A 72,089-nucleotide genomic window follows, 5' to 3' on the forward strand; every position below is an offset into this window, starting at 1 on the left:
TATGGTTTCTCGAGTTTCAACACTACAACGGCATCAGAGGGATTTATAAACTTAATAATGAGATTTGAATTATTTATGATTCAAACTATTCGCAAAATCTTAACGAGAAATAATATTTACATCTATACGATGTATTCGAGACAAAAGCGGGTCATTACGCGCTGCATCTAAATGCGCAACTAAGAAATGATACAATGCATACAAAGTCTAGCAAAATATTGACTGGGTCCAGTAGTAAGCATTCAAAAGCCTAGGGAGAGACGCCTAGACAGTAACTTACGGTGGCTTCTTCGACATCTTTTTGTTCCTTTTCACGGCGTCTTCGGTCTTTTTCCTCTCGGAGTGCTTGAAGTTTTGCCTTTTTCCTCTCTAACTCTGCTTTGCGGTCCGACATTGCTATTCAATCTAAAAAAAACAACGTATTCATCTGTTAATCAATCACGTTTAACGGTGTTTTAAACAACCAGTAGTTGTAAATAGAATGTTAAGTGAACCGTGACAAAACACACCTTTATAAGACCGCTTAGTTGACGAGATTCGTAGAATATATTTGTGTGAATAAATACCTGACGCAACATTAATGTTGCGAAAATAACAAGTGAAAATTACATAAAGCCAAAAAAGAATTTGAAATAAAATTGGAAATGCACAATACGGCTTTCACAAATGAATTTGACCGAGAATACAAACTACCAATTTATATGCCGAAATGCCATAAAGCGTTGAAGTAGACGTCAAAAATCAATCTAGATGACGTCAGGCAGAAAAAAAACTATTTTGTCTACGACTTTTAGTGAGTAAGCAAGCACCTTTACCATAGACAAGTAAAAACCATAAAACAAACCGTTTTTACTCAACACTTTTTTATTTACTATAAAATGGGATTGAAAAAGTATATTTTCTGGCAAGAGAAGCTGTCCTTGTCAGGATTTTTTTTAAATCTGCGAATGAGTCTGCCTGTAACTGTCGATGATCTCCTCATCATTATGAAGAAGAAGAAATACTATTTTACACATGTCTGCAATTCAAGAGGAAAAGTCTATTTTTATTAAATCCATCGGTATCATATCAATCCTAACTCTCCCAAATATTGTTAAACAAATTTGAAATTCATACAAATGTGAAATGTAAACAAGTCACTCGCTAATTCAAGTTACATACCTGGACACTAATATATTATGTCAGTGTCTAGGATATGTAACGTATGGTAATGTTGTCTTGAAGAGAAATTATTGGACCACATATTTTTGGGTGCAGATAAACGACGATTACCCAGGCTTCCTCTTCAATCGTTGCAGTATTAATATTTCATTATGTACTTAAATCTATTAACCTCTTGTAACAAATTTGTACATATAATAAACTGGTATTTTACTAAAATTAATTGTAAAAATTGAAAAAGTGTGTTATTTTTTTGCCCCTACTCACTAACAACGATGTGCACCGCATCATTTCAACGCAGTTTTTTTACATCATGGTTAGTTGCATAAAGGCGTCAAATGGTTTCCAGTTTAAAATATTATTAAATCAATATAAGAGTAAAAAAATGAATTCTTCCTTAGTTAGGACTGTGTCCTGTTATTTTCCAGTCTGTTCCTGGGAGGTGGAAGACCAGCTGTCTCTCTATCGTTTAAGTGGTTTTCCTGGGGGTCTGTTACCTCTCTTTTGCTGCTGTCTGCTGCTATTCTCACCACGCGACCCGAACTTACTCTTCCCACATGATTTCTCCATTGGAGTGAAAAATCATTGATATATTTTTTATAGACCTGAGAGTCAATACCAAGACTTTTTGTAAGGTGGTCTAACCTCTATACTAAGGAGACGTGTGACTATGATGTAAAATATAAAATTAATTTTACTGGCTGGGAAATTCAAACAGCGTGGAAAACCATAAAGATGAAAAATATGCCGCAAAAGTTGTTATAAGTCGTCTATGCATTTTATATTTGTATCAACGCTTGTCACCTCCCTGTCATTCGACGATCTGTTATTTGTTATTTTATAAATCCCTTACATTTACCTGAATATAACTCGTGATATGCCGCCCGTGAAAGATGATACTGTCACTGAAAAGTGTTTTATTGATATTTTAAACGGCTGCGATCGAAACATCAACTCCAACTCCGTGGACATCCGCGCTTGCAACAAGCCCGTGTCAAAAGTGAGTGACATCATGTTTTCTGTTTTTGTTAATTAGATAATTAGTATGTAAGTACGCACAGGAACATTAATCGCTTGCGATACTCGGCTAATTAAGCATTTTCGTTTCTATATTTGCGCATTTTCAACGCCTTGATATCACACGTTTTACTAGTTTTCGAGTGTTTTTCTTTGTTTTATTTTTTCACGCATCAATATTTCACTTAGAAATTGAAATAATTAATTCTGTGCAATATAACTAATTTTAATAAATAATTAAAGAAATAAAAAAAATTAACAATTTTAACCCTTTTTTTTTTCTTCGATAAATAGGTGAAAAACTTTTGTTTTTATTTTCAATTGGTTTGTATTCTTTATCATGATTTGTTTAACTATTTAATAATAATGAATATAGTACTCGACGCTTCAGTTTCACCGACATTCCTAATTATATATTCTGCTTTATTTATAACTATTTCGGGTAATAAAAAGAGTTATTTTAATGTTCCATTTCTACATAATTGTGGAGGGTTTCCCTTTCTTCGTAATAAGTAGAAAATTTCGACACAATTTTGGAAACTGCTTTTCAATTGGAGTTCCATTGCATTAATTTCATTCATTTTAGCATTTGGTGAGTTATATTTTCGGATCACATTAGTTTGTTATTATTTTTTTACAAAACAAAACTCTTCGTACACTGAAATTTCGCACGCAATCGTATTTGAATAATTTTTCTTGACAAAAAGTTCACTGTTTTTAGCAGTTGAATTTGAAAACCATCATATCTCATTTTTTAGACATTTCTTTATTTGTTTGAATCTTTTATTTGTCTTTATTATTGTTTTATGATTGCATTATTTATATATTTTTTTTATTAATTTTTCATACTAAATTGTATAAATATATCTTTTATGACATTATTGAACCGAGATAATATCTTGCTCAGCCGATGTAAACTCTTATCTGCTTTACGTCAGAAGTGTCATTCTTTAATTTTTATCAAGGGGTAATGAAACTTTTAATAATAACCATAAAGAAAATAAAACTATTTAATAACTCAAAATCACCTTATATCTTAGATGAAGATGTTTGCTTCAAAACCGGTCAACATTATAAATTGAATTGAATTGAAACATTATCCTTAAGTACAAGACAAATAGTGGTTTTAAACAAAGTCACATTAGAAAAATCGCAAAGTTAGTGTTTTAAATATTAATTATACTCGTACATTCAATTATTGTATGTAACTACATAATTGATATTATCCGTCTTTTTAAATATTGGTATTATTTATATGAACATAAAACTGCATCAGTCCAGTTCATTAGGTGCATTTGCTAAGAAGAAGATTTTACTCTTCAAATTTTCTAGCTTTTATACATAAATATCTATACCCAAGAAGTATCTTAATCCAAATTCGATATAAAAAAAAAAAAAAAATTGAAAAAATTATTTTGTGATAAAAATTATTAAAATTTATTATATTATTTACTAGCTGTACGTATCCACACGTTGCTTAGGATTAGTCTCGTAAAATGGAATATGAAAAAGCATTTCGAATATGTTGAATTTAACAATGCTTGTGGGTATATAATACTGCAGCAAATGTCAAGAAACACACTGTCTGCTATGCGCAGTGTTTTATATTGCGTGTGTTGGTATTACGTGCAATAGATGGCGCTGCAATTGTGACAAAAAACTTTTTAAAGAAAAGTTTGTATCTATCCGAGTAAAAAAAAAACACCTGTCGCAAGAAGGCAAATGCAACATTGTGTTAAAATTTCAAAGCAATCGGTGAATAACTTCAGAAAATTTAACATTTTCAACGTACAAATATTTACATTTTTACATAAATAGATTACTTTTTTGAAAAAAAATATGACTAAATATTGCAGTAACCGCTATCCTAGTTATGTTAATGTATCTAGTACTCCCCAGTATAGTATATAGTACTCCCCAGCAATTTACTCTACCTGTTTATAGATATATCCGTATCTTCATCAGGACAATCACTACACTAGCATGCAAGCTATATACCACTACCATAGCACTATTCATACATACTTACACTTAAATAAAATCACATGCATTATTAGTCAGAGAGAAGACTGACATGCACCATATTATTATTACTCATAATTACAGAGAGATGGTAGCCTTAACTATAATAGAACCAGAATAATATACGTGTATTTAAATTTGGCACTCCCAAATATTTCACATTTCAGACATGCATCCCTATGCCTCTGAGGTGTATATTATATTACATAGCTATGTAATGGATTATATGTTTGACTTTGGTGAATGACGTTCTTTATTTAATTTCCAGATAGGTTAACATAAATTTTGACCTCTTCATGAAATATTACTTACAAATCGGCTGTCCAAACTCAAAACACAGTAAGGGACATTTTTGTTGTAGTATGTTTTTTTTGCATTACATGCTACAAAAAAATGTCCCGTACTGTGTTTTAAGTTTGAACGGCCGAATTGTTTCATCGTGGAATTAGAATTTCTTTATTTTGTAAAATATTAGTGCCATATCAGATTTGTTCATTTATCTTGATCAGAATCTAGCCGGATGATAATATTTAATTAGTGTTATCTAGGTCCAAACTAATATCGGCACGAAAAAACCTGGCCGTTTATAAAAATGGTAATTTAGCATTCACAGCTATCAGATGAGCGCTTCGCTCGGCCGCTCCCATTGTGTAATAAGTGTATAATTCCACTAATGATAATACTTCAGCGTGAACATTAAACATTCCAGTGAAAGTCAACAACGGTTACCTAAATATTCCATATTTTTCAGGATTTTAAGTGACACGCTTTAAATTATAAATGTTAATCCGCCCATTACATCAACTTGACATTAAAATCCGCATTTTTTAACTCTGTCGCTGCTTTATTTCATAGTATATCGCAATAATTGCCTTTTTGCACGGTAATTAGTAAGTTTGTATATTTATATTTCATTACAATTACTAGAAAATCTCTATTACAATTTTCTCCTTGATAAAAATTGTGTTATCTAATCAATCTATATAATATAATAATATTTTGAATTCTAATTAATAGAAACACCTGCGCAAACATCACCAACATCCATGTTTAGTGAGAAACACTAATCGAAGTGTTATGTTACGAGCACTTAACTACAGCCTGTTTATAAACTATTTTCAACATTATTTCATTCGCTGTATTTAAATAAAACAATATTATGCAATAAAGTAAACCTCACCTCTAATTTTTAGTCTTTAAATAATTTTTTAGTATTTATAAAAATTATTTATGTAAAATAGATTTTTATCTATTAATTTTTTTTCCATTTGTAGAATTTATTTTATTCCAGTATACATTTTTTCAATATTTTGCTTGACATACGCTAACATTAAAACTGCAAAAGCTAAAAACTTGCTGTAGGTTTTAAATTTTTTTTTGTTGAAAATCATCATATTAATATCCACATAGTATCCACACAAATTAAAAATATTTTCTCTTAAAATATAGTTGTTTTTGTTATATAGTTATTTTATTAATATTATTTATTAAATGAAGACACATTGGGAATGCAATGTGGAAGGGAGAATATTACAGCACTAACTGGTGTTAGCGGTTTAATAGAACAAGTGATCACTGTAATGAATGTGTTCACAGTGAGTAGACCTATGTGCAGACTTTCCTTTTCACCTCATTAATTATTTAAATTTATGGCTGTGGAATAGCAACGGTCATTTTCCATTTCCTACGTGCAAGTTGTTATCTAATCTCCGCGGGATGCCTCAATATTGTGTTTGAATTATATTGTCGAGCGCTTTTTATTTTATTATTTTGTGTTATGTGTTTTCCAGTGTTAGATTAGTGTGTAGAGTTGACTTGGTATGTGTGGTGTGTTATGCTACTGTCGGGCACTCCAGTTAGCTCTGCATGAAACTCTTCACCGCCGTCTGCTGACCAGAGGATTTCCGGCTCCATCGTCATGACCAACTCTCAGGTGACCGCTTGCAAACTTATCTTTCGCACGCTTTCAAACTGCACTGTAGTTATTCTAGATTATAGTACATTTCCTACAAAGTATATATTACCGGCCAATATTAAATAGGTTTCTGTACACTATAGGAAATGAATATTTAGTATTCATCAATAATTTATTTGAATAGTGATTACCAAATACAGCTCAGGATTATGGATTGTTTGACTAAGAATCTAAACTCGACTTCTACATATAATAAGAAGTTTGTTCCGTTTAAAGCCAATATTTTTATTTTTACTGCCAGGGTTTAAATTTGTACATGTTGAGATATTGACACTTTGGAATTACAACTTTTTATGGAGAAGGTGTGTCAAATTATTATTTCAAATAACTGGAACAATTTGATTAAGTTGTATGAAAGTAGACATCAGTTAATTTTCGTATGTTCGCAATTAAAAGTGTAATAATTCAAAAATATGTATGTTAATTTAAAAAAAAACTATTATTAATGTTTGATTATAGTTTTTTTCATTTTCAGTCAGTTACTGGTCTGCTTATATCTCTTACATTTTATTTTGTCTTTGATTTTCCAAATTTTTTATAGTATCGGAGTGGACAGCTCATCTTATGTTTGAATCAGTTTTTAGGTGTATTTTATGGGGAAATACTCGAGTAAAAATAACCAGATGAAATTTTGCAGAGAATTGTGGTTAACAGTTAATTTCTATTGTGCAAAAAATACATTTTCTCAGTAGAGAGGTACAATACAAGCGCTGCAGGTATTGTAGTATGGGAACACGGCTTTTTTTCTTGTGTGAAATCGTATTTTTAGTTTTCAATTCAATGTTAGCGTTTACTCCACAACTCCATTCATTATTGTGCTACTAATGAAATTCACTTTAATCTACATCGAGCAGTATTTAAATTTTAACTTAATTTGCATAAACCGTATGTTTTTTTCTCAAATTTAAAGCTTTACACTAATTGATTCGCCAGTAACTTTATGGAAAGTTTATCCATTTTTGCATTTAAATCTAAATTCTTAAATTACCGTTAAAACTTCAAAATGATGTGCCTCAGATTTTAACGCTTATAATGGTTATGGACCCGTGTTACAGCGAATTAATTTGCAATTTAATTTATTTACGTACATATTATATAAATGAAAATATTATTTACACTACAGTCTTTCTTATCTGATCTTACCAGAACTGTTATTCGGATAATTACCTTTTCTTGCCTATTTTTACTTCTCCATTTCTTTCCCACATAGGAGTGTCCATCATCCGGAGCTCTTTGACTTACATTATCAGTATCCCATTAAATATTTTCCACTACAGATTCTTGGATAAATCCAAGAATCTGTAGTGGATGACTTGCTTTCATATAATTAAGATAGAGTTGGTCTGATGGGGTACCTTATGCACCATCGGTGCGGTAGAACTTCAAATCAAATAAAGTTACAGCTGAATCAATCGATGAACATTAGTTTTCTTATATATGTTTGTATATTTGTTAATGATTAATGATTTTATGTTTTAAGCACTCCATGGAGGGAGAATGGGTATATTAAATACAAAAGTTGTGACCTCAGAAAAAAAACTTTGCAGGAATAGCCATGTACTTAAACCCTTGTTTTTCTGAGATCTCAAAGCATCTATAGTACATCTCTCGTGGAGAAAAGTATATATAAGCGAGAACTAGGATATTAATTTGTGAATATGCAATCTCATGTTCTACTCGGATGCCCTTGACTTGTTTCAATTTACAGTCTCCGAATACTAGTTAAAATGTACTACTCATCCGACAATTGTATTACACGGTCAAATGTTTATTTTACATCGTGTAAAAATTATTTAATTACAAATAATTTATTTAAACTTTCACTGTTTAAAATAATATGATTGTAAGAATTACGAATTAATTTCACAGCGTGAAATAAGCGTCGTGTGGAAAGTGGCAGCTAATTAGCATATTGTGAATATGCAACAATCCCATTGTATTCTTAACCCGATGCAGTTGGTTGTGTTTTATTTGGAGAAGACATCTTGTGCAGGAAATAGGTCCCGCTTGTTAGTGCCGTTAGTGATTGTATTTGGCTCTATTCATTGTTCATTCCGCCAACTGCTATTTCGGAATTTATCACCGCCGCTATTGCACCTGGTCGCTATTTCATTTATGGAGTGCCGTCATGCGTATTTGTTTTAGATAAATAATTATCGTTATCAGTTATCACCAATTTCAAGGGCTTCGGTTATGGTGGTGGGTTAAATAGTCTCAATTATTTTATGTATTATATTGGAAAGTATAAGAGTGAACTATTTACCAACTACTCAATATGTATTGTATTATATCCTTCATATGGTACTATTCTCAAACGACTTCCATTGATATAAAAGTTATAATAAAATATATTCTTCTTTTTCTAACTCTTATGCGCATTTGATGATGTTTAAGACACTGCATCATATTGATGTAGTGTTTTCTTCATAATTAATTACATTTTTTTTTAATAACCCGTAAAGGCCCTATTTTAAGAGGCTTGTCTGCAGGTAGGATAGTAAGAATAGGGAAGGTAAATGTGAAAAAATACATCACAAACACCCTGACCAATTTAAAATAAATCTTTTTTAAATTCATTTTGCAATTGGCGGAAATCGAACCCGTGACGCCAGTTTCACAGTCGAGCGTCTACCCAATTGCACCACGGCGCCTGTTGTGAAGGCAAGGAAATCAGTGGTGCGCTTCAGATAACCAGTCCAGGATGATGTTTGATAAATATTAGAATGACAAATCACTAAGGTACACACACCAGTTTGGATCTGCCTAGCACTGAGTAGTGTAGCAGTTAGCGTGTTTAGTTGCCATGCCATCGATTTCCAGCTGGATCAAATCAATATTTGTGACTCTTCACTGTAATATTATCTAATAATTTTGTATAATATCACCCTAAACCAGTACCTTAAGCGAATCACCGATCACCTTGCCTTTGTGTAATTAACGATCAAGATACAAACAAGAATACTTCGTTGATCTGATGTAGTGCCCTATGCATAATTGGGTGCACATAAGAGTTAAAGGAAGAAAAGAAGATGGCGTATTAGTTTCAGGAAGCGAATATTCTCAGTTTCAGCTAAAGTAGGATACAATAGGAACCGATTCCCAGCCGGTGAATTGTCATCATTCGGTGATACATGGTCTTGCGCAGATGACAATAATAAAGGTTTTGGCCATACATGATCTTGGGCAGATGGCAATAATGAAGGTTTTGGTGATACATGGTCATGTGCAGATGGCAATAACAAAGGTTGTGTTGCAGTTATGGTTCCGCGGGGTGCGCAGTTCCAAGTTCCGGCACGTGTACGGCGTGTCCTTCAAGCGGGAGCGCTGCTACGACAACATCAAGATTACGCGCAACGCTCACGACTCCAACTTCTGCGCCGTCAACCCCAAGTTTGTGGCTATCGTCACCGAGGTAGCGGGGGGAGGGGCGTTCTTGGTTCTGCCCTTGGACAATGTAAGCTAACCTCTTACCTCATCTTATTACACACACCATCACACCTCTTAGCTCCTGTTCGTCACAACCCGGCTGATTTACCGATAGGATGGAGCATTATTTCACAAAGGTAATGGACTGGACAATGTAGCATCAATGAATGTGTAAAAGTGATGTTTTTCGCATTTAATATATCTTTTTGATTCATGTTTAGATCAGAAAGATATCTTTGATGTAAAGATATCGCTCACTCCTTTCAACCATGTCATATATCAAAAATCGTCAATTTTCAGTTGTGCATGTTTTCGAAATGCCCAGAAAATGTACTATATCCCAGCAAAAGCGGCATATTTTTAACTTAATAATTACCCGCTACAGGGCAGAAAGTGTTTTTTTTTGCATTTTGAAGAAAATGTATTGTTTTATTATTTTTTTAAATAACATAATATTTTTCGGATGGAGAAAAAATATTCAGGTTTTAACTAAAAATATCTGTTGCACAGTAAAAAGTTCAATAAGAGACTTGATATTCATTTTTAATACATTTCATTATTTGTTTCAACTTTAAAAATGATCTAAAAAATCAAGTTTTTTGATATATGACGTTGTTGAAAGGAGTGAGCGATATATCAATTGTCTCAACGGAGATAAAGTATCTTTTTATATAAGGGAATATGCAATTCTGGCATTGGCTGGATCGAGTTATCACTTTATACATTGTGTAACATTCATCATGCTGCCCATTATTGAGAATCCATATTGGCTTGATTCTCAGACATTGTATATGTAAAGAGTAACTTAACACTCACTTACATATCCCAGTTAGAACTGAGAAAAAGAACCAGGCCTTTTTTTTAAACAAAAAAGGTCCCGGAACTCACTCATGTCAAGCTTTTAACCAAAAAAAATATACTCAAAAATCATTTAAATATTCATTACATTACCATATTTTATCATTTTGATGAATTATATAAATATAGATTGTAATTATGCAAAACATTGTTTCGTCTTTTCGAAAATTTAAAAAATTTAAATTATTCATGAATAAAGGTGCCGGAACGCTGTTCCACCGCATTACTTTGAAAAAAAGCCCCGGATAGAACTATCATCTGTTGAGAACTTTGTTAATCGACATTTTAAATTAGAAGAGAAATACATATTAAAAGAATTCTCACCTGCGTTCAGAAGGCTATTTACTTTTATATAAAGAATGATAAAAAATGTGGGCATATACAGGGTGTATGACTTGTCATCGGCTGGCTTAAGTGATCACTTTATGACTCACCTTTCAGACTGGCCGCCTGGACTTTAATGCCAGTCGGGTGACGGGACACCGCGGGCCGGTGCTCGACATCAAGTGGAATCCCTTCAATGATAATATCATCGCATCGTGCTCCGATGACACCACTGTAAGTATACCATTACCTCTCTATAGCGCCAGATACTAATCATTGGATTGTGAGTTAAATTTAACAGGTTGCAGTTTTTCATTTTTTTAATTTATATTTTTTCATTTTGAGAGAATCGGACTGCTCTAAGATTCACTACATTCCCGAGAAGCAATTATGTGCCAGATGATTTTTTTTCATCACCTTCGTCATGTTATAATTAACACGTTTGGATCCACGAGGATTGAATTTCCAGTGAGGTTAGCCGGCAAAGTTGCCTGATTGCTATTAATTAATGAAAATACATATACGTAATAATTTTTTCAATACTAATCTGAAATTCAACATATATTATTAGATTAAAACCAATATTTTTAGCTTTTCCACTTTTTTTATTTGACCAGCGACCGGGTTTCGTCGTTACCGACATCATCAGACCGACATCATCAGACAAAAAAGTGGAAAAGCTAAAAATATTGGTTTTAATCTAATAATATATTAAAAATGCAATTCCATCACGAAGTGTCAGTGGATAATATAAATCTATTGAAATTCAACACTTAAAGGTGGGGACTGACCGGTGCATTTTGTCCTCACGGCGAGAACTCTGACTATGGATGGAGCGCTCGGCTCGCTTATACTGACTACACGAATGCTGGCATCGTAACATGTTACGTTACGACGAAATGTCTCCGGTTAGTCCCCACCATACGGTGGGATGTATACTTGATCGTTAATTTACATAAGGCCAAGTGATCAGTACTACGTTTCACATACTAATGTTAAATAAATATAAAAGTAATTTGTTTTCACCACTCTGGGAATCGAGCTCGGGACCTTCAATACGGTAGTAAACTGCTAAACTATGGTGGAATATTTCTAGTAAACAAGCTGGAATATAAGACTTTGGCCCAAAACTCACTCCTTCTGTCCATTTCACTATCTTCTCTTTTGAGACAAGGATCAATTTATATTTTGTCGGTCAGGTCAAACTGTGGCACATTCCGGATGGGGGGCTATCCATGCACCTGACGGAGTGGCTGGTGGAGCTCAAGGGACATAAGCGCAGGGCCGCCTACCTGGAGTGGCATCCTTGCGCCGAGAATGTGCTGCTCAGTGCCGGCTTCGACTATTTGGTGAGTACCCAACCTCGCAATTCTGCTTCTTAGTCCTTATTCTACTGCAGATAGCCATCTTTCAGGGTTACCCGATCCATATTTGATGCTGCTGTGGAGTTTTCACGGTTCAATCCTCACACGTACAAACTTCTTCCTATTAAACTGTCATCTTGGTCTATCAGTAATCGTAAATTTATAAATTTTTCATCTTTATAACTGCCATATAATTTTTATATCCACTTTGACTCCATATTGTTGCATTTATGCAAAAATATGAAGCTATTGGGTTGTGACCCATCATCTACCATGCCACAATCTTAATTTCTTATCCGAGTAATGTTTGCTTGCCCAGATAATAGTGTGGGATGTCGGCAAGGGAGAGGCCATGAACGTGATCGACTGTCACAGCGATGTCATCTACAGCATGTCCTTCAACAGGGACGGCTCTCTTCTGGCCACCACCTGCAAGGACAAGAAACTCCGCATCATCGAACCCAGATCCGGGATCCTTGTCTCGGTAAGTCCTGGAGCTGCATACACCACCACTTCTGTAGATACATTTAGGTTTTGTCAGATTTGGTTAGAGTTCTATGAGAACTTTATTTTTTTAACTGTACTAACCTATGGTGTACGTGCAAATGCTGGTATTCTTAATTTAATGTTTAGAAATGTTTCTAGATAATGACTTCTAGTTTTGAGAACTATAGATGTTCTCATCAACAGGTGAACAGTTTTTTCTTGTTTGACCTCAAACACTGGATAACCTTTGACGGCCATATATCATAATACATATATTAAATGTCTTAGTAAAGCATCATTTTACAATATGGACAATTACCTTCTTAAAAAAAGTTTCTTTATCTCTGTCAATAGATATAATATATTTTGATTTTTTATGAACTATCCAAATGCAAATTCTCAGAAATTTTCAGAGACTTTTCAAGGATTCTTTTAAAATGAAAATTATTTTGTAATAATTATTTTGTGATGGGAAAAATATAAACAATACCTACCACACTTCATAGGGAAAATTCCTGCACATTTTCGTAAGTGACAATTGCCTTTAGAGCATGAAGTGATTTAATCCAGCGTTTGTCCATGTCCAGAGCAAGGAGCATTATGGCATTCAGTAGTGATTTCTCTCTCCAGGTAGGGCACTGCCACCAGGGCACCAAGGCGGCCAAGGCGTGCTTCCTGGGCGCCAGCGGGCGCGTGCTAACCGTGGGCTTCAGCCGGCACAGTGACCGCCAGTACAGCGTGTGGGACCAGCACTGCCTGGAGCGCCCTCTCACCACCGAGACCATCGACAGCTCTTCGGGGGTCGTCTTCCCTTACTACGACTACGATACCAACATGGTGAGTCGGCTCTACTGACCCTGCCAACCCTGCTTTGGTCATCTTCACTTTACACACCCAACCGTCTATCTAATTATATTCGTTTCAATTTATGTATTAAATGTTAGAATAAAAAATCAGTGTTTAATTTAACATTCAATGCATAAATTACAATGGAGTTCTACAAATCGCTACTAAACGCCAAATCTATAAATACATTCAGTTCAGTTTCAGCCTTCTTCCTGGGTCAAGTATTGAACAAAGGCCCCCCTTTTGGACTTCCACAGTTCTCTGTTCAAATACATTATAGCCACTTAAAAATTGTCTCTATTTGATTAAGTTTGACAGTCTTCAGATAGATTCTGGAATGCGTGATTTGTTTTTTATTTGTTCATTGTTACGAATTGTTGGTTCCAAAGTTCCAACACCGGGAGCTATGAAATTAATGAAGGCAATCTAATGGGGGGAATCGCTCAGATTTTTAGATAATAATCCCTGGAATTTGTAGCCCAGAAGATTATAACCCTAACTGATGCTTTAGCCACCTCATCACACACAGTACTGTCAGTCGCTAATTGTTTTTTGTACTTTGTACACTATACTATGATGTGTGATAATAAGTTAGTCTCGCTTAGTTTAATATTACAAGCGCCTACTTTTTGGATTTATTTTGCATTTTGTTGTCCAGGTTTACCTCGCGGGGAAAGGAGATGGGAACATCCGCTACTATGAAGTAGTAGACGAAGCTCCCTACATACATTTCCTCAATCAGTTTCTTTCCGGAAACCCTCAGGTTAGTAGTCCCCTAATATTGTTTAGTTATAGGACACAAAATGCTGAACCCTCTTCTAGTGGAACGAAAGGTCTGTTGATGACAGTCAACAGTTCGCCTTCTCCTGAGGAGTGCAACGTGGTTCCCTCCCAGCAATGAGCAAATACTGAGAAGTTCCTGATTGGCCCACACTAGGTTATGCCTCCTGTTTCCAACACAGATTTAAATAAAACATGTTTATTTAGTTAGAAGAAACAAAAATCCACTCAATGATCTATAAACCTTGTACATTATAAGCAAGGTAAATAATAAATCCGCCTCCGTAGTGAAATGGTCAGCACGCTGGGCTACCGTTCTGGAGGACCCGGGTTCGATTCCCAGAGGGGGGTCTGATAAATATAAATGACTTTTTCACTCTAATATTTATTTCATATTACCCTGGACTGGTACCTGAAGCGGAGGGCTGATCACCTTCCCTTCGTGTGTTAACGATCAAGATAACACTGCGGTTATATGATGCAGTGCCCTATGCACCATTGGGGTGCGGATAAGGGTTCAAATGAATGAAAATGAAAATAATAAATGCAATTCCCATCTAAATAATAATAAATATATTGTTTAGTTGAAATATCAGAGGTAAGGTCTGCTCTATGGGTGTGTGCATGATGTGGAGCTCTGTTCTAGCGAGGTCTGGGCTTCATGCCGAAACGAGGAGTGAGCGTGTCGCAGTGCGAGGTGTTCCGCTTCTACAAGCTGCACACGGCGCGCGGACTCTGCGAGCCCATCTCCATGGTGGTCCCCAGGAAGTCGGACCACTTCCAGGTACTTTCTGCTATTCTAATTCTAGTACTAATGTCAATTTATCCTTTTTTATATGGCTTCCTAAGTTTGACTGTCAATTGTAAGCTCGTAGAATTTTTAAAAGATATAAATATACTTAAACATTTAGATGTCTCCATCACACTAATTATTTCTATTAGTTTTTTTTTGTCTAAAAATCCAGATGTCTCTCTTACACTAAATAAGGTTCACATGTTATTTTTACATTTTGGGAATACATGTATTAACATTTATGTTAAAAGGGAAACATGCGGTGACAGAAATTCTCATTTTTCATAAAAATTATGAACTCCAATTGTCATTCTCATTAACAGACTTTTACCTTATGTATGTTTTTTAATGAATATAATTGTTTAAATAATTCTTCTATTAAGAAATTCGATCTGCGATATGTGGTTTGTGAATCGTATGAAGGCGGAGCCTGAAGGATCACAACGCTTCTATAAAAATGGACAATGTGCACTGCTAAATTCAAACCCTTGCGGGGGAAAGAGGTGGGTTGAATCAAGGCCTGTTGTTAGTTATCTTCTTCCGTTAGTCCGGTGACTTTTCACCCTTGAAGAGTCTTCCAACCAATTTTACTCCCTGTTGTAGGAGGACTTGTACCCCGACACGGCGGCGCCGCTGCCCTCCCTGTCGGCCCGGGAGTGGATGAGCGGTCGCAATGCGCCTCCTCTACTCTTCAGCATGAAGACAGGTCGGTATTTGCTGCTTTTCCCCCATTTAAATTGCCAGAATCGCTTGCGAGCGATTGGATATTTTTGCGATTGAATTAATTTTCAATTGTGTATTTGTTTGATGTTCTTTGTGACTATCATTACAATAAAGAGAATTTGATTATTTGCCCACAAATGTCAAGTATGTTTACTCCTTATTTATTGTGACAGCTGTTTTGTCCTGCGAGGGCATTATAAAAATGGTACAGAATTAAACCAGCTTACCGATTGAGGTAATGAAATGTTCTATTTCATTAGCTCAGTTTTTTTTACCCCTTATTGATAATATCACCAAGTTTGAAGTTCCTGTTTCTGCCCTGAAGTATATATGTATTCGCATATTTTAATTCCCAAAATAATATTTGTATTGGCTAGAAATATTAACACACATGTACAATGTATTATTTCCAGCATGGGAACACACCTGTAACGGTGACTACAGGTTTACTTCTGAAATCCGTTCAGGAGGTAGGAATTCTCCCTGTTCCCCTTTTATCTGTGTGTCACCCCTCATCCCTCACTGAACATCGCTTACTCTTCTAATTCCATCATCCCGTCCGTTCTAAAGCCAAACTCAGTTCGCCCCCATTTTTCAAAAGCATCTGACCCAAATTTTCTCAGCGGAAATAAATGAACCCAGCAGGTATCCGTTGCAAGTAGAGGTTACCTTATTGCGCATGTATGTATTTTTACCGCCTGCGGAATGCGGCAGTAGCTGGCAATCAGCCTGAAAGTGAAGGAGTATAACCACCATTCATTTTGTTTGTTTCCGCTTTAAAAAATCAGGTCAGATTTCTTTTGAATGGAATTATAACGCGCATTTATTTTTACTGGCTAACACAACATCGAAAACCACAAACATAATTTTTCATAAATGTGATGTGGAGTTAATGGAATTGCAAAATCATTTTTGTTCCTAACTTCATGTATTACTAACCTTTGTGCCCGGCCTTGCATTGTATTGCATTTCTGTCCCCAGGCTTTTATATCTTCATAGCATCCACGTGACACACGACAATAAACATTCGCATATAATACAGATATCCAATGCTCTCATACCTAACACATTTATTACTGTGGCTAGAATGTTGTTTTGTGTGTTAGACTAATTTAAGAAAGGCATTTATGTTTCCTGTTACATAGTTGTTAGAATCTTTTGACATATTTGGCACTGGGAATGCCCATGTAAGAATTGTACATTTTGTAAAGTGTATATATATATATATTTATCCTCGGGGTACAAAAGCTAGTATAAGTACGAGTACAACAGAAAGTCCTAGCCATTGCTGCTATGTCCTCTTCTTTCCTATAATACCTACTATTCCTCCTCTACTTCTGTTCCCATATAGCAGTATAGTCCTTCACTTACGTCATCTATAATACATCCTACCAAACATGAATTTGTTTGTATCCGTGGATTCGAAGCGTGGGACTGATCGCCCCGCCTTCATATAATTACTATCTATTTAACACCGCGTATTAAATTCAACACTCAATGGGAATACTCTCTCTCTCTCTGGTCTCTCAATCCTGCGGATTGGTCTGTAGCAACAGATGACATCTCTTTCGCCATTCTCGCCTATTTTCGGAAGTCCTCTTCAGCTCCTCATACGTCGAGCAGCCCATGTCTTCGTATAATTCGCTTAGGTATTCGCGGTTGTCTTAGCACGTGGCCGATCCATTCGGCGCGTCTTTTGGAGATAGTCGCGAGTTGGTGCTTCCTTTCTTTGATCAATGGGAATACTACTGCCCTGGAATAGTACCTGTGGCGTAACACTGACCACCTTGCCTTCGTGTTATTAACATTCAAGATAATGCTATGTCGATGCGATACAGTGCGCTATGCACCTTGGCGGACAAGGGAAAGGGTTAGAAGACAAAGCTCGCGTTATTCGACAGTGTACTGTAATGGACAGTGGATCTTTTTCTCTATTATTAATGCTAATTCTGTGTGTATTCTACACCTAATCGCGGTAAATAAGCGCACCAGAGCTAATCATAAGCGTGTCTAAGCTTAGTTTCTTTCTAAGCTCCCAACTTGTATACCAGTGTAAATAATTAAATACCTTTCAATAAACCAATTTAACTCGATCGTTAATACTAATATTTTGATGTATAAATGCTTCAATTACACGCCTCAATCTTCCTGGCAAAAGTGGTATAATTGAGTTCGTTATTCAGGAGTCAGTATTGCGACGCACAAACCGCGCGTGTACAACAAAGAGGCTCCGGCCCTGCAGCCGCAGGACAACAATAACAAGAAGAAATTTGCCTTCCTGAGCTGCGAAACCGTCCCCGACTACCGGCCGCTGCACTCCTGGCAGATGAGGAATGAAGAGGATAACAATTCTGTTCAGGTAATCCACTATACTTATACTTTTATACTAAGACTGCGGTACAGAGTATGCAATCATTTGTCTCGGACGTTTATTATCCGGAAAGTTATCTGGTTACCAATATGATAAGACAGTGTATCTGATAAGCCCTTCTTTCTTTGTTCTTTGTCCAGCTATAATAATGTACAATCGATATACTACATCTCTATCTCTTTCATCTCTTCTTAATATTCTTCACAACCCGATGCACTAAAAATCTTATTAAGAACTATATGTACCTTCTGATCATGGTCTTTCTACTTCTCAGGAGAGAACACTTTCCATTTCTCCACAAATTACATCATTGTCAGAAGCTTCATATCATCAATTACTTGGATCTCCTTCCTGTCCCCCCTCAACTCCTTCTCACCTGATCTTATCTATGTATATGTCTTCCATGTTTGATTTATCATGTATGTTTGATAAATTACTCATATATTCTACATACCAAGCAATACTGACAGATCAAACATATAAGTATAAGTTTCTGCTCAATAAAAAGGTCTTCGTCTTTTAAGATTTTAAAATTTATATATCGTAGTCATGCAGGAGAAAGTGACCATGTGCATTTTTTTACAAAACCGTGATTATTGACTATTTGATATCTTACTAGCTTAATATTGCCCTGAAAACATCCCAAAGGATTTTAAACTTATAAGTAAAATATATTGACTTGTTAAAAATGACTAACTGCATTGATGTTTATTTTCTTGCCAAGCAAATGTGACTTAAATGGCCCTCCTGAAAATTTTACGTTTCGTTAGTTGGTCACTTTCTTCTGTATGACTACGATATATGTACAAGCACCATCTGCCCACTTTTTTCAAACAGCTGTATAAAGTAGAAACCTTGACCAATATCAATATATTAAGAATATATTGCATCATGGGAAGAAGCCAACCAATGTTCATTTGTTCTATACAAGAAGTTTAATAAATAAATAAATAATAGGTGTGCTTGTATCGAATCAGGTGATTGAAAAGAGCCAGAAGACGAGCGCCAACCAAGCGACCAAGTTCCACCGCCTGCAGCAGATGTTCGGAGCTCAGCCGACTGGTGGCGATGAGCAGATCCCCCTGTACCGACAGATCAACCAGGGAGACGTCTTCTCTACCGAAAACGAGGTTTTTATACCAGCGCATTCATTCCTTACAAACTGATTTCAAAATTGTACCCACAGTTAAAACTGTCACACCCCCAGTCAGAAGTTTGATCTTGTAACAAATATTGATCCTCGTTTTGTCATCGGATGGCCACCTGAAGCTACCGGCTGTTAACTGTCATTTGCCTGTCCAAGTTGGATATATTGAGAGAATAAAATGATGTCAAAAAAGGGCAAATAATAAAAACACAAATATTTCTTTAAAAAAAAAATAAAAATTATCATACTGTTTTCAAAATGATAATTTGGGTTTAAACATATTTTTTACAATGTCGTAAACTCAAAATAATGATCTTGCCATTTTTAAAGTAAAGCAATGTTCAATCTACACTAGAAACAATTAACGAAAATATTCCACAGATAGCTGGGCATAAATCAGTGAAAATCATACTCATGAAGGCATCAGTAATATAACGGAAATAAGTTTTTTGGCACATGGGCATTGAGGGGTGGTAATTGACCAGATATGGCGGTTATGCCTGAATGAGGGTAGGATACAGGGTACAGGGGGTGGGAAACGGCCAAATATGTTTATTTTGTATGGACTGTTCATTACAAGGTCAAATCTGAACAGGATTGTTGAAGACCGACATTGGTCCACTTTATACACAGTTGATGCATTGGAAATCATAGTAATTATGGTGTCTTAAATATTTTGTTCCGGTGACATCTTAATGAGAGCTCTAAATTAACACCATGTTGAGGTTTATACTTACATTAATTAACCTGCATACTTATATGACACAATTTTATGGAATTATCCCATATTTTATAAACCAGCGTGCCTTTATTATTTTTGTGAAGAATCTAAACATGGCGTATTTTTATATTTCAGCTCCGATTGGCGTACAATCGCCAAGGTGAAGAGCTCCGAATTGTGAAAAAACAGCTACTCAATTCTCAGCAAAAAGTTAGAGAGTTAGAGGCCCAGTTGGCTGCGGTCAAACCCTAATCCTCTCACCCGACGCAACTTCCTTCGAGCTACTCTACTTAAAACTATAGCTTCTGCTAGCTGACTATATTTACTTATACTCTACATTCGTTTTGGTACTTTTATACCACAATACTCTAAGTGACGCTAGAATTTGTATTACGAGCATTTTATTATTATTAACATTCCATATCAATTTGGCTCCACATTCCTACCAAAAAGGGAACCATTCTGAAAATTTCCCATTTTATAAAATGATCAAATTTGATATTGAATCGTATTGAATTTTAATTGCAAGTAAATTATCTCAATGATGTAAAACGCGCATTCCACTCGAGGATAAAACTCTACCAAGCCGTGACTCGTAAACTTATTTAATAATAATTACGGTAAAACTGTAATCAAATTACAGTAAAAGTCCTTTAATGAAGTCTTTTAATGCCATTTTCATCAAGTAATTAAAGTAGTTTTAATAAAAAGGCAAAAACCTTTCACAAGTTGGTAAAATATCTCACTCAAAACTTGAAATTTCATTTTACTTTACACATTCTTTTCTTTTTTTTTCAAAATTCTAATATTTATTTAGTTTCAAATAAATGGACTATTACTGTATATTTAAATGTATTTTTTACATATTTAAAAAAAATATTATCCTTTCTCGACATTTACATCGGAATGTATATTTGTTTTCTTAATGAATTGGCGGGCACAGTTCACCAATTTTGAACCATTGATCTTTAAGTGCTGTACATTTTATTTTATTACATTAATTAGTGTATAATTTGTATCGTTTTCTTATTAGGTGTATTTTACAATGTTATTCCTCTTTTGTTATTATCTTTTTTTTATTACTGAAATAACATAAAACACATTTTAATAATAAAAAAATAATAAGGTTCTGATGTTGTCTGTATATAGATACTGGTCACATCGGCTCGTGATAATTGCTATGTCTATATTTCAAGTCCGGTATTTTATTCAATCTGTACTTTAAAATCCAAATGATCCTTAATATTTTAATTTCTCATTTTGTATGTAGTATTTTTATTCTTTGTTTTTACTGCCATTAAGTTCACATCAAATTGTGGAAAAGTAATTTTTTTAAATATTTGACAATAACATGCGAGGATTGCACGAAGGCTGCTTTTAAAAGTACATAAATATATTGTATAATTTGTATTTTATTTTGTATTGTATTGTATTTTGAATAACTTAAATGGGAATGTTGGGTGGTCGCCGCGAGGAGAGATAGTGTAAGGAAGTGTACTTTTGTGCTGAGCTTCGCAATATATGTAACCGATAGTTTTAAGATGAATTTTTAAAGCTTATTTTGATAATTGAAAAAATATTTTTTCATATATGTATATATTATATTGGCGTGTTAGGTGGTAGGGCGGGGGTGGAGAGAAATGTACGAACAGTCCTTGCTTATATATTTTTAGCATTTTTAATCAAATTGTAGTAATATTTAGGAAGGTTTTTATTGATATCTCAACAGAGCCAATAAGTATTAAAAATGGAAAGTTTAGGCATTTACAGAACGTACTTGCTAAGTCCATTTATTTTTTTACATCTTTTGTTCACAATGCCAATATAAATTTGCGCTCATAAAAAGAATTCTTGACAGCGTCGTAACATTTTCGGCATGGATAAAGTAGAAAAAATTACGCTTCATTCTTAAAAAAAAAAAACATGTGAATGTCATTTGTCTAATCTTAAATAACGATTTACATTGTATCACCAATTGAAAACAGGAATCGTAACAAGTATTCTATATTCCATTTCGTAAGATAGAGATGTTTTACATTTCACCCGCAAATTTCAGTCTCGCAATCTATCTGTTGAAATAACTATTTTATGTAATTGTACCTTAAAACTGTATTTGTTTGTGAGATTTTTTCAAATTCTTTCTTGCTTCTTCCTCTGTTTAGATGTTAATAAAAATCTCGATTGGTTATGTATTTGTGTACAAACATTTTAGCACTCAAAATATTGTTAATATTATTTTAAAAGTATGTTACGGACTAAAGTGAAAATGAGGAAAAATGGTTTACTATTTTTAAAAATCATTTCATTATTTTTTACATATGTATTGTCGTTTACATGTGACATTTTTCTTTAGCGTACCATTTCTGTTTTAAAATTTATTGATTAAGATAATTTAAAATAATAAAATATCGGTTTTATGAAGTAAATTAATATTACAAAAAGGAATAATAAAAACAGCAACATCACTTAAAATATTTAATACGAATTAGAACAAAGTACATTTCACAGACAAGTACGGGTAGGCAGGAGGCAGGAGGCAGGACGAGTACTCCAGTAGTAGGAGCAGACACAAGTACTCCATCCAACTTGATCCATATTACATTCTACACAAACTATGGGAATGTGAGTGCAATATACTAGTATAATGGTGGAGTTGTGATGTTTATTACAGTATTACTAAATCGGTGATATTTTCATTGTTTACACTTAAATATAACTAACACATTTTAATCAATTGTTTGTACGCACAATTTCACAAACATAGCTCTGGGTGCATTATGGTGCAATGTTACCAAATATCTGTCGCTTTAGTTCCAAATTACAATTTCATAGCGGAGTCTCGGTTCTCTCGGTTGTCCAATATACCCTCGGTCCTGATTATTGCGCCGCCACACCGCGTGTCCAACTCTAAAACCGAGCTTCCCCTATAAGTGTAACGCACAATAAAAGCTCAATAATTAGAATTACTTAGATTCGAAATTAAATCAGAGCCTTTACTGTATTTATCAATAATTCAATAAGATTCCCTTTCGCTAGCTAATGAACGCACTATTTAGTACTTTATACTCTATTTTGGAATGTATTTTTACAGTCAAACATACTAGATTTACGTATTCTGCCTACTAACGTTAGTAACAAAGCCATTATTTGGCAGTACCTTTTAAAAGTAATTTTCGTAAAACCAAAGATTTTTCAAATTTTAGTGTTATTTTTTTTGTCATACATACGGACCGACCAATATTAAGAGTGATTTTATATTTAGTTTATGTAAATTTAACCCTTAGAGAGCAGAAACAATAGCTACCTACAAACTTTGTAATCTATTTGGTACATAAATACGTAATACATACAAAAACATTGTTCAGTCACATAAGAGATTCATAACTGTTTTATTTTTAGTGACTTAAATCATTATCGGAATGATAAATTGTTTACATTTAAGTTTATTTAGCCTACTATTCTATTTTATTTATATATTCTATATTCTTACCAAATAATTAGTAATAAAAAAGGTCACATGTCGATCTAACACAATTTAAAAAATGTACAAAACATCGAAGACTTACTGGACATTTATTTAAACAAAATATTAGGTATCCAAAAAATTTGGTGCGGTATTTTATAGCATCTCGCTTTATAAGAACATGGAAATCTTGACATCCATGGGACCTGGCATTGCTCGACTACACGTTAAACACTCCGTAATGTTTGCCATTTTGCCCATTATTGAATATTTATATTACCTCAAATCTTAGGAGTCGTATATATGGAGTTTGTATCTCGGTTGTAACTGACAGATGATACTGTCATCTGATGTGAAGTAAATGGGTTTTCCCTTTTGATTATTGAGTGAGAATTATTTATAGATTATTTGAATTGAAATAATAATAAAAAATATTACCTAATCGCTATTTGAAAATAAACATCTTTTTAAAAACAGAATAAATTTTGCCATTAAATTTGTATGTATTTTGAGAAACTTTGGCGATCGAATATAATAATAAAAATGAACCGCGGAAGTGGTTTACCCTGTTCAATACATCCGGGCATTGTCGATAATAAAATGAACCGCTTCCATGTTTTTTGGTCACCCGATATGAGCGATAATAAGGGTGGGGTTGTCGGGAGTGTCCCTTATCTGGTCCGGCACGCGGCGGTGAGCGTGGCGAGGAGGGCGGCCAGCGGGAGCGCCACGAGCCACGCGCCGCGCGACACGGAGGAGGAGGAGTTGCAGCCGTCCGTGCTGCACGTGTACACGCACGAGCGGTACTCCAGCTGGTCCCCGAGGTGCTGCACGTAGTTGCAGTAGTTGCCCAGGTCCAGCGCGGAGCAGTACCGCTTGGTCCCTATACCGCCTGCACACACGCACACACTCCCGTTAGTCACAATAAGAGGACAAACTTTAACTCATTTCTTCTTTTTAAAGAAATACATATATTAAGGCTTTTGCGATTGAATAAAATGTGTATAAATGCAATAAATGAAATTTTGGTATTGAAAGTAAATATTTAAAATTAGCAATACATTCCATATGTTTAATAGATGTCTGCTTAGTAAAAATATTTTTTCAAAAGTACAGTTTAACATTCTCGATTTTTGTACTTTTTTGAAAACTGACATTAGAATTATATGAAATGGGAGAATTTCAAAATACATTTTTGGAAAACGCGATTAGTTTTTTTCCTTAGGTTTTCTGCACAAATCTATGGTTAAAAAGACATGTGTCTGAAAATCTGTGCGTAGTATAGAGACAAATTATCTTTACAAAAAGGAAATTTGGAAATATTAAGCCAGCCTTTATTTTCTGCCAAGACATTTATAATATAGCTCGATATTTGTACAGCCCTTAGCGTTTAAATTCAGTGTGTGAGAGCAATCAAAAATTAAAACATGTTTTATTGACATGAATCTAGCAATTTTGGTGCCTTTTTTCATCATAAATTCAAATCTAATTAAATTATTATGTGCATTATTTTTCAGTCATGTGTATGACAGGCTCTTATTATTACATTTTTTGTTAATTTTGAATTACATAAATTAATTGTAAATGTCACTTTAATGTCTTTATTCTACAAATAAAAGTATGATTTGAAAATAAGTGCGCTTTAAAAATGGTCAAATTTATATTAACATTATTTGAGAAAAACAGCGGACTCACTATATGTATGGATCTAGAACAAATATTTAAACATTAATTTCCAAATTATCGGGACAGCCGTATCACTGTTATAATTATGTATGTATTTATGAAATAAATAATATTATTTTGAAAACACATAAAGAAACTAGAATTAACTATAATTTTTGGAGCTTTTACGAGTCATATTTTATATATAGTAAATATTTTGCTAAGACTTGCATTTGATGGTTCTTTGAGATATAAAAAAATTATATCGTAATGTGTATATGTAGTTTTAAAAAGACATTATTTCACAAAAATGCAATAATTGAATGGAAAAGAATAGTTTACTTAGCTTTTGACTGTTGAGGCCTTTGTAAGTGTAATTTGATGCTAGATTTTTACATTATATCAGCGTATTTATTAGTGCTCAGTGACAGTATTTCTATTTATTCGATATTACTATAATAAGTAAATATTTGATATGGAAATTTAGACTGGATCACTTTAACATATTTGTGCAGCATGAAGTAGCGTGTGACGTGGAAGGCAGTTTTGTAATAAATGTTAATAAAGTGTCCGCTTGCCGAACATGCACAATATATAATTCTACATAAGATTTGTGTTTTAGTTACAACCGCCACCGTTCCTTCTTTTGTCCCAATTCAAGTAATAATGTTACAAAATTGCCATTAAGAGAGAAGATCAACACTCCAAAGAACCAACATTCATATTATGTATCATTAGGAAAAACAATATAAACACAATTTCATATATCGCTGGTTATATGCCAAAGGGCCACAATTAAACTCTTTATTCCAAAAATGGTATCTAAATTGTCAACATTTTCATATTCAAAAAAGACACCCATGATTCTAAATGAAATGGACATAACGCTAGAATCATGGGTGTCTTTTTCAAATATGCGTAGCTTGTTGACGATTTAGATACCATTTTTGGAATAAAGAGTTTAATTTAATTTTTTGGCGTTGTGGCCCTTTGGCCAGTGATGATGTACATTGCATAGTATGACTAATGGAAGATTTTATCGGTAATATTGGATTACATTTGCAAGAAATGCGTATATAGAACCTGGAATCAATATCAAAATTTGACCTAAACCTAACTGACCAATGGCCTCCATAGTGACCACACTTGGCTTCCATAACGGAGGGTCATCTTCAAGATGGAGAATTGTAATCAATTGTATTCCATAAACACTTTATTATTCGTAATAGTGGCCGCCATCAAAATCTACGCACATGTTTAATATTAATGGTTTTATGAAAACCTTTAATTAGTAAAATAATTGGGCTTCTTTTGAAAAGATTAAGGTATCGCTTCTTAGCGATAAATCTGTCAATCTACTGACTGATACAGAGAGGTCACTAAATAAATGAGATTGTATCGGATATAAATATGAATTCCTTAACTGACCCCTTAGTGCTGTGCTCTTGATGCAATATTGCGCCTCGAACACGTCGACGCACTCGTCGGCCGTGAATGTGTTATCCGGTTCATTAATAAGTACGTCCGTGCAGTCGATGGCTTGCGCCGAGTCGCACTGGAAACACTTAATACTCCGCACTTCACGGATCCAGTCCAGTCCGGTCAACGGTAAGCAGCATGAAGCAAGGACAATTTCCTCTGTTAGTACAATGTTAATAAGCGATCAATGGTAAGTTTTGGTTACAAGTTGGCACTTGGTCATGGAATAGTTTAACATCAAGGTTATGATTGACAATCAAGTTTACACTATGTCGATCCAATACGGTGTCCTTTGCACCGACTGTGCAGGGATAAAGGTAAAAAAGAATGATATTTATATAAACATCATCCTGACTTCCGATATAGGAAAAGAACAATCCTTTAAAATGTTTCAAAAAGTTATTTTGTTGAAGGGTTACTTAATTTTAGAAAAAGTCAGAATGCCTATAGTATAAAAGAAAAGTAATAGATCATGAGACTAATTTTTGTAAGTAGTTCCAAACCAAAACAATAAGATAGTGTACCCTGAAAAATCAATGTTATTTTTGTTATCAGACATGAAAATACCATATATACATACCTTTACCTACTACCGGTATTACTGAGAATGGTAAAATTAGTAAGTTAGAAAAACATTATTAGTTTGCGGTCGGTGGTGTGCGTGCGTGGTACCTTCGAAGCGCCCGATGTGCTTGATGCAGTAGCTGGCCCCGAACACATCGTCGCACCCCCGGGGAGCCAAGTCCTGGTCGTCGTCCAGGAACTCGTTGCAGAGGAAGGGATTGGTTGGGTCTGTGCCCACACACTGGTAGCAATCTATCGCCACCACTACATTCACAACACAACAAATAATCAAATAAAGACAGGATATTTTACTAGCGTAACCACTTATTTACAACATTTTGAGTGTGTCCAAATACTTGGACCTCACATACTAATATAAGAGTTTCTGCTCAATAAAAAGCTTCTTTTCATCTCACCAATAGATGTCTCTAGTGAAGTTCTAGTGATTCAAGAACAATGTTTCTAAATTGGTTCATATATCGTAGTCGTACAGGAGAAAGTGACCAACTGACAAAACGTAAAATGTTCAGGGGGGCCATTTAAGTCAGTTTTGCTTGTCAAGAAAATAAACATCAATGCAATTAGTCATTTTAACAAGTTAATATAAATAATACTTTCAAGTTTGAAATCGCTTTGGGATTTTTTCAGGGCAATATAAAGCTAGTAAGATATATAGAACTTCCGAGAATTTGAGTAGTGTGGTTGTCAATAATGGGTAGAATTGGTGAATGTTACACGTGTGTAAAGTGATCACTTAAACCAGCCTATGACAGTCGTCAGCCCCGTAAATGCCCAGACTTCCATATTCTTCTTCATCTTTGATGAGATGTCAAAAAATAATACTTAATTACACCTACCATGGGAACGAATGCGGTGGTTCAAAATGAATCACCCTATCCGAAGATTTTCAATTTTCATTCGTGCATGTTTTCGGAATGCCCAGAAAATGTACTATATCCCAGCAAAAGCGGCATATTTCTAACATAATAGTTACCCGCTACAGGGCAGAAAGTGTTGTTTTTGCATTTTGAAGATAAGGTATAATTTAATTATTTTTTGAAATATACTAAATATTTTTCAAATGGAGAAAAAACCTTCAGGTTTTACCTAAAAAGATCTGTTACACAGTAAAAAGTTCAGTAAGTGGCTTGAATTTATTTTTATTACATTTTGTTATATTTCAAAGCTTTAAAAACGTTCTACTGAAAAATCAAGTTTTTTGATTTATGACGTTCTTGAAAGGAGTGAGCGATTTGTAAACTAGACAGCTGCATTATACATATTTATGAAACGGACACAAATATTATCAACACTGGCGGCAGCCACTTGATGGATATCATCTTTTTCCACTTAACAGAAAAACTTGTAAAAGTTAAAATAAAAATTTCCATCACACATTTTTTTCTTTTAAACAAAAAAAGTTATTCACAAACAAAATTGGATGATTAATTTTGCGCCACCATGAATCTGTTTGTATATTGCAGCTGTCTAGTTCACAAATGTCAAATATGATTGACGTTTGACATATCGCTCACTCCTTTCAAGAACGTCATAAATCAAAAAACTTGATTTTTCAGGAGAACGTTTTTAAAGTTTAAAAATATAATACAATTTATTAAATATAAATATCAAGCCACTTATTGAACTTTTTACTGTATAACAGATCTTTTCAGGTAAAACCTGACGGTTTTTTCTCCATTTGAAAAATATTTAGTTTATTTAAAAAAATAATTAAACAATACTTTTTCTTCAAAATGCAAAAACAACACTTTCTGCCCTGTAGCGGGTAAATATTAAGTTAAAAATATGCCGCTTTTGCTGGGATATAGTACATTTTCTGGGCATTCCGAAAACATGCACAACTGAAAATTGACGAATTTTGATTTATGACGTTCTTGAAAGGAGTGAGCGATATATGTTCAGATGTCAAAAATGTAAAATAACTTCTTAGTGTAGAAACTCTGATTTGTGAACAAATAAACACACTCAAAATGTTGTAAATAAAATAACTGGTCAAACTATCATCTGAACAAAAATTGAAAATCAGGTTTTCAGGCGTTTCCCAATATGTAAAATAATCCGGATTCGGATCATGCGTACAAATAAAAGGTTTCTTCTAAATAAAAGCTTTCTAAATCCAATCATAGATGGCTGAGTGAACTCAATAACGGAACGTCACGAGATTGATCATATATGTATGACCTCCGAAATTTCAGTACCTAGTGTGGTTGTCAATCACGAGTAGAATGGTAAAAGTTACATGTGTGTAAAGAGATCACTTAACCAGCTTACGACAGGTCGTGTCTGCTTTGTAAGCTCTGTAAATGCCCAGACTTGATGTCAAAAATGTATAAAGTTTATTGTTATTTTTAAAAGGCGGGAAAATGCGGGTTCTAAAAGAATAGGGGTGTGTTCCGTCATTATTATATTCTCGCCCAAAATGATATTATGAAGAAAGCTCGAGTACTGTGGATGGATGGCTCGAGTGGAACTTCAGGGAACGCTCGAGGTAAGGGTGAGAGGACCTCAGATCAATATTCCAAAGAGATGGCGCCGGTGACGCAACGTAAACCAAGAAATAATCCATAAAATGCGTGCCAATTCAAGATTGTTTTTAACAACATTTAAATTTGAACTGCTTTTAAAAATTACGATTTGTATTCGTATTTTTTTTTGGCAGAACAGTGCGAATAAAAATGTCCATCTGAATTTTGCGATCTTTGTTTTGCAGCCAAAAAAATCGCTATTTTCGATTTCAAAAACCTGCACTATCACATGTTTACTGTCGAACCGCAATAAATTTACTTTTTGACTAGAGAAGTTTATTTTGGTAACAATGTAGTGTGCATTATTTATTTTATAGTACTATTTTACTTTTATATTATTTTAGAGATTGCGCCATGTAATGTCGAGCCAAACTCGACTCGGAATTGACGTAATAAATTTAGTGTGTGGCCACAGTCGGCATATAGGAGTGGTAAGGGTTAATTTGTTTTGTATCGCATCCACATATTCGCTACACGTTGCACAAAAAGATATAGATAAAATCTAGTTCCGCTAAAATTGAAAGTGATATACGAATATGTTGGCCGTTTAGATGGTACGGATGTGGATAGAAGATAATGTCACCCGTGTAATAAGTGAAGAAAATATTCAGAGCGGAGCGGCACCAAACTCGATATGTATGAGAAAGTAAAAAGCTAATCCGAACTTTCTGTACGGATTGTAAATTCATAAATATACCGACCACTTAAATAATCTTAGGATTATATCCTTGGCATCCAAGTAGCATCTAACAATAACGGTGTGCCGAATAACGTACATAATATTTATTATTATTTTCCTTCAAGCGAGGTCGAGTTACGTGAAGCGAATCACGGGATTTCTTTGGTCATATAATTCAACACTAAACTCACGCGTGATGATGTATGACCACTGCTGACTATTGATATTCCTCAAGGACACTTTTTATAACGACAATTATAATTACTCTTTTCTACGCCGATCACTCGACTCTTTTCGACGCCGAGTGACGAAATAAGGGTAAAGTAAATGATCAATGAGGCACAGAGTTGAGTTTTTGATATTGAATCATATCAATGAAATTTTAATTTTTTTACTATTGCCTTTCAATATGTGTATTTTGTATATCTATGTACATACATTACAACGTGGGGTAAGTTCCCTAAGTATCTTCGAATCCATGTTTTCGAGTTAGCCACACAAAAACTCGATTTTCTGGTTAAATACGTGTCAAATATGCATTATAACGCATTGAAATCATAAAGATCAAAAAAATATTATAAAAATACAAAAACTGAATAGTTAAATTGTTTTATTTTACATTTTTGCATTTCCCATAAGAGTTACTTTGTTGTATGTACATACATAGTAATTACCCCACGGTATTTTTCTTGCAAAACTTTTTGGCACTCGAAAAAACCCTAACACGAAATATAAATATCTTTTGAGTCAATTGATTAATTTGCTATATTATATTGTGATTTCAACTGATTAATCAGCCGTGTATCGTTTATTGCACACTAATGTCATATTAAGACGATACATTATGTTTAAATATTAATTGTTTAAAATGTTTCATTACTAGGCCATTAATTTGTCTGGACTGTCGATGGGCGGACGAGCTTTTTGATAAGCGACTTGTGTATTCCACAGTATTGGCAATATTGTCGACGTTCAACGTCTAAACAACCCTATCACGTTTCGGGAACCAGTCATGTGGAGATGCGATAGTGCCTTCAGCGGTCCAGTCTCCTGGAAACTACTATTCTGCAGTCTGGTGTGTGCTATCATATCACACACAACACGATGACATATCGACTGCATTAGTATTTATGTACAATACGTGTAACATTCGTGTACGTTATCGTTTTGGGAAATTTAAAACAATGTTTTTTTGGTAAATTCCGCCAATGTGTTGAATTAGGTAATCCATATTTTACATAATAGACTTTGTCATTAGTATTAGTATTAGTACTCTTTATATAAGATGCGGTGTAACACATGATTCCGCTTCTTATGGACACATCGAGTCCGGGAAATTTGGCCCAAATAAGCAGCTGATCCGATGAATGCATGTCCCGATTAAGCGGAATCTATCGTAAATCGTTTATTACTATATGTACATCATAACCAATGATGATTAATTATTTCTAGATGTTTCATTTATCCGAAATACTGAAAGCACTGCATTAGATCGAAACAATGCTGCCTTCATGATTATATGGCAGGTTTAACATTGCGACGCTTCATGTTTCAGTCCTGAGGTAGTATCAAATAAAAATTAGAATGACAAATCAAATTTTGGCCGGGGAATCGAATCTGGGACCTCCAGGACGGTGACCAAACGCACTTACCGCTACACTATGGAGGGCAGACGAATTGTCGACTCTAGATTCTTTTGAATATTAGCTCGATGTGCAAACAAATACAATATGGAGCAATATTTATTTGCCTTGGTGATGAAATATTGCATAGCTTTGTTTATAAAAATATGATGATTCACTAGAAAGTGAAGTCCATTCGTCGAGTATTTGGGTTAAATGAAACGTCTACAATAATTGTTTTACGCATAAACAAATTCATCATCAAAATATTTTGCACGTGTCCAAACCTTTGTTCACAAATCTGTGTTTATCCTCTTAGGAGTTATTTATATCGACATCTCCACATAGATGACGAAGAATATGGAAATGTGCGTATTTACAGGGCTTACGACCTGTCATTGACTTGGTTTAAGTGATCGCTTTATACACGTGTGACATTCGCTATGATTCGACAACCACAATACTCAAATATCGGACACCTTTTGCAAGTGAACGTCTATGGTAAAGTTGAGGAAGTTTTTTTATTTGGCAGAGACCTTTATGAAATGTATGTAAGATTCTTCCCGAATAAATGTGATAAATGAGTTAAAATACAGCTGCCGTGAAAACAAAACCAAAAAAGAAAATTCTATAAAAAAACTACCATATACATATTTTTTTCTACCATACATTAAAACATGGGTTTTTCTTCAAGATTACAAGATTCTCATGTATCAGTTGCTGTGCAAATAAATCTACCAAAAACAATCAAAGAAAAATAAACAGCAAAGTGAGAACTTATTCTTTTTTGAGGTTATGAATTACAGGTATGTTTTAATTAGGAAGTTTATAAATTGAAACAGGTTTTAAAATAATCTTACCGAACTTTGTTTAATCTTTAGCTGCCGTATAATAAAAGCAAATTATAACATAATTGAAAAGTGATACACAAATCAACAATGTTTTACACGCCCATTTTTAAAAACAACATCTTGGTATGTATCTAAAAGTTTTACGGAAAGTGCAGTGTTTACTACGATTTACCTGTTCTGGTTGTCAAGGCGAACAACGCGATGGTGAAAAGCACTTTATTCATTTTGCAGAACATGATTGATATATGTTTAGTAAGTTAAATATCACTTTGGTATACGTGTTTATTCGTCAACCGAATTTACCAATAAGTAGAACTAAACACAAACAAAACCAAACTACAGAACGGCGCGATCCAGCGATATTTAGTAAACTAATCGGCCGCCGACGCGGAGTGGAAGAACGGGAGGTAGAAAACAACTACAGGTAGATGATATGAGTGGGGGAGTAGGCTTCATGGGTGCCACAACCGTGCGTATTGTGAAATATTTACTCGTATGCTTAATACCAGTAGCTAATTAATATACTGTTTTTTCTGATACATTATGACATATTTATATAATAAAATACAAAATTTGTTTTTGAGCACTTTTATATCGTACCAATCGAACTCAATACATACTTTTTCTTTCAGGGATAGATAAATACCTACTAGAGAAAGTAATACCTTAATGTCCATAAGGTATTTTTCAAACCCGAATGTAGAAATAAAAATAAAAATAAAGTCAATATTTTAATTTATAAAGTTTACAGCAGGTATATTCGCTGAGTAAAAGCTCTTTTCGTTAGCCTTTTAGCCTCTCAGTATATTCATAAAAACGATTTTTCTGTTATTTGAGAAGTATGAGATGGACTATCTGAAAGCGTTGGTGGCCAAAGGTGGTTGATTTGTTTTACCTAAAGTTCACGCAATACAAATAGAGATGTTTTAAAGTTATTTTGTCCGCATAGGCGTACGGTGATTAGTAATTTTCTCATTCTAACTATTGATTGCGCCTTACATGTCATGGCACAAAAACTATTATTGTTGATCACATGTGTTTCAATCACATGAAGATTTATTTAAGTAGTCAGTTACGAATAACGTAGGTATCTGAAAAGTTGCCTGTTTTTAGATTATGCGGAATAAGAAAAAAAATGTTTATCGCAAAGATTTAACAAATATATATTTACGTTATAATTTAAGACTACATAATTCACATTTTAGATGAATATTATTTATGTAATTTAGAAATATACTACATTTACAGATTTACATTACTACATGTATCTTTGGAATCCATCATAACATTGGTTAAACATATTTTTGTAAATTTCACGTGTGCGGTTCAATATATTTTTGTAAATTTTACGTGTGCAGTATGTCGTTCTTGAACTAAATATTGCAGGCGAGATGAGTACCCATTGTTAGTTCATGGCTGGTGATAAGAGTCGAGATAAATTTATTATTATAATTCCCGCTGACGCCTCGCAGTTTGAGAGCCATCCACTTGTCACGTGGGTGCGGCGGGCTGCTCGCGGGGAGGCGGGTGGACAGTGACGTCACACAACTGTCATCGTGCGGCCGCTGCGGTTTTTGATTTGTAATTTCGCGTGGAAGTGAATAATTTCTTGCTGGAATTACTGATGACTTAAAAAAGATCATTATTAAAAATTGTAATAAATTTATCACTTTTTAGGTTTGATGTAAGGAGTTGGTGATTTTTGGGAAACAAAAAAACGTTATCAAAATGACTTTTCCTTATTTTTCTTTGCTTCTCGCCCCCTTAGTATAGTGGTTGCCTTGTTTGGTTACCTAGCCTAAGGTCCCGTGTTTGATGTCCAGGATGGTTTCAATATATAAAATTTTAAACCCTTATCCGCACCCAATGGTGCATAGGGCACTGCATCATATAAACGCAGTGTTATCTTGACCGTAAACATGTGAAAGAAAGGTGATCTACTCTTCGCTTCAGGTACCAGTGCAGTGTAATATTAAATAAATAGAACGACTCTATTGGAAATGCCTGTAATTAATTGATCATTCTCTTCGCAGTTCTTATATTTGCACAAACGCTGTCTGTTTAAACTAGTCTGTTTTTGGTTGATTGGGAATTGTTGTTTTATTGCGATAAGCCTGTCGATAGCATAATTTGAAATATTGAAATAAGTATTATACTTTTATAAATTATCATAATACATTTTTATGAACTCAGCTGAACTACCATCTGTAATTAACTAGTTTATAAAAAAAAATCAGTGCTGCAACAATGAAAAAACCCATGAAACTAAATAATCAATTAATAGGTATTGACCTTAGCAAGACAATAGTTTAAAACTGTGTAGTATTTTGTCAAATCATGCATTTTTAAGGTTAGAAGTTGTATTGGGGCAAGGGTGTCCAGCTTGTCTATCGCAAAGAAAAATTAGGTCGATTCCAAAGCGAATATATTTATAAAAAAATATTTTGTTAGCGGTGAACCGTCACTTTTTCCGCCGCTAGGAAATTATCATATTTAAATATGTATATATAGATATATATATATATATAAATATATATATATATATATATATATATATATATATATATATATATATATATATACATATATATATACATATATATATATATATATATATATATATATATATATACATATATATATATATATATATATATATATATATATATATATATATATATATATATATATATATATATATATATATATATATATATATATATATATATATATATATATATATATATATATATATATATATATATATATATATATATATATATATATATATATATATATATATATATATATATATATATATATATATATATATATATATATATATATATATATATATATATATATATATATATATATATATATATATATGTATATATATATATATATGTATATATATATATATATGTATATATATATATATATATATATATATATATATATATAATATATATATATATATATATATATATATATATATATATATATATATATATATATATATATATATATATATATATATATGTGTATATATATGTATATATATATATATATATATATATATATATATATATATATATATATATATATATATATATATATATATATATATATATATATATATATATATATATATATATATATATATATATATATATATATATATATATATATATATATATTTATGAAGATTTTTATATTTGAAAAACAGTAAAAATAAAACCATTTTTTTTTTCATGAGAATCGCGTAAGAAGTTAAGTTTAAAAATTAGCTTTCAGCGCAAAAAAAGGTTCGTTCCCTTGTAAATACAAAGGTTTATCTAGAAATTGACTAATAACTTTGACAGCAGTCTTTTTCGAGTTTAGAAACGTCGATAACAACAAAGTGGTAACCCCGGACACAGGAATACAAAAGACAGGTCAAAATATGAAGTGAGTTTAAACAAAGGCCGCGAGTGCTGACCGCGTATCGGTGAATTTTATATCTGATTGAATTGTGATGAACTGTAGGTACAACATTTTGAGTGTGTCCAAATATTTGTCCACAAAAATCTGGATTATCTCCAATTACAGGAGTCATTTTCCATAGTAGACTTCCATATTCTTCTTCATCTTTGATGAGATGTCAAAAAATAATATGAACTGTAAGTAATCATTGAAAAGAGACAGGATTACTGAATTAAAAAAAAAAACTCAGAGCGAACGTTACTGCGAGATTTGCAATGAGAATTTTTATTCGTTCCTACCCTTGCAATATTTTATGACTTGTTTTCGATACATTTGCTTTTCTATTGGTTGATTAAAATTTTACACGCATGACCAAACCATTTTATTTATTTATTATTTAGAGTTTGGCGTTTTGGATATTATTACGGTTTCAGAAAAGTCTGATAATTTATTTACTTCTATTTATTTTTCTTTTTCGATTCCTAACCGTATTTAGTGAATTAAAATATTATTATGTCAAAATAATTCAAATGAATTATAATTCTTATCTTTATTTAATACCACCTTGTACTGGTGCCTAAAAAGCAGGAATGGTTGCCCTGCCTTCATGTAATTGACAATCAAGTTGACACTGCGTCAATCCGACGCAGTGCCCAATGCACCATCTGCGTGCAGATAGAGGTTAAACCAAAAAAGTTGATATCTATGTGTTTGAAGCTGCCCACTCTTTCCATATTACATATTTTCCATATTACATATTTTCCATATTACATATATTACATATTTTTGTACAAGTAGGTAACTTATAGTTTTTGTACAAGTAAATGCTATAATTCGGGTGAATGAGTGGTAAAATATTTTATGATAGATGTTTGTATGATGAAATAAGGAAATATTGCAAAGCTGAATATGCGTTATACATTAAATTAAGAAAACCATGTTGGGATGGTCTATATACGTGGAACAGATGAGTTAGGAAAGAACGGAAATAAAAATCTATATGATGAATGCAGTTTGAAGTAAAAGCAAAAAAGATCGATGAAAACTTGATATAACAAATGACAAGTGCTTCGAGGACTCACACATTCAGAGACCAGGCGTGGGAATGATTGGCAGGTATGTATGAGTAGAGATGAGAGAATGTTTATAAACACCAGTGACATAGCATCCTATCCACTCTTGCTACTCCTGTGGAGAAGCAGCATAATGGTTAGTTAGTTCATGCTGTCTTCCTAAAACCAGTACATCATCAGCTGCAACAACATTTTCTCAGCAACTGTGCAAAAATACAAACCTACCACGTGTTGGATAATGAAGGAAGATCCTTTGTGTTTCTTCTGGAGATGAACACTTTAGAATTGACCCAGTTTAATATAACCTTGTGCTGTTGATAATGAAGAACTGCGCCGACTTTTTTGGTTACTTAATAAAATGAATGTTATCCAATAATAATGTCCATAATGTTTGACAACCCTGATGAAAAAAGAGTATTGTCGGTTCACAAGGCCGAACCAACGGTGCGAAACAATTTTTTTACTGCAGAAATAAGATCAATGATCACGGCCATTCTTCAACAAAAACATTATTTTTAGGAATTAAATTGAGAATGTTGTTTTCAACATTCTTAACTAATATTGAAAACTTGAATTTTCTTCTATATTTCAAAATATTTTGGCTATAAAAAATGTGTGTTGTTACTTAGGCAAATGTACTCGTATACATATACAACTTATCAAAATTTAAGTAATTGTGGTTGTCAATCATGGGCAGAATGGTAAACGTTTCACAGAGTATAAAGTGATCGCTCAATCTGGCCAATGACAGGACATTAGCTATGTAAATTCCAAAATTTCTGTTGAGACATCAATAAACATGTTTTTTACTACAACTATCCAATGAATGAAATCTTCTTCTTCTTCATCTTGTTGTAGGCCTTGTGGCCTGTTTTTAAGAGGGATTAGCCTCCTGCGATGTCAATTCCCAGCTATTGACCCATCTCTTTGGTGGTCTGCCCGGGAATCGTCTACCATGGGGTTGGCCGTACAGTGCGATGCGGGGGAGTCTGGATGGATCCATTCTCTTCACATGCGCATACCATTGTCTCCTTCGTTGCCTTCCCCACCTAACACATCTTCGATTTCGCATATTTCCCTGATCCTGGCGTTTCTTATTCTATCTCGAAGACTCTTACCTGATATGCTTCTTAGAGTCTTCATTTCTGACTTGAAAGAAATGGTTATGTTAATTAAATAATAATTCGGATACTTTAAAAATTCACCGCATTATTTTTGTTGTTGTTGGAATAATCCCGCAAAGCCTCTAAGAGGCTTGTCTGCATGTAGGATAGTAAGAATAAGGAAGGTAAATGTAAAAAACACATCACAAACACCCAGACCAATTGAAAATAAATCTTTCTTGAATTTATTTTGCAATTGGCGGGAATCGAACCCGCAATTCCAGTTTCGAAGTCAAGCGTCTACACAACGACGCCACGGCGCTTGTGTATTAGGACCTTTCTCTATTAAAAAAAAACGCATTAAACCAATAACTCAAGAGAATATCATAAATATTTAAAGGGATTTAAAATAAAATGCAGCACGTTTTAAATAAAAGTTTTAATTTTTTTTAAGAGCAAATATATTCACCAAATATTGGACAGGGACAGTGTCAAACATCATAAAATGGTACAAATTTATAAATAATAAACATAGTGTTTTGTTAATCGAGTGCAAACTTTGTTAACCAAATAACACTGTAAAACAATATCCCAAATATAGATAATTCAGTTCCCACTTATTGAAATGCACCCATTAAAAAAGTTACTATAAAATTGATTCTGTATCTACATTTGCAATTTAAAATGATCGTAAAACACAACAGTAAGATAATGTATCTACTATAAATATTAAGCATAGCAAAGTAAAATAAAAATCACAAAGTTTTTATTTAATTTTTAAAAAATAAACAGAAATTCACAGCGAAAGGCAACCACTATACTCTCTCTTTATATGTATACAAAGAGTCGCATGTCTTATATAATAATTGGACAATATATCGTATGAATCGAGTCTTTACTAAATCTACCGAACACCCGATGTATTAGTAGTAATATTTAGCCAAGAATGGTAACTGAATTGGAGACTTGAGCGCCAAAATGGTGCCTCGATACTTAAACGTTACATATATATACATACAATATTTGTATTCAATTGACCAAACCTGACTGGAATCTATATTACAAAGTTACATCTCATCGAGCACTTTTATCGGAGGGATGTAGACGTTAGATTTGCCATGAAATATAACTACAGTATAAGCATTACACAGATATAAGCGGAAGATACGAATTAGACACATACAGTAGAAACTGGATTATCCAGATTAGATTTTATAAAATAATGATAAGGAGATTACCACAATCGATGCTCCGATGCAAAGCACAAAGAATGTGGTAGCATTGGAGCTCGGTGTTGGGATTATGAAACACTCTTGAGGGAGTATTTAACGAAAACAGCATTTTATAAGTTATTATTATTATTCATCATTATTATTAATCATTATTATTACTATTATTATGCCCACTATTTATCTCTGATATTTTAATTTTGATATATTTATTTTTTTCTCGTTTTAATTTATTAGTTATTTTTGTGAATAAAATATGGCTGAATAATTATTGCATCTGTCACTTAGTTATGCCGGAATAAACGCTAATTATTATTATACGCAGAAACTTCATTTTAAGCATCCATCTATTGTAAATTTTTGATTTTCCATAATTTTTTATTCCATCGAATAAAAATGAATGAAATTCATATTTCAATACAAATATTTACAATATGTCAGCATATTTTTTTTCTCATTCAAGTATTTATTCATAGCCCTCATCTCCAATTGGTCTGGATAGTCAGGTTCTACTGTAGTTGTAAGATGACAGCCGGGCTACTCTATAAAACCTCAATTAATGTTAAAAATACATATATTTCAAGTGATTGAATAGAGTGCTCTACTCCCATCTAGCTAAAATAAACCTCTTCCTACTAATTACCGTACACATATTGCTAAATTTATGAAAAAATGAATTATATATGTTTAAATTTATTGTTTCGCATTCTAATTTAGTGTTTAAATGTACATAAATATGTCCGAGGTGAAAATGAGTAAAAAGGTATAACCATACCATGCTAGACTATAGTTTTCATTCTCTTTTTAGAATTAAGTAAATTTTAGTCTTCATAATTGTAGATAGTGACCAAATTTATACTTTGAACACAAGAGAGCCGATATAGAATTGCCCTATGTATAAATTTACGCTACAGTTCAGTACGGGCGAGTACGTATCTTACATGCGCAGGTGATATTCTGAAGGAACAAAATTTGGTAATATCACTGTTAAGCTCCAATGTCTAAATAAATATCAATGTCAACTTTATTGCCGTGCGGACTGAATGGCGAGAAATCACAGATAAAATTATTATAATAAAATTTTAAAATAAACAATTACGAATAAATTATATTATAAGCCGATAAAATCTAGTTTTTAAATAAAAAATACAATCGTTAAAGTAAAATTATCACTCGAGAAATGACAACTGTAGAACAGAGGGTATATTTTCCTACAGTTGCCGGAGATTTGTCATTCAGAAAAATAATAAAATTACGGCATTTTATTATTCGTAAATAAAACTAAAAAGCAAACACAAGCAATAAGCAGTCACCAGTATAATTTGTAAGTAGACGTACATCATCATAATGTAATTACAAATATACAAATAATGTAAAATAAGAAGAAAAGATTCTTAAAACTTCAGATTACCAGAATAATTGAGGAAATAATATTTCCAAAATTAAGACATGTTTAAATGTATGGCACTGGTGGATGACTGCGGTATTTTTTTAAACAATGAATTTGCTTATAATTTAGTAAAATATAAAGTTAGTAACGTACAATTGAGACGAAAAATAAATATATCCGATTACGATAATAACAAAAATTAGAGTCAGTTTTTGATAAATAAAAAAAATCTATAAAACAACATAAAACTCTGAATATGTATGTATACTACATATGTAATATAATTTTAAAATAAAACTATTTGTAAATGAATGATAGGGTCTTTTCACATATATATTTTTTGATAAAGGAAAAAAAGTACGATGATATTGATATATTTTTCATGTTATGCAAATTTTTATAAACGTGATATTTAAAATGACCTAAACAGTAATTTTTTGCATGCTACAGAATGCGTAATGTAGCAGTTGTTGTGTTTTATTCACAACACTCCATAAAATCCTACATACGCACCAGCTTTTGTGGGAAGAGCTAACCTCTTTTCTACTTTTTAGTAAGTAGTTTCAACACGAGGTGAGGGTTGGAGCGCGGGACGAACATGAGGCCATGATAGTCTCCACTTTTCCAACTGAAATTTTCTAACAAGTCATTTCCATTTCCTTATTTTAAAAAATTATAAATACTTTACACATTTATGGTAGCATCATTAGAGTCGTATAAATAGGTGTAAATATTTGATATATTGAAACATTTTCCCAAATGTATGAAAAGACCCAATTAAAAATGATTGGAGTGATTTAAAAGTAAATAGTATAACTGTTGTGTCTGACACAGAGTAGATTCATTTACAGATATATTAGAGATTAGAAGAGGCTGTTGGATAAAATGATAAAATAAATAATATATTTTTCAAATGTAAATATCGAGGCTATATCGATAGAATGCAGTGAGATATTTTTGTTTTATCTCGTAATATTTTATTAAATTTTTTATTTATGACATAGCATCCCATCTGTGTACCTAGATATATAAATAAGTCGAAACGGTACACGCTAAAGCAAAATACACATAAAGGATTTCACACTGGTATCTATTCTCTAATACGAATTTAAATATTTTGTCGAGATAATTACAGGAATTTGTGGTTTGTAATTTTGGGGAGATCTTTAGCGGATTCCCAGGAATCGTCCGGACTGCCGAGAGAAGCCGAGGCGCCGGCTTTGCAGTAACCTTTCCTCCTCGGAAACTTCTCCTTCCCGCTGTCGGAATACTTGACGAATTGGGAAATTTTGAATCGCTTGGCGGGTTTGGCGGCCGCTTGAGCCGGCTGCTTCTGGTATGCCGACCCGCCTTCCTTGGCGCGCGCTTTGGATTTGGTTTTGGCGGATTCCTTTTGCACCTTGAGTTCGGCTTTCAGCGAGCGCTGCTTGTTGGTCCTGGTGGACTCCATGAGGCTCCTGCCGGGTTTGGGAGCGTCCGCGTCTTCCGGGGTTTTGCAACGCCTGATTCTGCGACTGGGAGACTTGCTTTTGAGCGGGGCCTTGTGCTTGGCGACCACCGGCTTCTTGATGGAGATCAGGGACAGGTTCCGCTGCGACTTGGACGCGAAGGCGGTGTCCGAGTGCGGCTTGGAGCGCGCCGACAGGTACTTGGAGGAGTGCAGGCGGGAGGAGGAGCGCGGGCGCGCGGGGTCGGGCGCCAGCAGGTTCTCCTTGAGGGGCCGCGGCGGACGCGCGGGGCGCGGGGGAGCCGACACCTCGGCGGTCACCTGGTGAGGAAATCAAACATCTCATTTCTCGCTAAGCTGACGCCATCTAACTGGGATGGACACGAAAACAATATACCTATTAAGTATTATTACACAGTTAATCATTTCGGTTACAAAGGAATATCTCAAAACAGATTGACAAACTAAATTTAAAAATCAGCTACCTTAAGTATGAAGGAGTTAAAAACCTTTGATTTTTAGATATCACTAAAGCAAAATATGTATAGGATTTCACACCGATATCTATTTCCTAGTATAAATTTAAATAATTTTCGAGATAATTAAAGGAATATTTGGTTCTGTAATTAAGGTTAATTAGGTAGAGCAAAAAATTCTAACACTTCAAAAGTGGAACAGAAGATCAGGCATTAAGCTGCAAACTATGTCAGGGTGCATCTTCTCCAATTTTGTTGTTATTTTATTATAATTCATCATGAAGACAGATGCGGATATGTTCCCACAAATAGGCCACAGCCGATTATCTTACCCGATCCTGACATCAAAAATCCATATGTTAAATATGGGCCTTGTACATAATAAGTAAGACAAATAATTACTGCAACTCCAATAAAATTGAATGAGAATGGAACTCTGCAATGACAAATGTAAAGTTTATCACTGTTTATTTCCTTCACACTGAGAGGTAGCTGTTTGAATTGAAGTAATACAAAATAAAATAAATGAATATAACTGCGACGTAAGCAATTACTAACAAGCCAAGTTTAGAGCACTATTCGATATTTACATTGCTCATTCCAAGTAAGGAAGTGAGATGTTTTTAACGATGAAACTAATCGCCATGCTTTGTTAAAGCTTCTAAAAAAAATGCAAAAATATTGATGTCCAACTAATAACTATACGTGAAGTGCGAGACAATGAACAGAACAAAGGATTTAGCCCAGATCACCATTGGAAAATTAATTTGCGGCCTTAAAGCACATGAAAGTCACGAGAAAAGGGAATCTGTTAATAGAGAATATATGAATTTATAAAAGGTCGACCAAAAATATAAAAACCTTTTCCATGTTGCGGATAATTACCGAAATTAAATTAATTTACCAACGCTTAACTTTTGCAAGAGATCATTTAGAAAAAAGGGAACTAACGCAGCTAGAAAAGGTCTTTTTTTAAAGAGTATTTTTGGTCAAGGTACCTATGTATACATAATATTAATAGTGAGCAGAGAAGATGAAGTTTATATACGAGAATAGCGATGCATGATAGAATAGCACCGAGCATCTTACCGTCAATAAATATATAAAACACTAAGCTTTAGAATTTGTCTTCTGGATTTGGGCAAGAAATATGGATTTTTCACTGAAATCGAGAACAGAACAAAAAGAAACATAAAATATCCATTAAACATGGGAAATGCAATGACATTAGTCTGTGTGAAATGGATTCGTATTGTGGTGGTCGTAAGTGGTCAATTGCAAATTATCCACTTTATTTATTATAATGTAGATGTGATTGAGTATAAAATGTTATTATTGTTGGCTGTAATGAATAAATAAATATAATATTGAAATATAAAAACACATTAAGATTCTTGGCAAAGATGAAATAAGGAACATTGAATGAGTGAGATTATTTACATAAAGCGGCAGATGTAGTGTTCAAATTATTTAAAAAATAAATAATAACATATTTTGTCCACTGACAATAAAAAAACTAAAGGTATGTGGTAATGGATAAATGGTTAAAGAAATGTAGTGATATTCAAATTCAACATACTGGAATCTGCTTATTGCGATTTCATTTTTATTTAGGCTTTGGACAAAACATATCATTTTTGACAAAAATTATATGTTTTGTATAAATGCCACCAAAATTTATAAAGATAACCGAAGTTTGAATACAATCGGTGAATTATTTCTAAATGATTTTGTAAACAGGATTTCGAAACCAACTGATTATGGATAAGAAAAAAATATTGATAACATTATATGTGATCACAATAAGAGGATTTCACCATATCGTAACAAGTAAATAATAACAATAAGAGCAATCTGGATTATCCAAGGTCGCAGTAATGTTATTTATCTTTATTCAAAAACAGATAAGTAATTTTTAGTATTTTATTATTCATTACTGCCTCGGATAGTTGAAAGTTTACCACATTTGGCATTGTATAAAATGTCATACGGTTAGATTATGGTCATATGGTTAGATTATGGTCATATGGTATAAATATTTTTGTTTTTAAATTTTAAAAGTAATTAAATTAACAGAAGCCAGTATCGCATTTTCTCGGAGATATTTCCGAAATCATTACTTTCATCACAAAGTAATTATTTCGGATCGAGCATTTTACCAAAATTTAGGTGACTCAATTTCAAAACCAAACAGAAAAATGATTTCATCATCGAAACAATTTAAAATACTCGGGATATATCGGAGGGCGTGATGGTTGGCGTACCTGAGACGGTCGCTGGACGCGCTGCTGCGACTTGAGCCACTCGCGCAGGCCGTGCAGGTTGCGGTGCTCCGAGTTGGGCACGCGGGAGTTGGGGTGGTGCCCCGTGAGGTCCAGGAAGGAGGCCCCCAGAGCCCGCCCCACCTGACCACACGCAACAAACTCTCGCATTAATCAAATAAATTGACAACTCAATTATAAATCTAAATTATATCTTAGGCAATTCAGTTGGCTGGGCCATGTACTTCGCACGACTCCCGCTTTAATCAAGCTCGCCTCTTTGACAAGGCATCAGGCACCTACCACCCAGGACGTCCACTGCTGACAATCCGTCGGGAGTTCTCGTCTGACCTTTATGATGCCAACCTGACTAAGGAGGATACAAAAAAGCTGGCATCCAAAGTAAGAGCCCAGAGGCAGTTTACCATATGTTTGACATAGGGTGCGGATATAGATAACTATATTTATGTATTACAAATCAATTATTTGTATTGGTCACACTATGTACACAAAAGTAAACTCCAAATTAATTTGAATTTTTTTCCTTCTATGTATTTGTGTACAGTACTATCTGACTGCTAACTTTTAAACACCCATTTAAAGTACAGACCTTGACCAGTATCACTACTCTGCTCTTGGCTGTTTGGAAGATATTGCAATAAGCCCGCTAATGTACATTTATTCTGTACTATATTATAAGTTTAATAAATAATTTAGTACTACATATTAGACAATTGGTCTAAAATTAGAATAAGTCAGGGCCAACCGAGTGAAGTATATAGGAATGTGAAACAATCTATGCTGACGCTGTCTAAGGTAACTATCGGGAACATACAGACCAATGATCCGGATAATTTCAGGATTATCCATCATACCGCGCAACAATGGATAAAAATGCGTAATGAAATACACATTCCTTCTAGTCTCTAAACTGTTGTAGCCAAGCATACCCTGGAGGAACTGGGTCAGATAGGGCCGAGGTTAATAGCCGTACTCTTTCATGTAGAGATACGTCATGATTAGACCGTAAGCGGCTGTTACCTCCTCGAAGAGCTGCGGGGTGTACTTGGGCGGGCACAGGGGCTGGGCGGGTGCGCTGGGCACCTCCCGGAGCGGGGGGGGCAGGGAGTTAACCAGCCGGCCCGTGTTGTAGTTGCACTCCAGCGTGTAGGAGCGCGTGAGCCCCGTGGCCTTCAGCACGGCCACGCGCCCCGACCCCTCCCGGGACATGCCGTCGCGTCGGTCCCTGCAATATATAATATTGTTGCGCTATCGGAGATGCCAGACTGTGGAATAAATTTAACTTTCAAGAAACATGTGAACTATCTACAAACATGTTATTGATATCTCAACAAAGATGAATAAGTCTAATGAGATATAAACCTTTCCCTTACGGTGCCAAAAGCTTCCACGTGCAACCATGATATGTACACCATATAAAAATATGATTTAAAAATGGGAAAAACGTATATATTCCTAATATTTCTTTTATTGACCATAGTTGAAATGTCACAATTTTGTAATGTTAGCTCTAGTACGTATCTGAAAACTGGGAAAAAAATACATCGCAAGTAGCCAGCATAGCTGGCGTAGCGGCACAACCACTCCGAAGGACAACTTACTGACGACGCTACTAAAAGGAGCAGTACAAGCCTCGTGCACGTGCCGCAAAGCATAGCAGGCACACAAATACTGATAAACGATTTTATCCCCAATTTTTTCAGAATTTATTTATTTTCATAGCTGTATTACGAATATTCACTTAGATAACACCATTAATATTTTGGTAAAAATTTTGGAGGTTGAAAATTTGTGCTGTCATATCGCCCTATGCATAATCATAGAGATCAAATAAATAATATCAACATACCAAGAGCTCATTGGAAATTCGGAAAAGTTTGTATTGGCAAATCAGTGCACTTGATTATTATTTTGTATATCAGGAAGTCAGGAAGTGAGGAAAGGTGACGCACCTGAGGTACATGTTCCTCTCGGTGAAGTTGCAGGAGGTGAAGTGGAAGTGCGCGCTGTTGAGCGCCATGAGGCGCGGCAGCAGCATGCACTCCACGCTGGCGGCCGGCTCCTGGAAGTGGTTCCCGTACATGAACACGCCCTTCTTGGAGGCGTGCCCGTGCATGTCCATGTACAGGAACAGCCCCGACTCCTTGTCCTTGCCCGGCGACCGCCCCTTCAGCGCCACCGCCACCGACACAGCCTTCCGGGACTCCTTCTTCCCCACCTCCTGGAGGGAGGGCAAGTCCGTCAGTCTACAGAGCTTCACGTGTCAGTCGAGTTCATGGAAAAACAGTCCACGGATTTCTTGTATCACTCTAATGGTATATACAATATTAATGTGTTATCTTAATTGCTAACTCATAAAGGAAAGGTGATCAGCCCTCCACTTCAGGTACCAGTCCAGGGTAATATTTAATAAATATTAGAGTGAAAAAATCTTATATATTTATTTCACCCCCCCTGGGAATCTAACCTGGGACCTCCAGTATGGTAGCCAAGCGTGCTGACCATTACACTATCGTATTAAAATGTGAGAAAAACACCGTTGTGACCAGCAAGCGAGTCAGGAAGGATTAATTCACATTTGGTATAAAGTGTGTATAGAAACCTGGGAGTTCTTGTTGAAGTCTCTGTTTCTGTTGGCGGATGATAGGAAGGAAGTGTCCCTCTTGGCGCTGTCGGGGGCATCCCTCAGGGAGGCGGCGGGCCCACGCAGGGGGGCGGGGGGCCCGCGCAGAGGGGCGTGGCAGTTCACGCACGAAGAGTGGGCCGCTTCAGGCTCCGACGCTCCCGATGAATCCTAAACAATGTTTTAATACTGAGTACTTTTCCCAGATGGAGTGCAGCCTGCCTCACATCAAATAAGAGCCAGAAAAATGATTGAAGCTGCACATTTCTTCTTCTTCGTGTGCCTTGTTAGGTCCCCTCGTAGTTGGCGATCACTATGGCAAAGGCTTCGCGGTCCTGCGCTGTCTGGAACAACTCCTCCACTCCTCTCATCTCGGTCCAGTCGCGAATGTTGCCAAGTCACAATGTCCGTTTTTTACCAGGCCTTCGGCATCCTTCTATTTTCCCCATCATTATAATTAGCAGAAAAATGATTGAATTTGCGCATTTATATATTAATAAAACTTCTGATGTTGTAATCCATCCATAACTCACGATGAGTCCTGATAGGGGTCAGTCAGTTTCGGGTAGGAGTCGAGGGTAGTATATGAAACAAATATGAGAGATGAATTCATTCATACATTCATATAAATACTATCTAAACAAAAAGAAGTCCATTGAGATGGGAATACGGAACTTTGTAATTTGTATGACTCACGGCCTGTCATGAAGTAGTGGTTTAAGTGATCAGCTCATATATCGCGTTGCATTCACCATTCTGCCCATGACGGCAACAACACAATTAAAATTTGTTTTTTTTTTTTAAATGTATACATGATTTGATACGTGACACATATCCCCCTTCTCCCATCTATGGTCGAAAACGCTAACTTTATAAAAGTAACAAGAGACGATAGCGGCAATACCTTGTATCTAGCAGGCAGCATGTTGGAGATCCCGGGCATCCTCCCTTCCAGCTCCTTGATAGTCCGGACGCAGGACACGCACCACGACTGGCTAAACTTGAGGGATTCGCTCACCGACATCTCTCCGGCACTGCGGTTACAACAAAATTCAACCAGTTATCAACCGTAACAGTGCATGATAAAATTTGGCTATATTGATTTTGCCCTTTGCAGTAATTAGACAAAATATATCTCGCCCGGTACTACCGGTATCTGCTTAGAGAAAAAACAATATAAAAAAAATTGTACTTTCCCATCCAACCAATTATTTCAGGAAGCTGAACTTTTAGAGTTCTATTACCTATTGATTTTAAGAAATCTATTGCCAACAGTGTCTAGAATATGTTTTATTATTTCCTAAAAATATTAATAGATCTAGCCAAGAATGAACAATTGACTAGAAATCCCTTTTTGCAAATCCAGACTCGCGCAAAGATACTCATTTTTTCAAAGCTCCAAAACTGTTTAAAAGACTATATGTTAGACATTAATTACCTAAGTTCGTTTCGATATAAAATTTTGCTTAAATTATTTATTAAAAAAACCCATCTAAGTACCTTCTTTTTTTAAACGTATATAAACTCATAAAGTACATATTTGCTAACTTTTTTCATTTTCATCTTTTTGATATTGTTTTCTGTTAAAATCAAATATTTGCAGTTTATATTAGCACTTAAAATCTAATTTTATTTCTGATATCTATTGTATTCTTGCCAGTGCCCTTTATTATAACCTTAAATAAAATGCAAACCCACACACAGGTCATGCCTTTGTGGGATCTTTTTGTATTAATATTATATATTTTTTTGTAGTTGTAATCATAGTGTATTGAAGGAATTTCAAATAAAGAGAAAAAAAAATCTCAGGAGGGAAAAAACCCCAGTGGTGTTAGCCAGGCAATAGAAATGAATCTTCCTCAAAAGTTATCTACAGTAAGACCAAAGAATTCACGGGTGCTGCAGAGGGATAGCATGACTCGAAGGCATGACCTAGGTGACGTTGTCTAGGACAGAAGGACCTATAAAACCTGAGGTCCAGCAGTCTACAAAAACAATAAGCTGGAATGTAGTCAAGAAGAAAAGTGGGAGAAATGAAAGCAAAGTGCGGTGTACGAGATTTTTTCTTCATTCTTTCAAACCCTTATCCGCACCCAATGGTGCATAGGGCACTGCATCATATAAATGCAGTGTTATCTTGATCGTTAACTCCGCTTCAGGTACCAGTCCAGGGTAATATTGAATAAATATTAAAGTGAAAAAATGACTTACATACATTGTAACATTCACCAATTCTACCCATTATTGACAACCACACTACTCAAATTCTTGGAAGTTCTATATATCGTAGTCATACAGGAGAAAGTGACCGAGTGCATTTTGTACAAAAACGTGATCATTGACTATTTGATATCTTACTAGCCTAATATTGCCCTGAAAAAATCCCAAAGGATAAATAAAGGATGAGAGTAGCTTACCTAATATTGGAGAGCTTGGGCGTGTCTCCGAGGGGGTGGGTGCCGCACATGACGGAGTCGTCGTCGTCGCTGGTGAGGTCAGGCGCGGCCAGCAGCTTGCCGGGCGGGGGCCCGGGCGGCCCGCGGGAGGGCGCCCGCGCGGCCCGCAGCAGGTGGTCCACCGCGCACTCGTCGTCCAGGCTCGTCGGGTGGAAGCCGTCCAGCGACTTCTGATTCAAGTTGAGGTCCTCCACCTGCGGATTCAATGTCAGGTTAAGTTGCAGATCTCCTCTGTAGTGTAATTGTCAACGCGCTCGGCTACCGTACTGGAGTTCCCGATTCCAGATCTGTCAGAAAGCCTAGATGCTTCTGTATCAGATCTGGGCATGCGGTGGGACAGCTTTCAATGTACTGGTACCTGAAGTGGAGGGCTGATCACCTTTCCTTCATGTGTTAATGATCAAGATAACACTGCGTTTATATGAGTGCAATGCCCTATGCATCATCGGGTGCTGTTAAGGGTAAGAAAAGAAAAAAAATGCAGGTAGTCCTCTCTCAAGATCAAGAAAATAGTTTTATATTGAAATTGTATCTGCATTTATAAGAATGGATATGGACTGATACACAAAGAACATTTTTTCCACGGACTGATATGGTCAGCAACACAAATGTGGTCCAAAAAGCAAGAGCAGGGAGACAGTTCCTGACTGACATCAAGATCCGGAAGGTGTCCTATCTGGGGCATGTGCTGAGAGGAGACAAGTGTGACCCATCTCGCCTAATCATATAAGGTAAAATAGAGGGTCGACGAGGTGTGGGCAGAAGACAGATCTCCTGGCTCCGGAATATACGAGATCGGACGGGGGTCGGGACCGTCGAGGCGCTGTTTAGAACTGCCCAAGACAAGAACAATTTCTCTCGAGTGATAGACGACGTCAAAGGGAAGAAGATAAGAATAAAAAAGGATTGTATCTGCACCCAGTGGTGCATAAGACACTGCACTTGTACCAGTCCAGGGTGATATCTAATAAATATGAGAGTGAAAATCGGCTATATTTATTTTGATCCCCCTGGGAATCGAACCCGGGAACTCCAGCACGGTAGCCAAACGCGCTGACCACTGCGCTACGGAGGTGGACAAAATCAATCAATCTACGAGCTTACTATTATCAGCCATATTGGTCATAAAAACTAATAGATCCATAAGTGACAACGATAAGTGTATTAACTGTTATTTATTTGTGAGTATTTGAATTTTTGGAAAAAGAAAGATTGAAGATTAAAGGATCGGTTGAGGATCTGACCTGATCGGCCAGGGTGGGCCTCGTGGCACAAGAGAGCAGCGAAAGGGAGGAGGTGTCATCCTCGCTGTCCACTCTGGGGCGGCGGGGCTTGTGCGAGCTCGACAGGCCCAGGGGCCAGCGCTGCAGGGGCTCTTTGGACAGGTTGGCCTTTTTCCGCTTGCTGCTCACCTGGTAGATTTTCTGGTTCTCCTAAGAAAAAATATGAATTATACAAAGATTAGAAAAATAAAAGGAAAATGATATGGATTTTTATTATTATATTTACAATTTTACATGCATATCCTAGTCTCATAATATATCTACGATTTTCTATTATCTTATATATGGAAGTAATGCAGCTTTAGCATGGAAGTTTTGCAAATAATGTCAAAATGTCGTATTTCATCTTCTTCTAACCCTTATTTGCACTCAATGGTGCAGACGGCACTGTAACATACTGACATAGTGTTATTTACACAAAGGCAAGGTGATCAATCCTGCGGTTCAGGTACCAGTCCAGGGCACTATTAAAATATATATTATAGTGAAAAGACACTAATATTAATTTGAGCCCTCCATGGGAATCAAACCCGGGGTCTCCAGCATGGTAGCTTAATGCGTTTACCATTGAATTACAGGGTGGACAATCATATTTTGTAAAGAAACATTTCTTCAGTACTTAATGTTGTAAAATACAAATAAAACATAAACCAGTCTTAAAATTTAATTAAACACTTGATGCTTTTGTATGCGTATGTATTTACATTAATAATACAAATTGAAATTGTCAAATACACTTTTGTATCGGTTCGCAAGAAAACACCAAAAGAAAATACCTGATCAGGGTTGTCAAAATCTTTATCTAAGAGGAAGTCGGAGGAGCAGTCATCGCAAGTGGGAGGAACTATTATATTTTCCGAGCTGTCGTAATTATCTTCCTTTTCAAATCCGTAGTGGTAATACCTGCAGAAAACAAATTACAAATATTATGTGTGTATCGTTGCGGTAACTTGCAAAAACAAGCACAGTTTACCGAGTAATTGTCTTTTAATAATAATTACTCATTTGCGACTAAAGTGTGATTTTATTATTATTTTCAGGAGACACGTTTGTAGCGCTATAACTCAGTTAGGAAGTCACATATTGTATATCAACTCATTGCCAAGACTTCATGCCATATACATACTTATTACAAAACTTATATTGACTAGTTATAGGGTAAAATGCATCTCAATGAGTTGTGACACTAGTCCCAATGAACAATATATAAAGTTTTTATAATGGTTGCAGAAATTTCTAAGGTAAAAATCTATACAATTAAGAATGTTTTTTACAATTGATGCAAAGGAATATTATATTAAAAATTATTTTTTACCACTTACAATAGTACTATATTGTTACGATTAGTTTTGGAAGCAACAGATGCTTCCATCTACGGGCTTAATATTCAAAGTTGTAGATGGAAGTATCTGTAGTTTCTAGTTTGACTAGTCATAACAATATAATATTTTTTTAACATCTCATCAAAGATGAAGAAGAATATGGAAGTCTGGGCATTTATGGGGCTAACGACCCGTAAATGCGTGTGTAAAGTGATCACTTAAACCAGCCTATGATGGTCGCCAGCCCCATGAATGCCCAGACTTCCATATTCTTCTTAATCTTTGATGAGATGTTAAAAAATAATAAAAAAAAATTATGAAAATAACTCCTGTAATTGGAGATAATCCAGATTTTGTGAACAAGTTATTGGACACACTCAAAATGTTGTATGTGACAATATAATATTCAAGTGGTAAAAAACAAGTTTTTCATTTATAATTTCATCATGTCGTACCATAAAGGGAATGCCGAAATAATAAATAACATAAGGCATATTACGGCTTTATATTTTATATTATAGTTCACACCGATAGAAACTAGCTGCAAACAGCAACCGACCGAAGGGAATAAAAATATACGGAAGAGGATTATACCCATCATGGAGGAGAGGGGTCATGAAGAAGAAGAAGTACATATTATAACTCGGTGCTAAGTACACTGGAGTGATTTGGGGGATGCATTAGGTCACACGGTGCCCACCTGATGAGCGCCCTGGCGGCGTAGATGGTGGGGTGCAGGTCCAGCGAGGGGGCGAGGTAGACCCGGTTGAGGTTGACCCCGCGCGTGTCGGTGCGGTACTGGCCGCGCGCGACCCCGTCCGGGTTGAGGATGGGCAGCAGCTTGAACACGTACAGGCGGCGCAGGACGGCAGCCACCGGGTCGTGCCGATTCAGCAGCAGGTGCAGTATCCCGTTCAGCACAAAGCTGGACGGAGTTTCTCCGGGATGGACGCGCGCCGACAGGATGATCACCTGGACATTATCGGAGGAAATGATAAAAAATATCTAAAATAATAAAAATATTTTTCTTGTCTTTTACAAAGTAAATAAAATTTTGCATTAAAGGTATACCAAACAAGTGTGCGGGTAAAAATACATTTACCATGTATTAAGATTAGTAAATAAAAATTACAGAGCACATAATCTTTCCCTAGAAACAATAAACACACAAACACAAAGACTAGAAAATGTATCATATGGCTTTTTCCATCACATAAACATAAAAAGTATTCAATTTCTTCTGTGGATAATCTAGAATGTTGGTTGGTTTGGCCTATCAAAGAAAAGACATTTTATTTTATGTTTTATTAGCCCTTCCCTTATGGTGCTAAAAACTTCCGCGTACACCGGTGATATGTATTTTGTACACCTTAAGAAAATGTGATTTAAAAACGGGAAAAATGTAAATATTTCTAAATGTGGCTTTTATTGAGCATAGTTGAAGTTGAAATGTATCAATTTCGTAATGTTGGCTCTGGTAAATATCTAAAAAAGAGAAAAAAACTAGCCAGTGGCGCTGTAGCTAGCATAGCGACACAACCATCCTGAACGTCTCGTGCGTAGCTAAAAAGAGATCGTTGGAAGCAGTATGAAGGCGCGTGCGCGTGTACATAAAGTGCAGCATGCACGCATACTCTGTGAAACGTTTGTGTATTGGTGATTCTATCCCCGATTTTTACAATTCATTTATTTCCATCACTGCAAATGAATCGTTTAAAGATTATATTATATTATATAATATTGTATTTTATTATTATTTTTTTATGTAACACGTAAATTACGGAGGAATACAAAAATTGTGAGCCAGTATCTATTATATTTTAAAATGATATTCTCACTTTAAAGTCAAGTCGTAGTAAAAACATATCACCGGGAGGAGAGGGTTAAAAAGAGATTATATGCACCTTTTTGTTGAGGAATTTGAACGGACGCAGAGTCTGGTGATCGGGGAAGAGGTTCTTCAGTCTCTCCTCTCGGGTGGAAGTGATGCCATGGCGGGAGGAGATGGTGATGAGGTCGAGGCGCCGCTTCTCCAGCGAATAGCACACGCACTCCCGGCAGTAGTAGATGTCGTCCTCAGAGCCGCTGTCGCTTGCCGCCGCGGTGGCCATGCGCGAGTCCACGGCTAGCAGAGAGCTCTGCAGCTCTGCGTACGTGTACGGGTACGTGAACGCAAAGTACGTCGTCGCTTGCTTGTTCTCCGGAGTGCGATACTTGAAACTCAACGTGAATATGTTCTCTAGAGACTGAAACAAAATAATACCGGGTTATTTTAACTATTTGGCCAGTCTGGGTCACCTTTGGGCTTGTAAAATACATACTGTAAACATGGTACTCAATATCCAGGCCAGACTATTCAGATCGTTACTTATGAAAATCTTGGCATTTGATAAAAAAAATTGTGATAAACTTTTGATTAACTTAAATTATTAGTTTTATTTTAATTATAAAATGGAAAATCATAAAGTTATTGCTTCAAATATAACTAACTAACTAACTAACCATCACGCCGCTTCCCCGAAGGAGTAGGCAGAGAGAAAAGAATGCCACACCACTCTATCTTTGCAAACATTCTTCGCCCCTTCCACGTTCATGCATCTCATACATACCGGCCAATTATTTCGACTCCTAACCCGACCGCTTTCAAGTATTTGGCCTACCTGATCGTGCCATATTTTTCTCGGTCTTCCTCTGCCTTTTTTTCCAATAAAATTCGCCTCATAAATTTGTTTTACCGTTCTTTTCTCACTCATTCGTTCTACATGTCCAAACCATCTAAACATACCTTTCTTAATTTTATCGATAATGCTTATCTCAGCTTTGCATTCCTTCCTTATTTCACTATTCGAACATCTATCATACATCGTTTTGCATTCATTCTACTTTCATCCTTCTTTTGCCAACTCCATGTTTCACTTCCATACATTAGAGTTGGAACCAGGACTCCGTTGTGCACTGCCAGTTTAGCTTCTGCTGATAGGTTTTTATTTGCTATAACTGATTTCAGTGCACCATTCACTTTGTTCCCAGCATTTACTCCATCAAACCATCACTCCAACAAACCATCTCAACATACCTTTTTAAATTTTATTGATAATGCTCTCAGCTTTGCATTCCTTCCTTGATGCTTCAAATATAAATTATAAAAAGTAAATTATTTAGTCTCACAAAGTAGGTGGGTCTGTCCTTGATCCTCTCCCAGCTGGACTTGCCGGGGAGGGTGCGCGTGACGGGGGCCATGCCCTGGCTGTACATCTTGCTCTGGCGGTTCAGGTTCACCACGTTCAGCTTCACCAGGGCCAGGGGCGGAGCTCCCTGGATACCGAAGTAGAACCACGTCCGGTTCCCGTTCTCAAACTCCGTTCCCGCGCAGTCCGGCCGCGTCCACACGTTGAACTCATAGTCCGGCGTTTCACTCGCATTTGTTATTGAATTTACGCCGGGAACTGCGTAACAAAATACTTTCATTAATCCAAGGTATTATAATGCAAAATACTATAAATATCTTTTTGTACATTAAAAGCATTGATAACTTTGCGGTATGGTAATAAAACACTCTCTTTATCATTCATTGTTCACTTTGTGTAATACCACTTTTATGTAAAAGTGGTATTGCACAAAGTGAACAATGAATGATAAAGAGAGTGTTTTACTATAAATATCAATACTGTGCGGAACTTATTCGCCATGTAAAAATAGAGTTCAGTTTATTACAAATATATATTGTCATTGTAGTATCTAAGTAGTCACAAAGAACACCAATTTTTTAATAAATTAAAATAACCATATTAACCTAACAAAGAAACAAATCTTCGGGAGTCAACACATCAGATTGTCACGATTGGTGATTTTCCATGGCCCATCACACAGTTCCCAAATAAACACTGTTTCTATGTAACACTGTTCTCAGCATAATACTACTCCCTCACTTCCTGATATATTTCTGGTTAGTACTCACCGATATCACACTTTGGGATTTGTTCTACTTGACCCAGATTTCCCGAGTCAAAATTATGAACAAAAGTAAAACCTCCACACTCAATAACGTTGTCCATTGCCAGTCAGGGTTAGAACCAAATATGTAATGATGCTACATCATCTAAAACACACAATAAACAACATTATTTTCACAAAAAACTAGTCAGTTCAAACACCACACGGATCAATAGTATTTATTGGTTATAATCTCGAGATAAAGTAAAATTTACGAATGCGTTTCATTCAAAATACTTAAAAAACGAGTGATATCACTTCTTGTTGTCGTTACGCTCGATTTGTGTATGGAATTTGACGTTTTCATATGTTTTTTAGACTAAACAAATTACGTAATTTTTTTTGTATGTCAACATTGATTGACAAACAGCTGATTGCATTATTGCCAATTGCACACATTGTTCCGATTGAAAAAGATGTCAAAAATATCACAGAAAAAAATACCTCTACCGTGTTACTCCTCCGAATAGAGTATTTATATTTTCTAAAATTAACTAGATGTGCGAGTTAGTCGACAGCAGCGGACGGCAGCTTCTCTACGCCATTACATTCAAAATGGTTGCGAAACAAAGAAAAATGGAACGATCGAATAATCGCGTGCACGTCACCTCGTAAAACGAACACGAATATCAACATTACAAATAAACATTATATTTACCCTGAAAACATCAAAAATAATCATTTTGAACAAACTTATCAGTTTTTAAAGACAATTTGACATTTCTCCGAAAATAATGATTTTGTTTTCCTCCCTGCTTGAGGAAATTGGTGGCTGTTGAGTATAAGTTTATACGGTTAGGTACTTAGCCCGAATAACACGGCAAGTTCTTACCTACCAATAACAAATCTGGTTACCCGAAAAAAAAATCATAGGTCGTCGTGTAAAATTATAAATTTTATATTCATACTACCGTTAGACCAATTATCAAAACAAGCTTATCGACTGATTCATAACAAATAAAAATCAAACACATTCACGACCTTCATATTGATGTTTTATATGACTGATATAAAATATGATCAAACTTTTATTTATATGATTAAAACAATTTTTTCGACATAGCACGTCATATCTCCCAGTGTCACAACTAATATTGTTAAACTAATAAAATAAAAATCTTTTAAGTGTTATAAATCTGTCAAATGACACATATCTGGAATCGACAAATATACCAGATACAATTCATGAAATAATCAGTCATTTATTATAGCATACGAAATTGTAAAAACAACGATATTATTATTTCGAATGTACATATTTAACGGAGAAATTATTTAAGACAACTTGTAAACACGTTTCGCATACAAATTCGAAAGTTTAGTTGACGACATAACTTCGATTCGTTACAAATATGTATGTAAATACTTGTTGTAGCTCTAATTTGCGAGACGTATTCGGCAGGTGACGGTTATGAGGATCCAACTCAAGAGGGAATTATTAACAAACTTAGATGGGGTGAAATTACGCTCATATTAAGGCAATAGCACGCTAACCTTACTCCTTTGTACCCAGTTAGTTAGGGTTACCACAAATACTTTACACAAATACTGGGACGATCGCGCTTGTAGACCAGGGATGGTCACAAATAATTGACCTTTAAAAAAAATACACACACAACTAAAAACAGTGGAACCTCTCATAACGAGAGTAATTCGTTTAAGAATATTACTCGTTATGTGAAACACTCGTTAAGCGAATTACTTTTTACCATATAAATCAATGTAAAATAGGATAATGCGTTCCTTGCCAAAAAAGTATTTTTTTAAAGCGTTTATTCAAATAAAACTACATACTTATAAAATATTAAAAAGCGTAACAATCTGCTACTTCCTCGTACTTATGCGAAATGTCCCTGGTCAAGGGAAATTTTTTTCACAATCTGCTTCGCTCGTTATGCCAATTACTCGCTATGAGAGGTTCCACTGTATTAATTTAAATAGATCTATTCGTTCCATTCGTAGCATAGAAAAAAGAAAACATCTTATTGACAACCCTAACTTAGTGCCTCGGGGAGAGTAGGGTAGAAGGAAGATTGTCTCGTGATGAAATTTTTATTAATTTACTTTATTATTAGATAAGAAAAACGAAGCAGATGGGATACGAACCGCAGTTAATGCACGGAAAACAAATTAAGGTACTAACTAAATAACCGACTCGACACCACAGGGGTTATTAGAGAAGATAGAATGTGTAGTGGATTAGGCATCTGATTGGTCCCGGTATCGATTCCCGTGGCGTTCAAACCCAATTCAAGAGATTTGTTTCTCTTCATATTCATTTGATACGTTGCTCTGGATTAGCAAATGGAGAGCAAAACTGACGACACTGCTTTTATTTGATTAACAATACAATGAACACAGGATCAATGCAGTCTAGTGTCCTATGAACCATTGTACATGGAGTATGATACATATTATATATTAATACACCATTTATCAACATTCCAGTTTTTAGAGTAGCAATTCCAATTAAAGGATTTTTTCTGCGAATCACTGAATTTTTTTAAGTGAATGCTATAAAAGTAACTTGTATACACAATATATTAATGCGAGTGGGCGGATGCTAAAGCTATTATACAAATCTCTCTTAAGGCACTTTAGTATATATTTTAATATGCTGTCAACCGCAGCCGAAAGATAAATGTAATTTGAAGGTTGTAAAGAAATACAAATGTAACAAGACGAGAAAACTTTACGCACGAATGCCCCTTGAAAATTGCAAACGAAACCTTCAATAAATTAAACCAAAACATACATAGTTTTCTGTACGAAGAAATAAAAAAAAAAAACTTAACTAATCTCCCTCATGAATGTTTGACTGTAAAGTCATTAAACGTACCTACTGATATAATTAAAAAGAGCTTTAAGCTTTGGATCATAAACATTTTGATTCCTTTCAACCCTGGGGGTAATAATAATTGAACAGCGTCTCCTTACGGTTCGGAAAACATTGTTACGTCACAATAAGTGAATAAATAAGTAGTAATCTTCAGAGTGTAAATTACTACTATAAATCAAAACCCGATTAATGTGATAGTTCCTTCGCTTTGCCAGGACAATATCTAAATACTCACTGCATTAACCAATTGTATAGACCCATTTTATAAAAAATTATACCTAAAATACGTGTATTCCCGTTATTCTAATTGGAAAATGAATTTAAGAAATATATATTTTCAATTTGTCTAGTTGTTTGTGAAGTATTTTTCATATCTACCTTCCATATCATGCAGACAAGCCCCTAAAAATAAATCTAAGAGATAAATTAAAGAGACAAATACACAAATTAAGATAATACACATATTATCTTAACGTTATCCTTAATGTTGTATCAAAGCAGCCCGTAGAAACAAAATTGCCTTCAGACTTCAGAGTTTAGTATTTATCACTTCCTTTTTGAAGGTAATAATTTCATTACTTTCTGGAAAGTAATAAAGAAATTTGCGTGAAATTTTGTATCTAAAGAGTTGGCGGTTAAAGCCGAAGGTCGGTAAACAAGTTTATTAAGAGATTAACAAATAAGAGCTCGGTATTATAATTTGGGAGACAAATTAACATTACGTCCTTGTTTTAACAGGAGAGTTTTATTAACTCTTCTCCTAAAGAAAATTTAGGATTTGAAGTTTTCATACAGAAAAAATTTATCAATTCAATTATTAATTGTACAAAAATTTATTTATCCTTAATTAAATACGATTGATTAAAGTAAGTATATGTTAAAATACACAACTCTATATTTTCTTTTAAAATTGCTACAAAAGGCGTGTCCCCAGTGGAACTTAAATCCTTAACCATTTCTTAAACGTCTATTTACAACTGACATAACGAAATGGCTACGTTTTTCACCAAATACCGGAATGGCTCCTTCACGTGCGATCGTCCATCACGGGCCTTGAGATATGGCTGTTCATTACACGGAGATAAAAATGTGTACATCATCTCGCGGCTGATGGTCGGCGCGATTACCTCCACCCAGCGGGTCTCGCCAACAAATTGGGCGCATTTCTCTCTCGATGGTTCCGCGTGACACGCTGCGCGGTGCGGCTGGCGTCGTGCGGTCCCGACCGCACGCGTCGCGGACCGCCGCTGTAGCACCTACCTTAACACGCCGCGGAGGAATAAATCGGTAGTCGGACGGCAGAACGCACCATCCGTCATTTTCAGATATGTTCAGAGATGCAAGGATGCCAATTTGAAACAGCCTAAAGTGCAAACATAAACACAGATTCAGAGAATAATAAAATATTATCCAAAACAATTTCAATAATAAAAACTGCGGTACTTTTTCTATCGTAGTATCTATGCTTAAGATGTTTCTTTAGGGTAACATATCGCCACCCTGCAGGCCTATTTAGATACATCCAATTGAACAAATTTGCAAGACCTAAAAACATCTTATTAAATAAACAACATATATTGAAAAATGTAATCTATCATTAGAGCAGGTCATCGCAATTTCCCTTATATTTGGCCTGTTTTTAAGAGGGATTAGCCTCTTGCGATGTCGATTCCCAGCTGTCAATCCATCTCTTTGGTGTTCTGCTCGGCAGTCGTCTACCTTGGGGTTGGCCGTGCAGTGCGATGTAGGGGAGTCTGGATGGATACATTCTCTTCCCATTCGTATACTTTTGTCTTCTTCGTTGTCTTCCCCACCTAACGACGTTTTGGATCTTGTATATTTCTCTTATCCTGGTGTTCCTTATTCTATCTCGTAGACTCTTGTCAGATATGCTCCTTAGCGTCCTCATTTCTGACACTTTTAGACCAATAAAAAAACTATGTTTTCATGTTGTAGAGGGAGGAATCGAATCCGAGATATATTGCGATTCAGTAATACAGTTAAAATTTTAAATTGTAACGGAAATTTCATAAAAAAATATTAGACGCTTCCTCACCCCTGTATCCTACCTTCAATATCAATATCAATTTTAAATTCACATTTCTAGTAGATTACTGCCTTCCTAAGACCTGCAAAAATCTCAAAACATACACCTTCTTTAAAAAATTCTATATTTCTAGAGTTAATTTTTGTTCGTACCTTCCCGTGCGATATTGCGCGAATCGTTCACAGATTTATTCTGAAACGAAAAGATAAATGGTTCCTAAATAGATCACTGCGTATAAAAAATACTCGTAGGCGTAAGCAGAAAAATTGGCAAAGTCACAGTTCAACAAATGAAATTTTAACGGAGTGTGAAAAATCAATAACGAAAGTATTTCTGCAGGCCCGCGAAATAGGATCGGATCTACAAAATCCCTATTTTGAGAGAATATTATTTGATATTAATTTAATAGAATATTAAGTTTTTTATGCATTATAAAAAGCCAAACAAATCAAAAGCTGTTTTTTTAATGAAAAAAAACGATACTATAAACTTTCAAATTGTTATAACCTAAATCAGGCCTGGCCAATCCAAATTACACCCCGGGCCGCATCGATGACCTAAAAATTTCCCAAGGGCCGCATACAGACATTAGTGAAAAATGTTTTTTTTATAGCAACTGCATATTTAACTGATTCAATTTTTCTGTAATGTCTACCAAGAAACATAAGTCTTGCGACCACTTATCGTTTCTTAATTCGGGAATAGGCATATTCTCCTCGATCATAATATTTTTTCTTCCCGTGACATGAAAAAAATCACAAACATTTTCAGCGACTAAACCATCTAACATTAGTAAAATTAACAATGTCGCCATAGTCTAATCTAATTCAGTGGAATTAGATTAGACTATGGTGATTTAAGGCATTCCTCACTAGCTATGCCTTAAATTGGCGATGCTGAAGAGCGTTCGCACGGATATATTTCACTGTTTTTATAACAAAATGCATGGCTTGGCTCATAGTGAATTTACATTTAAAAGTTTTCAATATACCTGGCACTGCCAATCTAAATAAATACAAGTTTGTAAATCCGTCACCAAATTTTCTAGAAGTACCCCATGCAGGCAGTGAAAGGGATTAGTATTAGGATTATTATTATTATTATTATTATTAGGATTAGTTCAGTTAGTCAGCTAGATCCGATTCCGGCCCGACGTTGGCCGGTACACAGACGCCCACAACCCCGACCAACACAGCAGACAGACACGGAATAGTGCAAATACAGCGCATAAATATTGTTGATGTATCAAACCATGTACCACATTTATATGTACCACATTTATGTATCACTGGTTCAAAAATATATTCTTCATACACTACCGCGGGCCGCACGTAAAGGCGCCGCGGGCCGCGGGTTGGCCACCCTTGACCTAAATACAATATTAAGTTATATAATGAGGAACTTTATCAATTTCAGAAAAATATATGTTTTTTTTTAAATACTCCAGACGAGAAAAAAATAACACAAAATCAGGCAGACTCAAATTCTTTCCTTGATATTATCAATTTAATATTTTCTTCAAAATTCGTTTTTTGTTGTGGAGATAACGCATGATTTCGAACTATTGTTAAATGACGTGAAGGAAACATAAGTAAGGAAAATGTGTCACTTTTTCATAACTTTTTTATTTTGCTAATAGCCTCGAAATTCTCTTATTTACAGAAATTTCGTCTTTACTTTACCAAATGTTTTTTTATGAAAAATGTCTTAATGTAATAACTCAATTAGCTAATTAAATAAACGTTTTAGATTGACATTTCCTAATGGAATTCTACTATGAAGATATCAACTTGAAAATCAGTGAAAATTGACCAAGTTGTCTTTTTAATTAAAAATGTAAATCAATACACAATCTTTTACACAAGTTTTCCTCGGTCTTCCTTTGCTCCTTTTTCCAACTACATTCGCCTCATAAATTAGTTTTATTATACTTTATTCACTTCGTTTTACGCATGTAAACCATCTCAATATACCTTTCTTAGTTTTATCGATAATGCTTATTTCAGTATTTGCATTCTTTCTTTCCCTATTTCACCATTCGAATATCTATCATACATCGTTTTACCACACATTCGTCTTCGGGATTTAATTTCTTCTGTCTTCTTCTTCTTCTTAGCCTTCTATCTAAATAATTTTTATTGGTCTGTTGATATTTTAAATAAGATTTCGAGTGTATTACCATACATATATATTACTTGTGTAAAAGTAGAAAACGTACCGGCTACCGTTCTGTAGGTCCCGGGTTCGATTCCCAGGGGGGTCAATTAAATATAAGTGATTTTTTCACTCTAATATTATTCAATATTACCCTGGACTGGTACCTGAAGCGGAGGGCTGATAACCTTTTCTTCATTTGTTAACGAATAAGACAACACTGCGTTTGTATGACGCTGTGCCCTGTGCACCATTGGGGTGCGGATAAGGGTTTGAAGAAGAATAGTAGAAAAGTGATTTAGATGGTACTTTATTCGCTGAGCGTGTCGGTTTGAGCCAGCTCACGAGCAACTAATGGCGCTTTTGTAAAACATTTCCATATATTTGACTTTAGAGATAATACAAAACAAAACATGAACCGGCTTTGCGCAAAGCGCGGCCGTACACATTTTGGGGGGATCGTGATAATCGTTTGTGAAGATGAAAATTTACCGTTTTTTGTTGGTCTCGTTTTGTACATTTCGTGAGTATAAAAACAATGAGTGTAATAAGAAAGCTGTCAGATGGAAAACAAAAAGACTTCGGGGAGTCGGGCTCGCTTCAGCATGGATTAAATCGGTAAGGCTACAGCTCTATCCCCTATATTCCCCGTTATAGTTGCCGAAATACATTCCGTAATTGTTTAATATAAACTTAACAAAATGAAATTCTTAATTTGAGTTTCATTTGGTAAATACCACTTTTAAAAAAATCTATTGTGATACGTGTTCTGTGATACGCATTATTTTCAAACACAATATCGAAACAGGTATCACAATAGATTTTGAAATAGTTGCATAAACCGATTAAAAAAAAAGGAATAACCCGCAAAGCGTCTATTTTAGATGCTTGTCTGCAGGTAGGATAGTAAGGATACGGAAGGTAAATGTGAAAAAACATCACAAACACCCAGACCAATTGAAAATAAATCTTTCTTGAATTCATTTTGCAATTTGCGGGAATCGAACCCGTGACGCCAGTTTCGCAGTCGAGCGTCTACCCAACTACGCCACGGCGCCTGTCAATGCATCTATCGTGTTCAATTGGTGAAATAAGAAAATAATGCAAAGCTGAGAAAAGCATTAACGATAAAATTAAGAAAGGTGTTTTGTGATGGTTTGTATAATACATGTGGACCGAATGAGTGACGAACGAGACAACGACGAAGACAATGCTAAACGCATGTGAGGAGAATAGAACCATCTAGACTCTCCCACATCGCACTGCACGGCCAATCCTAAGGTAGACGACTCCCGCGTCAACTGTAATAAGCTTTATCACAAATAACAGTAAAATGATTATTTACGTTAAATATTGAAGAAAATACGCATTCACGGCATCAGAGATTTGGCTGGCGATGCCGTCTTGGTTGGCACGTGATCAGCCGATCTGTGCTCAATATTTACTCTCTACTGCTGGTAGGTCCTATTTGGCACTAACTCGGTCCAGACTGGGCCATCTTATTATCAACTGGGGCTCTGAACATTACATATAGTACTCGTACACACTATATAGTGCAGACAAATCTACGACGCGAGAGGGCAGTCCTCATAAACTCCTGCATTCGAGATGTTTACAACCAATAACGACATATAAACATACTCATATAACTTGAGATAACGCATAACGTCTCAAATTTTACTGAATAGCTTTTTATGGAATTTAGTCCAAAGAATATGTAAATATTTTTTATATATGGTAGAAGCAGTTATTAAAAATCACTAAGATTGTGCCTCAAATATTATTTATGTATATTATTAGATTAAAACCAATATTTTTAGCTTTTCCACTTTATTTTTATTTGACCAGCGACCGGGTTTCGTCGTTACCGACATCATCAGACTGGTGATGTCGTTACCGACATCATCCGACATCATACCGACGTCGTTAACGAACGTAACGACGAAACCCGGTCGCTTGTCAAATAAAAATAAAGTGGAAAAGCTAAAAATATTGGTTTGAATCTAATAATATATTAAAATGCAATTCCATCACGAAGTGTTTGTGGATAATATAAATCTATTATTTATGTTATTCGTTTTTTTGTTGTTGCTGTTTTGTGATCACGTGTTTAAACTAACTATCGTTTTTTCATCAAATCACTGTTATTCTGTATCCTATGTTCTTGCAATCGATGTAAAAGCACTCGATTTCATCATGTTCAACAAAATTTCCAACAAAAATAACATGTATAGAATAAAATAACAACTATATAATTTTTACACATAAATTTAAAATTAAAATTGAAATCGAAAAACTGATGTCGGTTTCGGTGGAAAACACTATATAATTGTTATTTTATTATATAAAATGCAGTTCCACCAAGAAATGCAAGACAACATAAATCTTTTTTATTTTTTTTTTATTATTTTTTTTATTATTAGATTAAAACCAATATTTTTAGCTTTTCCACTTTTTTATTTGACCAGCGACCGGGTTTCGTCGTTACCGACATCACCAGTCTGATGATGTCGGTAACGACGAAACCCGGTCGCTGGTCAAATAAAAAAGTGGAAAAGCTAAAAATATTGGTTTTAATCTAATAATAAATTAAAAATGCAATTCCATCACGAAGTGTCAGTGGATAATATAAATCTATCAACATAAATCTAATAAAAATTACATGAATTTTGGTTAAACTCTATATTTCCTTATATTTGATCGTTCAAGAAACATCACTTGTTATGAGCGAAAAAAATGTTATAACTTAAATAATAGCATTGTTTTAAAATCACTCTATCTTTTATTATAATATCAACTGATTTCAGAGAGTACAACTCATGTCAGGAGTCGGAATAATCGGTGTGTATGTATGAGAACATGCTTGAATGTGGTAGAAGCGAAGATTATTTGAAAAGAGTGGTGTGGCGTTCTATTCTTTCTGCCTACCCCTGCGGAAAAGCGGTGTGATGCTTAGTTAGTTAGTTAAAAATACAAACGTCAGCCACCTTTACAAAATAGACCTTTTATTCAGTATACCAAAAATATTTGACGATTCTTGCAAAATTTCGTAATTGTGAAGATAATGAAGATATCCGTCTTGTATCCTGTGTCGGGAGTATTGTTCAGAGATATTTCTAGATTCTGTATTACAATAATAATATCGGTTGAACAATCACCAGCATTATAATTTAATATGAGGGTTTTGTCAGGATCTCGCAAGAGTGACTTTTGAACAAGCATTAAACAAATAAAAACATTTTCTTTGTGGTTATGACGTTAAAGAGAACACAAAAGGAAGCTTGTTTTCATAAAAAAAACCTTTGTAAAATTAAGGGATCATAGGAAGATTCAAATTTTACAATCGAATCTAAATAAATAACTTTTGGAATCCTTAGAAATTCAAATATTATTACTTATTTGTGGTTTCTGGAATTAATTTATTAAAATTATTATTCCTTTAAACAAGTTTTCAACTCAAGATTTTTATCGATATCTCTATTAGAATAATACAGAAGTCGGGGCGTTTACTTTCAATCTGTCATAGGCTAGTTTAAGTAATCACTTTATACACCTGCAACAGTCACCATTCTACCCATGCTTAACTACCACAAAATTGAAATTTTAGAAGTTTTATTTATGCCTCAATTGAAAACGTTTTATGCATGATACCTCTATGGTTGAATACACTATCTATGGTTGAATTGAGTAAGTTTTTTTATTAGCAGAGACCTTTATGAAATATATGTAGGATTCTCTTCGAATTGTTTTACACACTAGAACACGCCTGAAAACATAATATACAATTTTTATTAAACTGATATTTAGACAAGCCTTTTTTTAAATGACTCTTAAGTCCCGTCCATTTACTAAAAGTATACAGGAATAAATAATTTTAGAAATAAAAGTAAAGTAAAATTTAGCGACACGTTATTTTCTATGTAAGCAAGGTTCATAATTTCTGAATCTTGATTACAGATGTATAATGGACGTAGTGTAGATAAATTTAATTTTGCTTCTGAATTGTATCTAATAACTTTTTCATTTTAAAAACTGAATAGTCAGGATGCTTATATTACCAATACAAAAAATGGGTCCATATTTTTTTTATTGAACAGGAGTAAAGTAAAATTCACCGTCTCTTACCTACATAGATAGAATTTAGGATCGACCAATAGATACGTAACACATGCGGGGTGATACTGTACGGAAAAAGAGAATGAAATAAGATACCAGTGTTTATTTTAAAATTTTACTGCGAATTTTAATTTACGGACGATATTTAAAATCAGATCGGTTCCATACCGTATTACGGAATTTGAAATTCCATGCAGTAATAGGTTGAAAATATGTTTCAAAATCAATTCCCGCTTCCGCGGAAATTGAAGCCTTCTCTATATGAAACAAACATTATCAACGGAAATTGAATTCTTTCAACGCTTTAGCATTAGCCTTCACGCTATGGTAGATGGTTGCCATACTGAATTATGTATTTTATGTACACCATTGTATTGTATATTCGATTGGCTCGTGGATTTTTTTGATTCTGATTTCTATGAACGGATTTTTTATTATTATTTGCAGTAAACCATTTTTTTTCGTCTTTATGCACACCCAGTGGTATAAAAGGCACTTTGTAGGATTAACGCAGTGTTGACTTGATCTTTAGTGGAATAAAAAGTTCAGTTCAGTGCTAATTATTAGATTTAAGAGTGTAATATATTAAAATATGATGTATAGATAGCTTGGAATCTAGGACGTTAAAACAATTTAGAAAGGAAATGGAGGAAGAATAGCAGGTACATAAATAAGAATAGTAGAAATGTTAGTTAGCTATGTAGTTATTTAACTTTTAACAGATACGAAATGTGTTGTGAAAGTTTTTTTCGATTTTATGCGTTCGGCTCGTTGTATGATGCCTTGTACAGGGTGGCGCAAAATAAATCACCCTATCGGAAGATGTTATAATTTTTAGAATTTGCGTCGTTTGTCAATCATATTTGACATTTGTAAACTAGACAGCCGCAGTATACAAACAAAATGGCGCAAAATTAATCATCCGATTTTGTTTTTGAATAACTTTTTTACCAAATAAAGAAATGAGTAATAACAATCTTTATTTGGACAATAGCAATTTTTGGTGTTAAGTTGAAAAGATGATTTCCGTCAAGTGGCTGCCGTCAGTGTCGATACACATTTGTGTCCGTTTTTATGTCCAATTTGTTTGTATACTGCCACTGTCTAGTTCACAATTCGCGCACTCCTTTCAAGAACGTCATAAATCAAAATTTGACAATTTACAGTTGGGCATGTTGGAAATGTACTATATCCCAGCAAAAGAGGCATATTTTTAACTTAATATTTACCCGCTACAGAGCAAAGTGTTGTTTCCGCATTTTGAAGAAAAGGTATTGTTTAATTATTTTTTTGAATTTACTAAATATTTTTCAAATGGAGAAAAAACCTTGAGGTTTTACCTAAAAAGATCTGTTGCACAGTAAAAAGTTCAACAACAGGCTTGATATTTATTTTTAATACATTGTATTATATTTTTAAACTTTAAAAACGTTCTCCTGAAAAAACAAGTTTTTTGTATTTATGACGTTCTTGAAAGGAGTGAGCGAATTATCAAATATGATTGACTACTACGCTTTTTGTAAAAATTATAATATCTTTCGATAGCGTGATTAATTTTGCACCACGCTGTACAAAGGGGTTTTGGCAGAGTCCCTAGGTAAAGGGATTGAATCTCTAGCAAGAAATATGTTTTCGTTTAGTTTAATTATGTACGTTAACACACTTACCGCACACAGGTAAACACCCATAATGGTGTCCTATTAATATTAATCCGCGCGTAGGAGTCACTCAATTTATTAGCAGGCACGGCTTCTAATACATTATCATAATATTACGCACGAGCTTTTCCAATAGTTTGCGCTTCACACACTCTTCGCCGCGTCTGAGGACTAAATTCTCACATACATGTAAATACTCCTCTTAGAGTGTGTCCAAATACTTGTTCACAAATCATCGTACTTGTTTCTGGTGTTTCTCATGTATGTGATTATAATCCCGGATTCGGACCTCACATAAAAATTAATTTTAACATAAACTGTATACATTTATTTAAAAAAATATAAACATGTTTAATGGTCCACCAAGTCGCCTTGTGTCTTATCGGTGGAGTTCTTTTTACATACGTTTTTTTATTGTTTTTATATATTTTAACCCAAAAATTATTATATTTATTTTAAAACACACAAAAAAGGAAGAAAAATAAATAAATAATAACTATATTACGTTTTTTCATAGAATTAATTCTAGCTTATTTACCCATTGCTTTATTTTGCCTTTGTTTCATAATTTATTTTGACCTCTAACAAAAAACTTAAAAACCAATTAAATTAAAAATTAAAATGAAAGAATTTCTGCTCAATAAAAAACTTCTTTTCATCTCACCAATAGATGTCTTTAGTGAAAATTCTAGTGATTAATGTTTCGAAATTTGTTCTATATATATCATATGATATATATAGAACTTAGAATTTACAAAGTGTGGTAGGCAATCATGGGTAGAATTGGTGAATGTTATACGTGTGTAAAATGATCACTCAAGTGCTTTAAACTAGCCTATGACGGTCAAAAGCCCCGTAAATGCCCAGACTTCCGTATTCTTCTCCATCTATGTTGAGATGTCCAAAAATAATAAAAAACTCCTCGTTGACAAACAAAAAAGGAGCACACTGTAATCCTGACGCCCTGGTAGGTATGCACAAAAAGAAGATAAAAAGAGGGAATTTGATTTTGACTGGTAAATACAATCCCGGGATCTCGGAGGATTTCAACCCTGTTGGTTCCAGAATTAGAAGTTTCCCGTCCCAGGGTTTTCGGGATTGGAAAGACATTTCCCATTCGTGTATTTAATATTTTAAATGTTAAAGTTTTACACTCCGAATATGAAATTGTAATAAAATATGTTCACACACATATATATATGTATATATATATATATATATATATATATATATATATATATATATATATATATATGTATATATATATGTATATATATATATATATATAAATATATATATGTATATATATATATATATATATATATATATATATATATATATATATATATATATATATATATATATATATATAATATAAATATATATATATATATATATATATATATATATATATATATATATATATATATATATATATATATATATATATATATATATATATATATATATATATATATATATATATATATATATATATTATATATATATATATATATATATATATATAAATATAGATATATATATACATATATATGTGTGTGTGGGTATACCTTTTACATCAGAAGTAACCCTTATCAATATTTGTATGGAGCGAGTGTATTGGGATTGCCAATTTTTTTTTCAATATACGGAAACGTTTTAATACACAAATATAGATTCTCATACACAAACCGAAACAAGCAATATTTGTATTGAAATATGTTTGTTTTCTTTGATGTTTGAAATACCAAGATCACTCGATTATTTTCCTCTTTGAACCTTCCAGAAGTATTTCTAAAACATTTTTCTTTAGAGTACCTATCTCATATTGAATGAAGGTACATAAAAACACGGTAGTAAAGTTACACATTCATAAGTTACATGACTCCACTTCGATGCATGGAAATATTTTATTTGATGTACATTTTCAAAGGGCTCCCGATGAAACAAGCTGTTGGTTTTCTTTCCGACAAAAAACAAATAAATAAATAAATGTATCTGCGAATCGTGCTTTTATTGGCAAACACTTGTTCGAAGAAATCTATTTATGTCAGTTTATCGAACGTTTAAAAGATTTGAAGTTTTCCAATACAATATAAACAAATTGAATAGAGATAAATGGGATTTACTATCAAATCAAAATATTACTAGTATCGGGTTAGTTCTAGTATTTTGTTTTGCCTAACAGAATAGGATATTTTCAGTGTTCTTTTGTTACCTGATAAAGTTATATAAAAAAGACATTATACA

General features: G+C 34.5%; 4 protein-coding genes across 20 annotated transcripts in view; 1 reads left to right on the forward strand and 3 right to left on the reverse strand.

Annotated features, from left to right (window-relative positions):
• The window catches only part of sw (cytoplasmic dynein 1 intermediate chain short wing), a 19,848-nt gene extending 19,100 nt beyond the window's left edge, over positions 1–748 (reverse strand). For all 9 annotated transcript variants that reach the window (XM_088261906.1, XM_088261908.1, XM_088261907.1 and 6 more), the window contains exons 1-2: positions 510–748; positions 281–405 (exon numbers count right to left, since the gene is read on the reverse strand). In XM_088261906.1, the coding sequence (XP_088118032.1) occupies positions 281–394 (114 nt within the window). In that variant the 5' untranslated portion in view covers positions 395–405; positions 510–748. The remainder of the gene's footprint in view (positions 1–280; positions 406–509) is intronic.
• A 1,199-nt stretch (positions 749–1,947) lies between these two features.
• Positions 1,948–21,936, forward strand: LOC148308329 (coronin-2B-like). 4 transcript variants are annotated; one of them, XM_088261909.1, is made up of 13 exons: positions 1,948–2,161; positions 9,432–9,629; positions 10,901–11,017; positions 11,983–12,132; positions 12,467–12,631; positions 13,264–13,470; positions 14,138–14,242; positions 14,906–15,043; positions 15,656–15,758; positions 16,189–16,245; positions 17,959–18,134; positions 19,124–19,276; positions 20,150–21,936. In XM_088261909.1, the coding sequence occupies exons 1-13, from the start codon at positions 2,039–2,041 to the stop codon at positions 20,264–20,266; spliced, it is 1,809 nt and encodes a 602-aa protein (XP_088118035.1). In that variant the 5' UTR covers positions 1,948–2,038; the 3' UTR covers positions 20,267–21,936. The 4 variants fall into 4 exon arrangements, with proteins under 4 accessions (XP_088118035.1, XP_088118036.1, XP_088118037.1 ...); XM_088261911.1 differs by lacking the exon at positions 1,948–2,161 and adding an exon at positions 5,994–6,133; XM_088261910.1 differs by lacking the exon at positions 16,189–16,245 and having other exon boundaries at positions 20,150–20,415.
• Positions 21,937–22,474: 538 nt separating this feature from the next.
• bou (glycosylphosphatidylinositol anchored membrane protein boudin) lies at positions 22,475–33,256 on the reverse strand. The gene is made up of 3 exons (XM_088261914.1): positions 33,056–33,256; positions 27,294–27,449; positions 22,475–24,369 (listed from the first exon to the last, which is right to left on the reverse strand). The coding sequence occupies exons 1-3, from the start codon at positions 33,117–33,119 to the stop codon at positions 24,149–24,151; spliced, it is 441 nt and encodes a 146-aa protein (XP_088118040.1). The 5' UTR covers positions 33,120–33,256; the 3' UTR covers positions 22,475–24,148.
• Positions 33,257–41,055: 7,799 nt separating this feature from the next.
• LOC148308331 (cytosolic carboxypeptidase-like protein 5) lies at positions 41,056–57,795 on the reverse strand. 6 transcript variants are annotated; one of them, XR_015837690.1, is made up of 15 exons: positions 57,470–57,585; positions 56,991–57,131; positions 56,201–56,478; positions 54,937–55,278; positions 53,733–54,004; positions 52,487–52,613; positions 51,672–51,860; positions 50,389–50,621; positions 48,876–49,005; positions 47,951–48,142; positions 47,301–47,569; positions 46,369–46,573; positions 45,331–45,471; positions 44,156–44,228; positions 42,259–42,911 (listed from the first exon to the last, which is right to left on the reverse strand). XR_015837690.1 is itself a non-coding variant. In XM_088261898.1 (14 exons), exons 2-14 carry the CDS (start codon positions 57,085–57,087, stop codon positions 42,273–42,275), a joined length of 3,114 nt encoding a protein of 1,037 aa, XP_088118024.1. In that variant the 5' UTR covers positions 57,088–57,131; positions 57,684–57,795; the 3' UTR covers positions 41,056–42,272. The 6 variants fall into 6 exon arrangements, 3 of the variants coding, with proteins under 3 accessions (XP_088118024.1, XP_088118022.1, XP_088118023.1); XR_015837689.1 differs by lacking the exon at positions 57,470–57,585 and adding an exon at positions 57,684–57,792 and having other exon boundaries at positions 42,296–42,911; XR_015837688.1 differs by lacking the exon at positions 57,470–57,585 and adding an exon at positions 57,684–57,774 and having other exon boundaries at positions 42,773–42,911; positions 47,301–47,602.
• Positions 57,796–72,089: the final 14,294 nt, after the last annotated feature.

Source organism: Brachycentrus maculatus, unplaced genomic scaffold (genome assembly GCF_059751285.1).
Source record: "Brachycentrus maculatus isolate JH-2025_06_01 unplaced genomic scaffold, ASM5975128v1 h1tg000169l, whole genome shotgun sequence".
Taxonomy (NCBI): Eukaryota; Metazoa; Arthropoda; class Insecta; order Trichoptera; family Brachycentridae; genus Brachycentrus; species Brachycentrus maculatus.

Excerpts from the sequence above, each read along its gene's own strand:
- bou (XM_088261914.1), bottom strand. The coding sequence starts at position 33,119 with ATGTTCTGCAAAATGAATAAAGTGCTTTTCACCATCGCGTTGTTCGCC. Across the intron at positions 27,450-33,055 it reads CGCCTTGACAACCAGAACAG|TGGTGGCGATAGATTGCTAC; the intron begins GTAAATCGTAGT and ends TTGTGAATGTAG. Across the intron at positions 24,370-27,293 it reads GCACATCGGGCGCTTCGAAG|GCGGTATAGGGACCAAGCGG; the intron begins GTACCACGCACG and ends GCGTGTGTGCAG.
- LOC148308329 (XM_088261909.1), top strand. The coding sequence starts at position 2,039 with ATGCCGCCCGTGAAAGATGATACTGTCACTGAAAAGTGTTTTATTGAT. Across the intron at positions 9,630-10,900 it reads TGGTTCTGCCCTTGGACAAT|ACTGGCCGCCTGGACTTTAA; the intron begins GTAAGCTAACCT and ends CTCACCTTTCAG. Across the intron at positions 12,632-13,263 it reads GATCCGGGATCCTTGTCTCG|GTAGGGCACTGCCACCAGGG; the intron begins GTAAGTCCTGGA and ends TTCTCTCTCCAG.
- LOC148308331 (XM_088261896.1), bottom strand. The coding sequence starts at position 57,087 with ATGGACAACGTTATTGAGTGTGGAGGTTTTACTTTTGTTCATAATTTT. Across the intron at positions 55,279-56,200 it reads AGGACAGACCCACCTACTTT|TCTCTAGAGAACATATTCAC; the intron begins GTGAGACTAAAT and ends ATTTTGTTTCAG. Across the intron at positions 51,861-52,486 it reads ATTTTGACAACCCTGATCAG|GAGAACCAGAAAATCTACCA; the intron begins GTATTTTCTTTT and ends ATTTTTTCTTAG.